Here is a 72,089-nt window from a genome sequence, read left to right on the forward strand (position 1 = left end):
CACATCCAAAAGAAGCCCCGCTCTACTAGTTTCGTCATCCAACGTCCTCACGGGGCGGAATGGAGTTCTTGTGAGTGTACCCATTTCATTCGGTGGTGGATTTTTTTTTTTGCACGGTGTTTGATTTATACAAGATTTCAGAAGTGTTTAATTACTTTGTTATGGTGGATGGACTTTTATATAAAATTTTTTCTATCACGGACATCATTTTAAACTAATAATTTTTGTATTTACTTATATTTAGCGCACTCTTTGATTTAATCACATTCTTACCTTTTTTTTGGTTAGGAGTGCAGCTTTTGATCTATTTAGTTTGTGGCGCTTTTTTTTTTTCTCTATTTCTCATATTATCTGTGATATTAATGGAGCCCTAGTTATAGGCTAGTAGCTTCAGGTGATTGGACACTGGCAAAGCTTTGCAGGACATGCCCCTAGGTATTCCCCTACAACTCTACCCAACTCCATGAGTCCTTGGTAATTTGCTAGTGTCCGAAGGTGATGGACCTCTTCTATCTTAGAAAGAAATCACTCCTATCTTAACTAGTTTATTATTCTATTTTGGATTCTTTAATCAACTTTTGTCTTCTGATTCAAAAAAAACAAAAAAACAGTGCAACTTGATATATAAAAACTTGGTTAATAGAACCTGGATTCCACACCACAGGCCTATAAAGATCATTCAGGCACTGAATCCTGCTTGGGCACTCACCTCAGCACTTGGTGCAACATGTGTTGTGAGCCTCAGGGTACTATACAGGTCCAGGGCCATGGTCTATACCTATGGAACCCAGTCCCTTTCGGAATTATGAGTTGACCAGCATATAGCTCTGGTGAGTTTAATCTACTTGGTGGTGGAAGAGCGCTTTGTTGGTGGTGTCATCAGAATGGTTTAGCAAAAACAAAAGGAAGATTTGTTTATCGGTAGATGTTTTTATACTTTTTTATGGATACAAGAATACATGTTGGACTTTGTGGAAGAGATTGTTTTGAGTTAATAATTGTTTTTGGTATTAGCACGTTTCATGGTATATAATTTTTTGTATTTTTGTACGTTGCGCGAGACACCTTTTTATTTTTTCAGAATATATATATATATATTTGTGTTCAAAATAATAGCAGTCAGACATCACTAACCTGATCAATCACTGTTTTTGGTAGAAATGATATTTCTACATGGAAAATAATTTACTAGCAGGTGTAGTAGAGTAATAGAAATCCAACAGACCCAACAGTCATGACATGCATGCTGCTGATTCTGTGTAATTGAATCACTAATTGAAAGGGGCATGTTCAAAATAATAGCAGTGTGGAGTTCTATTAGTGAGGTCATTCATTCTTTGAAAAACAGGTGGCAATTATTGCCCTTATTTAAGGAAGGAAGGCAGCAAATGTTATACATGCTGGTTACAGTGCATTTCTCTCTGAAATTCTGAGGAAAGTGGGTCGTTCCAGACATTGTTCAGAAGAATAGCGTACCTTGATTAAAAAGTTGATTGGAGATGGGAAAACATATAAAGAAGTGCAGAAAATGATAGGCTGCTCAGCTAAAATGATCGCAAATGCTTTAAAACGGCAACCAAAACCTGAAAGACGTAGAAGAAAGCGAAAAACTACCATTCAAATGGATAGAAGAATAGCCAAAATGGCAAGGACTCAGCCAACAATCAGCTCCAGGAAGATCAAAGAAAGTCTAAAGTTACCTGTGAGTACTGTTACAATTAGAAGACGCCTATGTGGAGCCAAGCTATCTGCAAGAAGCCCCCGCAAAGTCCCACTGTTGAAAAAAAGACGTGCTGAAGAGGTTACAATTTGCCAAAGAGCACATTGACTGGCCTAAAGAGAAATGGCGCAACATTTTGTGGACTGATGAAAGTAAGATTGTTCTTTTTGGGTCTAGTGGGCGGAGACAGTTTGTCAGACGACCCCCAAACACTGAATTCAAGCCACAGTACACTGTGAAGACAGTGAAGCATGGTTGTGCAAGCATCATGATATGGGGATGTTTCTCATACTACGGTGTTGGGACCAATTTATCGCATACCAGGGATCATGGATCAGTTTGAATACATCAGAATACTTGAAGAGGTCATGCTGCCTTATGCTGAAGAGGAAATGCCTTTGAAATGGGTGTTCCAACAAGACAATGACCCCAAACACACCAGTAAACTTGCAACATCTTGGTTCCAGACCAACAAGATTGATGTTATGGAGTGGCCAGCCCAATCCCCGGATCTTAATCCAATAGAAAACTTGTGGGGTGACATCAAAAATGCAGTTTCTGAGGCAAAACTAAGAAATAGAGAAGAAATGTGGAATGTAGTCCAATCATCCTGGGCTGGAATACCTGTTCACAGGTGCCAGAAGTTGGTTGACTCCATGCAACACAGATGTACAGCAGTTCTCAGAAACAGTGCTTATACAACTAAATATTCATTAAGTGATTCAAAGGAAAGCAAAATCTTCAAACATTTTTCAGTTTATATAGTGAATGTTTGAGTTTGTAAAGAAGAATACAAACACTGCTATTTTTTTGAACAGTCTAGTATTCACTTTTCTTCAATTTTTTTTAGAGGAACAACACAAATTTGATATTTTTCTTCATGTTTTGATTTGGAATAGAATGTGTAGTGTTCCCAAAGCATTTGTGTGTATAGAAATAAAAGCTATTAGAAGGATTTTGAGCTTTATTCACTTTTTTCAACACACTGCTATTATTTTGAACACAACTGTGTGTGTATATATATATATATATATATAAATAAAATCAGAGGTTATATAAGGAAAAGATCATACATATATTTGGTGTGCACTTTATAGGAGGGGGATCACATAATATGACATTTTATTTGCACTGTTTTTAGCACATTGCACTTTTATTTAGAACAGGATATAGATTAGAGGTAGCTGGGCAAGTGCAAGTAAAGCTGTTCTATTTTTAAGAAGTAACACCTTTCAGGGGTATGCCTACTGTGGCAGGTGAAGCCTGGATCCTTTATTGGGACCAGCAACATGGACAGATAAAGCAGGGTCACCTTGTATATCTGACTGTAATGTAGCTTCCATTACTTGCTTTAAACTACATACTGTGTATCCTAAATAGTTTGCACTTAACATATTATCTATCGGAAAACAGCTATGTTGTTAGAATGTTTTCACTTTTACAGTGTAAACTTTTCACACTTGGCACTAAAAATCAATCACTATGCTTTGCTTTTAGTTTCCTTTGCATCTTAACATGTTTTTTAACCCACATGTTCAGAAAATAAAAGCTCAGGCAAGGTGAACACAAGTATTTAGTCTTGTATTGAAATCTGTATGTAATTACATCAGGCTCATTGTATACTGGCTACAGCTGGGTATCTTATAATATATCAATGTGACAATATATTCTACCTCCGAAGAGCTGTTTCAGAATTTAATGTACTGTAATGGTATGGCAATGTAGCCAAAGAATGTTCTGAAATAGAGAAAGAGGAAACTAAATTTAGAATTCCAAAAGTGGATATCCTGGCCTCCAGATCCAACCATAAGCTACCTCTGTTTATGTCTAGGACCGAGAAACCTCTAACACTGGCATTGGATGCTCTGATAATCCCTTAGACTCAGTTCAGACTAATTTATTCTTTTCTTTTAGTGTGCATTCTGCCTCAGCTGTACTACAAAATAGAGGAAATAAAGCCCATGGTTCTCACTTCACCAGCCAGGCTGGCCTAGAACCTGCTTCACAGACCTATTCAGATTGCTAGGATTTTCAAAAAGGCCAGACCTAGTGTCTCCTGGATCAAGTCTCCTTTACAGCACCTTGTGCTTCCTTGGGACCTCAGTTTGTGTCTCTCTGCCCTGCAGAAACCTCCCTTTGAGCCCACCAAGGAACTCCGCTTAGATGATCTCTCCTGCAAATTAGCCTTCTAGGTTGTTATTATGTCCATCAAGCATGTCTCCAAGCTGTTGGCTCTCTCTTACAAACAGTCATTCCTCATTCTTCACAAGGACATGGTGATTTTGCACCCAAAACCCACCTTTCTTCCGAAGATGGTTTCAGTCATTCAACTCAAGGAAAACATAGTCCTTCCCACTTTGTGCCCTACTCCAGAGCACCCAAATAAAATCTATGCTCACTGCCTATGAGCCATCAGATTCTACCACAAAGCTACAGCTTCTATCAGGAAGATGGACTCCATCTTTGTCCTACCCTTAGGACTTTGCCAGGGACATCCTGCTTCAAAATTCATCATTGCTAGATGGGTAAGGCAACTGAGCTCAAAAGCTTACACTCTAGGACAAGACTATTTCTGCACTATTACATGCTCACTCCACCAGATTGGGGGATCTTCACGGACATTTCAGCACTAAGCGAAGCTCTGTAATGCAGCAACTTGGTCTTTTGTTCATACCCTTTCAAAGTTCCACCAGGTGGATGTCCAATCCTCTGCAGATGCAGCTTTTGGCCAAATGGTCTGTTGACCCTTTTTGTTGGTGGACCTGTTGTCACAGTTCTGTTTGGTGAGATGCTGTCCACCTTCTAATTCCTTGCCCGGGGACATCCCAAAGTCCATTAATATTAAGCCTGTGTTGCGTACTATATGTTTAGGATAAAAGGAAATTTGACTTACCTGTAAATTCAATAGTTTGGCGTAAAGTACAGGACACAGGAAACCCTCTCTTCTAATAATGGGTTACTTTGCATTACTTGCTACAAAACTGAGGGCTCACAGAGTGGGGTAGGGTTATAGGGGATGCTTAGGGGGCATGTCATTCAAAGCTTTGCCCGTGTCCAATCACCTGAACGTATCAGCTCCATAACATGTGAGGGGGATTCTGTAATCCACAGAGCAAACTAGGCACAATATGTTTGATAAGAATTCTGCATAGTCAGACAGCACAGGATGTTAACAGCTCATTGAAACCAAAGCTCCGATTTGGGGTTCAGGTGAAGGACTATGAGTAGTGTGTTTGGCACTATGAACATGTTTGGGACTCAGTGGTTTTTCTTACAATTAAAATCACGGCCAAGAATATTTTGGTGCCTCCTCTGATGTTTTTATTTCTCCTCACTTTTTAAATTTTTTTTTTAATTAGTTCAGAATGGTTTTACAAAGGAACCTATTCAGGGGGGAGGTGGAAGGTATTTTAAGGAAATCTATTAAGGAAGGAGGGAGAGGAGAACAAACAAAAAAATAAAAAGGAAAAGGAAAAAGAGGGAGGGATCAGGAATGGTAAAATGAGAGCTCACAATTTTCTCCCAGTCTCGGGTTGACCTGGGAAATGTACTTTTGCCCAAGAAACATTTGGTCCACTGGGATTGAGTAGTGGTGGCATGAAAACCATCTCTTTGTTTGTTTACTGGGTTTGGGATGCTGCATTTCTGTAGAGAAACCAGGGTGTCCATATATGGAAGAATTTCTCTTCCTGATTTCTCTTGGTCATAGTAAAGTTTTCCATACATTGAATCTCATTAATTCATGCCAGATTAATATAACTGCATACGTGGTTTGTACTTACAAGCAAATATAACATTAGAATATATAATAATTGGTATGGACAGTAAAGGCGCCTCCTGGTATTAGCGTGTTTCTTATCAACACATTTGCATGCAACACACCTGAATGGCTTCTAGTGCTTCCCCTCTTTCTTCTCTCTGTATTCTGCTGTAAAAGAGATCACACAAAGCAGACACTAGGTCAATTTGAAGAAGTTTGGGAATTGCAGAAAAAGATACAGTACATATATACTCACCTGTACTGCTGCAGCTGTCCAACGTCAGCTCTAAGACTGAGAACTGAGCAATCCGTGGTCATATGACCGGTCTGCTTGGAGCGAAAAGCATGGACAGTCAGTCCCCTCTCTGCTCCTGCAGGGGGTGGATGCAGCAGACTCCAGTTCTCAGCATTGTCCTGAGAGGCAGAGACAGCTGTAAATCAGGCAGCTGGGTGGATCATTCTAGATCCCATGACTCCACCAGGCCAACTGATAGACGCAATAGTAAGCGCACTTCTGTGACCCACAAGAAAAGTATGGCCAAAAAAAACATTTTATTTTAAGGCTCTTTCCCTAAACTCATTTAAAAATAATTAATAGTTTAATGAATGAATACAAAAGCTACAATAATTTGTGTCTTTTATATCTTCCTGGTGTTCAGCTTTAGGAACTACTGAGAAAAAGGCCTGCAATTTACTAGATGTTCCAGTGTGCTTGAGAGTATTTGTAGAAAAAAAAAAGTTTAAGTTGGATTTTACTTTTTTCAATAAAAAGTAAAACTGTTACAGCCCACCTACTGTACTAATTGCATACACATTGTTACTTCTCTTGGCCTTGTAAAAACTGAACACATAGAAAAGTTGATTTTTTTATTTTATTTTTAAGGCGGCCATCTTGGTTATAGATAAGGCTCTGCTTTCTCATGTCAGAGCTGCCTTCCTAAAGACTAATGATCTAATGCTTGGTGGGAAAATATTCAAGAAGCAGCTATAGAGGTCCACAGAATGAATAAAGCAAAAGAACAGTAATCACACAACCTGACTCCATATCTGGGAAGACTAGCATTCAGAGGCATGGGGCCTTGGATCTCAAAATCCGGATATACAGCTCCAAGGTTCAAAGAATAGGAAGTGAACTGCTGAAGTTGAGAGGAATTTAAAACAAAGGATAAGCTCATTTTTTTTAGTTCAGGGCCACTTTAAAGCTGAATGCTGGGCAAAGTTCAAACCTTCCCTTGCAGTGGGGCTCACCCTGCACTGTAAAGGTTGAATGCTCATTTTTGTCTCGAGTACCAATAAAAAGCAGCTTTATATCCTTTATCCCTTGCCTCTCCAACCTCTGATGCTCTTCTTTTTCTCGTATGCTCTTGGTTGGCCTATGGCATACTCACTTACAATGCAGAACTGCTAGTCCAGCATTGTATACAGTGATGTGAAATTGCAAGCAGCAGAACGCTGTAGAGAAGGGGCTTCGTGGGACCGATCACACAGAGAGAAGAAAGCATGTGGATGCAAGGGATAAAGTTAGCAAATTGTATTTGAAAGTACCCTAGACAAAAAAATTAGCATTTAATACTTAACATTTGCCATAATTTTGTAGGCACAAAAAAAATCTATTTTTGTCTTATTTAAAACAGCATAGTTTATTCATACAAAATACAATTTATACATAACATATTCATCGACCTAATGTTTAAAATCACAGTCAGTTACATTCAATCTCAAATTGAATTTTGCAAAGCTCTTAAATTCTGCAAAGCTTGACGCTTTTCTTGGAATTAAACCACTTCATCAGGAGCTAGAGATGAACATCTCTATATATTTTGACATTATGCTGTTTCCTCATTGAAGTGATGAGTATAGCACACAGTCTACCTACCAGTTTATGTATACATATCTTATCCAGTGTAATTCAATTGGGACTCCAGTCTCTAGGTTCTCCCTCTTGCTTTGGGCCTCCGACAGTTTCTTTTGTTTTTTTCCACCCTCATATGGGTCTTTTTAGGTAAAAGAGTTGAATTTAAATCGTGTTCATATTTCATGGAATATAATTTGTGTTGATAATCTGTAATAATTTCTATTATTATATAGAGACGTTCATATCTGCCTCCTGATGAAGTGGATTAATTCCAAGAAAAGGGTCGAGTTTAGCAGAATTCAATTTGAGATGAAATGTAATTGACTGTGATTTTAAATATTAGGTCGCTGAATATGTTTTCGTTTTACTTGAATTTTGTATGAATAAACTGTGTTGTTTTAAATAAGACAAAAATAGATTTTTTGGGTCTACAAAATCCCACCAGGTCACATGTTGAGTTGACTTGTGCTTAAATAGGGATGTGGCACAATTTTGGGCTATTCATATTTAATAAATTTAATACTTGCAATAGGAGGGGAGCCCTCCTGCAAGGGTAGTTTTGATTTTTCCTCAGAGTTCAGAAATAATAAGGTTGCATTATTCTGCTGTGCTGACTGTGGGTTGGTGCAAAGAGTATAATTTACAAGGGAAGTCCATACAAATCAATAACACTTGCACTAAAGAAAGTTCAATTTAATTTTCTATAAAACATTACATAAATTGAACAATACAAGGCTCCAAAGCTACTCTTCACACATGATGTTGATTAATGGCCGACAAATTGCTTATTTTATTATTTAGAGCCAGAATTTCAGACTTAATCACAGTTAAGTTGTACATTTTGTCACTTAGCATGTTTATATCTTTCTCCCTGTTCAGCAGATCAGCTGCCAATCTGCCAATTCTTAGCGATAGGTCATTCAGCAAAGCTTCTAAACTAGCAAAGTCCTTCCTCAGAGTGAACACCTTAGGCTTTAACTCATTGGCAAAGTTAACTGCCTGCAAGACTTTTAGCCGATCGCTCTCTAGACTTGAGAGTTTATCTGAGTTGCCAGTAAAGTTTCCTCTAAGCTCAGTTAATCTCAGTTTGATGAGGTCTATCCTGTTGGAATTTGTAGCCACTGAGTCTTTGAGTGAAGTGATTCGGTCAATGCTGTGTGCTAAAGCATCTCCGATAAGCTGTGCTGTGTTTTTTTCTACCTTCTCGAACTTTTTCTCCAGATCACCGACTGAGTTTGTCAATAAGGCAACATCATCCTCCATGCCAGATACTCTCCTGACATCTGTCTTCACTGTGGCGAGTTTTCCAGATACATCTTTGGCAATGGCTGCTGTGCTCTGTTCTATTTGGGAAACAACCAGTTCAAGGTTAGTTAAGTTGCCCTCTAGATGATCCCTATTTCCAGAAATTGTGTTTGTCCATTGTTTCATATTGTCTACGTCATATTGAAGCTGCTCTAGGCGTTGTTGGAGCTGGAGGTTCTTCAGCTTTGTCATAGCCTGTGTGCTTTCTTCCAACTATAAAACAAAGATGTAATGTCAAATACACATATTACAAATGTCACAAACAACAAATTTTTAATATCAAATACAGTACATACACTATATGGCCAATAGGCTGTGAACAATCCTGCAAACTAAAATTGTGTGGTTCCAACTTGTACAACTGTTTAGAGTAGGCTCTCTTCTATTCCAGCATGACTGTGCCCCTTTTACGCAAAGCCAGCTTATAAAGACGTGGTTTGATGAATTTGGTATGGAGTGGACTATACAAAGCCCTGACCTCTACCCCAATAAACACCTTTGAGATGAATTGAAATGCCAGATGTGAGCCAGGTCTTCTCATCAACCATTAAGACCTGACACCATAATGAATGGGCACAAATTCCCTTAGAAACACTTTTTTTCCCAGAAGTATGGAGGTAGTTAAAGCTGCAAAAGAGGGAACACCTCCATGTCATTGCCCATTGCTGTAGAATGGGATCTCCAACTAAATGTGAGATGGTCACGTGTTTACAAAAGTTTGTCCATATAGAGTACATTTAAAGTGCATCTCCAGCCCATACAATGTTTGGGTTTTTATTCATATGTCTGCCCTGGCTGAGAAAATTCACTTGATTGTTTTGTCTTGATGGCCATTGGACAGAAAGTGATAGGTAATCCACATTTTAAGATTTGTGTACATTTTGCTGTATGAAATGTAAGCCAGTTCACACCAATGTGCTGCACCTTAGCGTATTTTTAAAATATAGGACATGCTTCATTCATTAATACCTTCTCTTCGAGTCCTCGTCAGCTCTTCTCTACCTTTAACTCTCTACTTTCTCCACCTCCACTGCCACCCAGCGCCTCACTCACTGCCCACGAGACTGCACACCACTTCCAAAACAAGATCGACGCAATTCGTAGGGACATCGCCACTACACAGACACCCACCCCACTTGGCATTCCTCACACCATACCCCCCTCAACACTGTCCTCCTTTGACCTCACTACCACCGAAGAGGTCCTTAAGGTCTTCTCAGAAGCCCGCCTCACCCCTTGCCCCCTGGACCCCGTCCTCTCACAACTCCTTTGGTCACCCTCCTCTTCCATCCTATGCTCCCTCACTTCAATCTTTCCCTCTCTACAGGTGCATTCCCCTCCCCTCTAAAGCACGCGCACATCACTCCCATACTTAAGAAACCCTCCCTAGACCCCACCAACCCAAACAACCTTAGACCCATCTCCCTGTTGCCATTTACCTCTAAACTCCTAGAACGCTTAGTCTACAATCGTCTGAGCTCCCACCTCACTGACAACAACCTTCTCGACCCCTTACAGTCTGGCTTTCGCCCCCTACACTCCACCGAAACTGCCCCACTAAAGCTCTCTAATGACCTACTAACTGCAAAAACCAATGGCCATTATTCAATACCCCTACTACCCAAACTCTCTGTGGCTTTTGACACGGTTGACCATCCCCTCCTCCTCAAAAAACTACTCTTTTGGCCTCAGCAACTCAGCTCTCTCCTGGTTCTCCTATCTATCGCAGCACTCCTTCAGTGTTACCTATAACACTGCCACCTCCTCCTCACTCCCTCTCTCTGTAGGGGTCCCCCAAGGTTCCGTCCTGGGACCCCTTCTCTTCTCCATCTACACCTCCTCCCTTGGGCACTTGATAAACTCCCACGGCTTCAATTACCATCTCTATGCTGATGACACGCAAATCTGTCTACCCTTCACCTCACCCCTTCAGTTTCCACCCGCATCGCTAGCCTACTAAGCGACATATCGCCTGGATGTCACTCCACTTCCTCAAACTCAACCTTTCCAAAACTGAGCTCCTAGTATTCCCCCCAGCCCGTGCCACCCCCACTGATTTCACCATAAATATCGCTAGCACCATCCTCAGTCCATCCCCTCATGCCAGGGTACTAGGTGTAATCCTAGAGTCCAATCTGTCCTTCCAGACCCAATCGCTGACAAAATCATGTAGACTTCACCTCCGCAACATCTCCAAGATACGACCGTTCCTAACACCGGAAACCACTAAGCAACTTATTCACTCCCTTGTCATATCACCCCTCGACTACCGTAACTCCCTGCTCATTGGTCTACCTCATTGTAGGCTATCCCCCCTCCAGTCTATCATGAATGCTGCTACCAGACTCATCCACCTCACTAACCATTCTGTATCCGCCACCCCTCTCTGCCAATCCCTCCACTGGCTCCCAGTTGCCCAATGGATAAAATTCAAAACTCTAACAATGACATATAAAGCCATCCACAACACTGCCCCAATTTACATAACCAATCTTATCTCTAAATATCACATAATATATATAATTGTATACCGTTGGCGCTATATAAATCCTGTATAATAATAATTATTGCAAGGTAAAGTGACTCTGTTGTTAGAATTAAACTCTGAATAATAAATCAGTAAATAATTACTTTTTCCAATGTGCCACCATACTAATCAAGACAACTGTCAGGAATGGACTCACCGCTGGTGGTGCTGGGGCTCATCTGCCGTGTGGGCTGCAGTACCGGTGCTTGCCAGCGGGTGCTTTCAGCAGCCAGGATCTCACTCCTGCAATCAAGCCATCACCTGATGCTGATTGCAGGAGGTGTATTTAAGCAGGACCAGGCCTGCAATCAGCGCCTTGGTGTTGTTTCCCATGAGCCCCTGTACCTGGTGTCTGCCTGCCTCCTCTGCTTGACTGACACTGATCGAACTCCGCCTGCACCGACCCCGGCTATTCCTGACCTTTCTCCTGCCTGCTCCGTTTGTACCTTGTCTGCCCAATTGTTCCTGACCTGGCCTGCCTGACCACTCTTCCTCTCCAGCCTGACTATACCTGTCTGTGTTCCTGAACATACTGACATTAGTTGGAGGTTTGGTTTTTTTTGTACTGTGCGTTGTATACTCGTGTAGTTCCTAATAAATTATATTCTTATATCACTCCTGAAGCCTGCCATTCCCTCTGTGTCCACACACCTCTGGTCATACTTGGATCCCTGATAACAACATTTTCCAGCAGAAGACACTATAGAAACTAACACTTCTGTGAGTGTCAGATTCCTGGTCCCCAGTTGCACTAAGTGGTTCCTCACCCAGACCCCAACACCATTCAATGTCCTTCATTAAAACCATGTTTGGAGGCAATGGTAGCAGGAGAGGTAAGTGTTTAAAATCTTCTTGGCAAAGTTTCAGCGCTTGCTTTATTCAGAGTTTGATTTTAGTGACATTGTTGCTTAAAGAAGGCTTGCTAAAATGAATGGTAAGCACATGCACAATGTATTTTTGCGGATTTTTATGCCCATGCATCATAGAAATTCTGTATTGTAATTTTTTTTCATTCACTTTGCATATTGAATTAGTAAAAACACCCGTATGAAATGCTCAACAGCACAAAAAATGCATACATACAGTTGTGTCCAAAATTATTCAACCCCCAATGCTGTAAAGGGGTTTAGGGACTATAGTGTACATTTGGAATTGTATTCAGAATCAAATCCTACAAGGACGTTGTAACTACCCAAATGCAACTAAAATGACATCAATTGTTTATGTAATACAGTAGTAAATGGTTCTTATGTGGTTTCTTCATTGCCACAATTATTCAACCCCTTAAAGACTACCACTCTGAAGAACAGAGGTTCATACAGGTGCTTTCCATCAGGTATTGAAAACACCTGTGGATGTCACCGAGCAGCAATCAAGCATAATAAGCACCAATTAGGCAGCTTTAAAATGACTGTGATACTCAGCTCCTTCTAGACATTTACTGGTGTGGTTACAAACATGGTGAAGGCAAGAGAATGGTCCAGGAAGACAAGAGAAGAGGTGATTTCTCTTCACAGGAAGGGCAATGGCTATAAGAAGATTGCAAAGATGTTAAACATACCAAGAGACACCTTAGGAAGCATCATTCGCAAATTCAAGGCAAAGGGCACTGTTGAAACGCTACCTGGTCGTGGCAGAAAGAAGATGCTGACTTCGACTGCTGTGCGCTACCTGAAGCGTAGAGTGGAGAGAAGTCCCCGTGTGACTGCTGAGGAACTGAGAAAAGATTTGTCAGATGTGGGTACAGAAGTTTCAGCCCAGACAATAAGACGCACACTGCGTAATGAAGGCCTCCGTGCCAGAACTCCCAGGCGTACCCCCTTGCTGTCTCCAAAGAATAAGAAGAGTCGACTGCAGTATGCCAAAAGCCATGTGGACAAACCACAAAAGTTGTGGGATAGTGTTCTGTGGACTGATGAAACAAAATTAGAACTGTTTGGGCCCATGGATCAACGCTATGTTTGGAGGAGGAAGAACAAGGCCTATGATGAAAAGAACACCTTGCCTACTGTGAAGCATGGTGGAGGGTCAATCATGCTTTGGGGCTGTTTTGCTTCTGCAGGTACAGGGAAGCTTCAGCGTGTGCAAGGTACCATGAATTCTCTTCAGTACCAGGAGATATTGGATGGAAACGTGATGCAGTCCGTCACACACCTGAGGCTTGGGAGACGTTGGACCTTTCAACAGGACAATGATCCCAAGCATACCTCCAAGTCCACTAGAGCATGGTTGCAGAGGAAAGGCTGGAACATTTTGGAGTGGCCATCGCAGTCACCAGACTTAAATCCGATTGAGAACCTCTGGTGGGACTTAAAGAAAGCAGTTGCAGTGCGCAAGCCTAAGAATGTGACTGAACTGGAGGCCTTTGCCCATGAAGAATGGGCGAAGATACCCGTAGATCGCTGCAAGACACTTGTGTCAAGCTATGCTTCACGTTTAAAAGCTGTTATAACTGTAAAAGGATGCTGTACTAAGTACTAAGATTGAATGTCACTTGGGGGTTGAATAAAACTGATAATGCTGTGAGCACAGAAAAGACATTTGTGGTTATTTCATTATAACTGTTATGTTATATTTGTCTGACCTACAAGTGCCTCTTTAATGTAAATGTAAGCAAGATGACTGAATGATCAAAAGCAATGTCAAACTGGCCAAAACACTCAATTTCAGTGGGGGTTGAATAATTTTGGACACAACTGTAACAATGCAACAAAAAATGTGTTACTGTATATGTATACATTGGAAAAAGACCTTAAAAATATAATCTGAACAAACCAGTAAGGATGTATGGTCCAAAGAAAATGCTCACAGTGCAATATGTAAAACATTCATTCAAACCTAAAATTTTTTTCAAAGGATGAAGGTTAACCATTTGCCGCCCGGCCTATAGCCTTTTTGCGGCCGCAAAAATGCATTAGCTTTCCGGGGTGTACGCCATTTGGTGTCCTCCCGCACATGCGCGGTTGCAGAGCCGCGCAGCGGTGCGATCTGTCACCGGCCGTGTACCTCGGACACGGCCGATGACAGATCTGAGTACCGGCCCCTGTTGCCAGTACCATGTGACCTGCTGTGACCAATCACAGCAGGTCACATGACAGTTGTATACAATGGATGGCTTCATTCATGCCATCCATTGTATACTAGTGTCTAGCTGTGAATGGTCACAGCAGGTCACATGCACGTCATGTGATTAGCTGTGGCCAAATCACAGCTAAGCACGAAAAGGAAAAAAAAAAAAAAAAAAAACTTGAATGAATCGATGTGATTCAGGTAAATGCTTGCTTATAGCAAAGTAATTCTTTGCTATAAGCAAATTGTGTAAAAAAAAAAAAAATTCTGATCACTTCCCCAAAGTAGTACAATGTTACTATGGTAACATTGTACTACTTTGGTCATAGTAAAATATGAAAAAGAAATCTTAAAAAAAATAAAAAATGTAATAAAAATTTTAAAATAATAAAAAAAAATATGGTATATATATATATATTTTCTTCATACTGTCACCAGTCAGCGTCCCTGTTCACCGCCATGCCAGTTATATGATGACGCTGTACTGCACTGGTGACAGTATGTAAAAAAAAAAAAAAAGTGAAAATTATTTTAATTTTTTCATTTTCTGAAAAATTATGACAAAAAAAATACAACTTCAAAAAACTTGCCATTCCTCTTATGAAGTACGTTGTACTGTCTACTTTACAAAAAAGGGGTCATTTGGGGGATATCTGTACTGTTTTGACATTCTTGGACCTCAAGAAATTAGATTGGCTGTAAGTACTTAAGGATTGATCAATTTTCAGATCTATACCATAGTTTGTGAACTCTATAACTTTCCTACAAACTAAAAAATACATCCTAATTTGGGTTATTTTCACCAAAGACATGTAGCAGAATACATCTCGGCCTAAATTTATGAAGAACAATTATTTATTTGTAAACTTTTATAACAAAAACAAAGAAAAACGTGTTTTTTTTTTTTACAATTTTTGGTCTTTTTTTGTTAATTTAGCAAAAAGTAAAAACCCCAGCGGTGATTAAATACCACCAAAAGAAAGCTCTAGTTGTGTGAAGACAATGATAAAATTTTAGTTTGGGTACAATGTTGTATGACCGCGCAATTGTTATTCAAAGTGTGAGAGCGCTGAAACCTGAAAACTGGCCTGGGCAGGAAGGTGTAAAATTGCCCGGTATTGAATTGGTTAAATACTCCCAATCACAACCTTGCCAACAACTATACGGTGTTCTTTACAAAAGCAATCCAATAAAAAGCCCACAGGACCCAATCAATGGTCAGCTTACATCTTCTGATCTGGGCTAGAAACATTAATGCTGGAGTCTAGTTGGTGGTTGTAACAAACATGTTTTCTCTGCAATAGTTATTAATAAGACTTTTTATCCTTGTTGAGACAGCAGTCTGGTATACGCCACACCTATGATTTAAGTGTAGTTCTGTATTTGGGCACCACCTTTATTAAACATTTGCTTTACAACTGCTTCCTCACCTAATATTAGAATACAGCAGTACAAGAATCAGTTATGTTCTGTAATCATCAAAGTAATTAAGAGAGTGTAAAGTATATTTTTACAAAGATTTGTTTAGCTACTGCAGTGTGTTTACCTTACAGTTGAAATTTAATATACCAGAGAGTAGACGTCCTAAGGCCCCATTCACACCTGACTGACACTATCACGTCTCTTTTTTTGCACGTTTTTGGAGCAGCACCATTCATTTTGAATGGGCCTCCCTCTACTCCAAAAACGCACAAAGAAGCTCATGTACCAAATTTTGGCAATGAGCCTGGCGTGTTTGGCTATGCATGTTTTGCTGTGATTTTTGAGTGTTTTGTTACACAACAATCATGGCAAAATTGCACAACGTTTTGAGTCCCATTAAGGAATAATGATTCTGCTCGCAATTCCAATATGCTCAAGTGTGAACATTGCCAAAGATAGTAGGTTTATTGCTGACAGGGTCACCACATCTAAGAACTGGTAAACTGCATTGGTACATTTTCATAAGAACTTAATTTGAACTTAACTTTACCCTTTTTTGAGTGTTTAAAATCTTCAATAAACAAAACAAAAAATGATTTTCTTTTCATGTAATCCTGGCAACACATTTATTATACGACAACTTTTTTAACCACTTGCCCTAAGGAAGATGTACCCCCCTTCATGACCAGGCTATTTTTTGCGATATGGTGCTGCATTACTTTAACTGATAACTGTGCAGTCATGCAACGCTGTACATAAATGTATGTCATTTTTTTCCCCTACAAATAGAGCTTTCTTTTGGTTGTATTTGATCACCTCTGTATATTTTTTGCGCTATAAACAAAAAAATAACAATTTTGAAAAAAGAAAAAACTTTTTGCTAGAAAACATACCCAATTAACAAAAATTAAATGTCTTCACAAATTTAGGCCAAAATGTATTCTGCTGCATGTCTTTCGTAAAAAAAAGAAAAAAAAAAAAATCTCAGTAAGTGTACTTTAACTGGGTTACATGAAAGTTATAGCGTCTACAAATGGTGTCATTTTTATACTCGTAATGGCGGTGATCAGCGACTTACAGCGGGACTGCAGCAGGCATTCTGACACTGGGGGGGGGGGGACAGACTGCCAATGACATCTCCAGTGACACTAATACAGTGCTCAGTGTGCTAATAAACAGCAGGGACACTGTACTAATGACACTAGGCAGGAAGGGGTTAACATCTGGGCTAATCAAAGTGTTAAAAATGGCAATCAAGGGGTTTAACTATTGTGTAGGTGCAAGTGTGGTGTATCCTCCTTTTCTCTCCCTGGAACAAAAAAGGGGGAGGACATCATCGGAGCGGGTACCTCTCAAATTAGGGTACCCACTCCCCAAAGGTGCCAATCCTTAATGGGGAGCAGGGGACAAAGGCTTAAAGCGGAACTTCCCCTTTTTGAGTGGAGCTAGGTTATAATAAAATATCACAAGCTTTGAACATCTTACAGTGCACTGTTCAATCCATAATTCAAAAATGGAAAGAGTACGGCACAACTGCAAACCTACCAAGACATGGCCGTCCACCTAAACTGACAGGACGGGCAAGGAGAGCATTAATCACAGAAGCAGCCAAGAGGCCCATGGGAACTCTGGAGGAGCTGCAGAGAGCCACAGCTGGGAGAGTCTGTCCACAGGATAACTATTAGTCGTTCACTCCACAAATCTGGCCTTTATGGAAGAGTGGCAAGAAGAAAGCCATTGTTGAAAAAAACCATAAGAAGTCCTGTTTGCAGACTGCAATAAGCAATGTGGGGGACACAGCAAACATGTGGAAGAAGGTGCTCTGGTCAGATGAGACCAAAATTGAACCTTTTGGCCTAAAGGCAATATGCTATGTGTGGTGGAAACTAACACTGCACATCACCCTGAACACACCATCCCCACCGTGAAACATGGTGGTGACAGCATCATGTTGTGGGGATGATTTTCTTCAGCAGGGACAGGAAAGCTTGTCAGAGTTGATGCGAAGATGGATGGAGCCAAATACAAGGCAATCTTAGAAGAAAACCTTTTAGAGTCTGCAAAAGACTTGAGACTGGTGCAGAGGTTCACCTTCCAGCAGGACAACGACCCTAAATATACAGCCAGAGCTACAATAGAATGGTTTAGATCAAAGCATGTTCATGAGTTAGAATGGCCCAGTCAAAGTCCAGACCTAAATCCAATTAAGAATCTGTGGCAAAACAAAAAAATTGCTGTTCACAGACGCTCCCCATCCGATCTGACAGAGCTTCAGGTATTTTGCAAAGGAGAATGGGCAAAAATATCACTCTCTAGATGTGCAAAGCAGGTAGAGACATCCCCAAAAAGACTTGCAGCTGTAATTGCAGAGAAAGGGGGTTCTACAAAGTATTGACTCCGGGGGGCTGAATACAAATGCACACCACGCTTTTCACATATTTATTTGTAAAAAATTATAAAACCGTTTATCATTTTCCTTTCACTTCACAATTATGTGCCACTTTGTGTTGGTCTATCACATAAAATCCCAATAAAATACATTTACTGTTTTGGTTATAACATGAGAAAATGTAGAAAATCTCAAGGAGTATGAATACTTTTTCTAGGTACTATATCAATGAATGAATGAATAAATAAAGCCATGCAATGACGATGAGGCAAGTGTGATAATCAAGCAATTGTCTCCTTACATGTCTTTAAAGCCATCATAACATTGAAAGGAAATGGTGGATTGGTGAAGTTATAATCTGCACAGGTCATGGTCTGATAAATATGTTCATATGTGTCAGGTTTAGTTTGAAAACTTTGACATGGTTGAGTGTTAGAGTTACCCACTTGTCCTCAGCTGTGTTTCCTAGAAGAATGGGATGTTTTTATTAGTAATTCTGCCTGTCTGTCATTTTGCCCTTGAGCTATTTTTATGAACAGTGTTTGTGCGCTTGGAGACGAGCCAGAAAACCAGTGTATGATCAGAGGGATTATCTCAAACAACAATCAGAATAAAACAGCCTCTAGTGCAGATCTGTGTATTCCTAGGGACAATCCCATCTCCTTTGTGTTGTGCGAGCCCAAAATCAAACTCGTGCACTTTAAGGCCTCATGCACACAGGGCGTTTATTTAACTCTCCTTGAAGTCAGCAGCGTTTTTACTGAAAAAAATGCCTGATGCTTGTAAAAGTGTCTAAAGCTTTTACAGGTGTCAAGCTCTGGAGTGTTAATTTAATTGGCAAGAATAAATGATTTATTCTGGCCATTGAAATGAATGAATGCTCAAGTCATTTAGTTAAGTTTAGCAGCTTTCAGCCTATTTTAGTAGTGTTAAGAGTTTTTTCTGCCCAAACTCTGCTGTTCCTGGACACACTGGCAGTGGGTTTTTTCTTGACTCTAAAAGCCCCTGCTACTAAAAGCTTCAAAAAGTCTATTTGTGCATAAACACATAAGAGAACATAGAGGGCGTTTGGAAGCAGTAAAATAAACAAACAACAACAGAAAAACCACCTGACACCCCTAAAAGTTGCTGCAAAACCCCCTATGTGAATGAGGCCTTAAAGTTATATTAAAGTCTTGTTTTTTTTAAATAACAAATATATCATACTTACCTGCTCTGAGCAGTGGTTTCACACACACACAGCAGCCTGGATCCTCCTCTTCTCAGGTCCCCCACCAACGCTCCTGGGCCGTCGGGTGCCCCCACAGCAAGCAGCTTGCTATGGGCCCACCCAAGCAGGTGTGCTTCAAAGCCGTAGCTCTGCATGTTCATTCACAAACAGAGACCCAGCTCAGCCCTACACCTTCCCTCTCCTGATTGGTGCACTGTCTGTGATTGACAGCAGCATGAGCCAATAGCTTGTGCCTCAGCCAATCAAGAGTGAGTCCCTAGAGAACAAAGGCTCTCATGGACATCGCTGGATTGGGAGGGGGTTCAGGTGTTTGGGGGGGGGGGCTGCTACACACAGGTTTTTTACCTTCATGCATAGAATACATGAAGGTTAAAAATTTGGAGCCTTTAGAACAGTGGTTCTCAACCTTTCTAATGCCGCGACCCCTTAATACAGTTCCTCATGTTGTGGTGACCCCCATCCATAAAATTATTTTCGTTGCTACTTCATAACTGTAATTTTGCAGTGGGAGGAGTAGTGCCACGTCATTGGTGTCAGTGGGAGGAATAGTGTCCCATCACTGATGTCAATGGGAGGATTAGTGCCCCATCATTGGTATCAGTGGTAGGAATAGTGCCCCATCATTGGTGTCAGTGGTAGGAATAGTGCCCCATCATTGGTGTCAGTGGTAGGAATAGTGCCCCATCATTGGTGTCAGTGGGAGGAATAGTGTCCCATCACTGATGTCAGTGGGAGGAAAAGTGTCCCATCACTGGTATCAGTGGGAGGAATAGTGCCCCAACACTGGTGTCAGTGGGAGGAATAGTGCCCCATCACTGGTATCAGTGGGAGGAATAGTGCCCCATCATTGGTGTCAGTGGGAGGAATAGTGCCCCCATCATTGGTATCAGTGGGAGGAATAGTGCCCCCATCATTGGTGTCAGTGGGAGGAATAGTGCCCCATCATTGGTATCAGGGGGAGCAATAGTGCCCCAACATTGGTGTCAGTGGGGGGAGGAATAGTGCCCCATCGTTGGTGTCAGTGGGGGGAGGAATAGTGCCCCATCGTTGGTGTCAGTGGGAGGAATAGTGCCCCATCGTTGGTGTCAGTAGGAGGAATAGTGCCCCATCATAGGTGTCAGTGGGGGGAATAGTGCCCCATCATTGGTGTCAGTGGGGGGAATAGTGCCCCATCATTGGTGTCAGTGGGGGGAATAGTGCCCCATCATTGGTGTTAGTGGGGGGAATAGTGCCCCATCATTGGTGACAGTGGGAGGAATAGTGCCCCATCACTGGTGTCAGTGGGAGGAATAGTGTCCCATCACTGATGTCAGTGGGAGGAAAAGTGTCCCATCACTGGTATCAGTGGGAGGAATAGTGCCCCAACACTGGTATCAGTGGGAGGAATAGTGCCCCATCATTGGTGTCAGTGGGAGGAATAGTGCCCCATCATTGGTATCAGTGGGAGGAATAGTGCCCCCATCATTGGTGTCAGTGGGAGGAATAGTGCCCCCATCATTGGTGTCAGTGGGAGGAATAGTGCTCCATCATTGGTGTCAGTGGGAGGAATAGTGCCCCCATCATTGGTGTCAGTGGGAGGAATAGTGCCCCATCGTTGGTATCAGGGGGAGCAATAGTGCCCCAACGTTGGTGTCAGTGGGAGGAATAGTGCCCCATCGTTGGTATCAGTGGGAGGTATAGTGCCCCATCGTTGGTGTCAGTGGGAGGAATAGTGCCCCATCGTTGGTGTCAGTGGGAGGAATAGTGCCCCATCGTTGGTGTCAGTGGGAGGAATAGTGCCCCATCGTTGGTGTCAGTGGGAGGAATAGTGCGCCATCGTTGGTGTCAGTGGGGGGAATAGTGCCCCATCATTGGTGTCAGTGGGAGGAATAGTGCCCCATCACTGGTGTCAGTGGGAGGAATAGTGCCCCATCGTTGGTGTCAGTGGGGGGAATAGTGCCCCATCGTTGGTATCAGTGGGAGGAATAGTGCCCCATCGTTGGTATCAGTGGGAGGAATAGTGCCCCATCGTTGGTGTCAGTGGGAGGAATAGTGCCCCATCGTTGGTGTCAGTGGGAGGAATAGTGCCCCATCGTTGGTGTCAGTGGGAGGAATAGTGCCCCATCGTTGGTGTCAGTGGGAGGAATAGTGCCCCATCGTTGGTGTCAGTGGGAGGAATAGTGCCCCATCGTTGGTGTCAGTGGGAGGAATAGTGCCCCATCGTTGGTGTCAGTGGGGGGAGGAATAGTTCCCCATCGTTGGTGTCAGTGGGGGGAGGAATAGTGCCCCATCGTTGGTGTCAGTGGGGGGAGGAATAGTTCCCCATCGTTGGTGTCAGTGGGGGGAGGAATAGTGCCCCATCGTTGGTGTCAGTGGGGGGAGGAATAGTGCCCCATCATTGGTATTAGTGACACCAATGATTGGGCACTATTCCTCCCACTGACACCAATGATACTTACCTTGCTGACCCCTGCTCCAGCCTGGGCTCGCTCGCTCCCTCCCTCTCCCATGGTACAGACACTTACCGGTCAGATGTCTTCCTTCTCCGGCCGCTCTCCTCCTCTTCACTCGCTCGATCTTCGCGGTGCCGCTCGGCTCCTCCTTTCCAAGCTCCACCTCCTCGCCGGTGATTGGCCGCCTGTGTGCCTCTGCTGAGCTACAGTTCCTGCGGCCAATCACCGACGAGGAAGGATTGATCCCGGGGGTGTGTCCAGATGACAGGGACGGCATGTCATCCCGCCCACACCTGGAGACGGATCAAGGAGCGGTGTCTCGGTTCCTAAGGCCATCGGAAATATGTGTTTTCTGGTGGTCTTAGGCGACCCCTGGGAAAGTGTCGTTCGACCCCCAAAGGGGTCGCGACCCCCAGGTTGAGAACCGCTGCTTTAGAACCACTTTAATTAAACACAAAGTGCATGGCCTCCCATATCACACACCCAAGGTCTTTTTTCAAACCCTGTAAACCATTAAACATGCTTCACACTCCAGCGCTGCCCTTCACAACATCCTTCAGTCCTGGCTGACACTCCTCTTCCTGGGTGAATGACAGCCAATGTCATTTAACCCATGTTCTGTTATCCCAGGTTGTCATGGACACATCCTCTGGAGTTGTGTCATTACATTGGTCTGGGCTTACAGGAGAATACTGCAAAAAGCATGTGAGCACCATTCTTTGCAGAGTTCAGGGCTTTGCGCTCCCACGCTGCAGTCTTATACATTCCTACGAGTACCGTAGTTTTTGCTCCATAAGACGCACTTTTTTCCCCCCAAAAAAGGGGGGGAAATGTCAGTGCGTCTTATGGAGCGAATATAAAGCGGCCGGTCCAGTATTTCTGCAGCCACCATGTCAGAATACCGGGCCGGCCGCTCAGCTGTTCTCTCCTGCAGGGCCTTACCTGTTCCTCGCTCCAGCGCTGCACAGTCTTCCCGCGCTGGCTTCTGTGACAGCCGGGTGCCCACTGCACATGTGCTGCGCTTTGTGAATGATCCGGTGTCTTCTGGGACACATGACAGGTCCCAGAATGCGCCGGGCCATTCACAAAGCGCAGCGCTTCTCGCGCATGCGCAGTGGGCACCCGGCTGTCACAGAAGCCGGCCTGGGAAGAAGAGAGGACATCTCCACGGAAGTGGGAGCGGGTACCTGTCAAATCCAGGTACCCGCTCCCCCTCCCTCCCCAAAGGTCAGCAGTCTCTGGTCATCCCCTGCACTGTCTGCAGTCTCTGGTATCCCCTGCACTGTCTGCAGTCTCTGGTATCCCCTGCACTGTCCGCAGTCTCTGTTCATTCCCTGCACTGTCCGCAGTCTCTGGTCATTCCCTGCACTGTCCGCAGTCTCTGGTCATTCCCTGCACTGTCCGCAGTCTCTGGTCATTCCCTGCACTGTCCGCAGTCTCTGGTCATTCCTTGCACTGTCCGCAGTCTCTGGTCATTCCCTGCACTGTCCGCAGTCTCTGGTCATCCCCTGCACTGTCCGCAGTCTCTGGTCATCCCCTGCACTGTCCGCAGTCTCTGGTCATCCCCTGCACTGTCCGCAGTCTCTGGTCATCTCCTGCACTGTCCGCAGTCTCTGGTCATTCCCTGCACTGTCTGCAGTCTCTGGTCATCTCCTGTACTATATCTGCAGTCTCTGGTCATTCCCTGCACTGTCTGCAGTCTCTGGTCATCCCCTGCACTGTGTCCGCAGTCTCTGGTCATCCCCTGCACTGTGTCCGCAGTCTCTGGTCATCCCCTGCACTGTGTCCGCAGTCTCTGGTCATCCCCTGCACTGTGTCCGCAGTCTCTGGTCATCCCCTGCACTGTGTCCGCAGTCTCTGGTCATCCCCTGCACTGTGTCCGCAGTCTCTGGTCATCCCCTGCACTGTGTCCGCAGTCTCTGGTCATCCCCTGCACTGTGTCTGCAGTCCATTGGTTCAGAATATTTTTTTTTTCTTGTTTTTCGCCTCTAAAACCTAGGTGCGTCTTATGGTCAGGTGTGTCTTATGGAGCGAAAAATACGGTATATGGCTGATATATTTACATTGTACATATAACCACTGTGACATGTCTCCATGATGAAGATTTGTGTCAAGAATTGAAATGCGTTGAGAGTTGTCATATCTATAATGTACAGCGCTGAGCTAACATTTTGGCGCTATATAAATACTGTATAATAATATGTATCATCATGTTCATATTTTTATATAGGCTGCACTCCACAGGGTTTGGAAAATAATTTGAGAACCAAAGTTCACTATAAGGGGGCTTGGTAACCATAAATTAAAAAACGTGATCATGGCGATACCCAGTTAGCCTGACACGAACTGTAGTGGTATGATGCAGTGATTAAAAGGAACTGTAAATAAAAAAAAAAAAAATGTACCGATATTGACTGATAAAAAAAAATTCCCTATCAGTATGAAGAACACAGCATATACACAAATAAATGTAATTTATTGAAAACATAAAATTGTTTTACCTTTTGCATAAAATGTTCAGCTACTTGTCTAGGCATGTGAATACAATAACATTTGTGTGAGTAAATTCTAATACACTATGCAGTGATGTTTCATCTTTTTAGCCAGCACTGGAAAAACTGCAGCTGGAATATCATTGGTTTAGCACTCAATTTTTCACGACTTTAATCTATAGAGTGGTCTCAATATTTCAGCTGTGAAAATAAAACACAGAGTGGGAGGGGTATATCACTTTTACCATTACCCTTAAAAATTTTAATTTTCAAGACCAGACCAATCCAATGTGGAAAGGACAACAAAAATTGTTATTCCACAGTATGGAAAAATCTATTGTGTGACTGAGACAATAGGTTTCTATATCGGATACATTTTAAGACCTGGGCTAAAATTAGGATTTTGGACTGGAACACAGTTCTTTCATAAAACCTTATATATTTTTTTTTTTATTTGGTTTTTGATAAATATTGGGCATACATTTCAGGTATTAGCTAGGTCCATAGTAGCTTTCATTTGGTCATTGCTTTCTCTTTGTATGGTGACTGTGACATTACCATTTTGAGTTATTAAGGGTGTGGCTTAAGTGGGAATCTCTCATCAGTGCCATCCCTGACACATAAACAGAGATTATGATTTAACGTGCCAGTAAGTAAGCAAAATTAACTTCTTATCAACAGAATCAGAAACTGAAATGTTCACATCAATGTCCGCCCATCACGTATTTTTAACATAATAATCCTTAAGTCAGTCAAGCAAACTAGGGCCACAATTAATCAAAAGACGAAAACCCTTTTATGGGGACTTGAACATAAAAAAGGAAACATTTACGATGTTAACATGAACATCTAGAAATTATAATTGTGTCTAGGCAGTACCTCAAATAATTTAGCCATTTTTTTTTTAAATTGCTCTTGGAAAATCACATAGCACTTGCTGTTACTAGACACTTTTGTGCCTCTTATAGCTGTATACCTGCAATGTGAGATCCTCTAAGGCAGGGATCTCCAAACATTTTAGAGAAAGGGACAGTTTACTGTCCTTCAGTCTTTAGGGAGTGGCAGACTGTGTCCAGTGGGAGTAAACAATGCCAAATCTTTGGTATTGGTGGTTGAAATAGTTGGTGTCAGTGGGAAGAATAGTGCCCTGTGTTTGTTGTCTTTGGAAGAAATTATACCCCATCATTAGTGGCAGTGGAAGGAATAATGCCCCATTGTTGGTGTCAGTGGCAGGAATTATGACCCGTAGTTGGTGTCAATGGCAGGAATAATGCCTCAAGAGCCGGATAACGGAAAGAAAAGACCACTGCTCTAAGGCACTGCTGCCACTGATTGCTAATCTCGAAATATTTGGAGTGAGATCTTGTGATGTCAATACGTTGCTGCTGTTTTCCTTGCTGGAGAGGAAGCTGTAGCTGAGGACCTACAGTGAAAGTATCTTCATGATTCTGCTTTATCCATTCTACAGACCAGTGCTTTTTCCATCTTCCTTGCAGACTCCTGATCATTACCTTACCAGTCATCAGATGGGGAGTCATTAGCTGGCAGCTCTGATACGAAAAAGCATAGCCCTGCCTCTAGGGCTGGGAAGAAAGGGCAGCTGCCCAGGGCACCCCTTCACGGCACACAACCTCCAGATCAGTGGCTTGCAACTATCAGGCTGCTTTGACACTTACTGCTGTCACACTGTGCTCTAACATGCCCACTCTCCCCCCATCATGAAAAAACACACAGCACATATGCAACTACCTTCTAGAAAGGAAGCAATTGGCTATGCATGTGCAGTGCACACTCCATGCCAGCTGAAGCAAGGGGCAGAGAATGGGCAGAGGGTGGCACACCCATTCTATGGTATGCATTAGGAATGGAAGATGGGAGCACAGTTCCCTAATCTTGCCATGGGCACTGAACCTGCCTGTCCCAGTAGTGCCTGCCTCTATCCACCTGCACACAGAGATATAATGCAAAATCATGTTGGATGATCAGTAATGAGGAACGGATCAGTTGCAGGAAGACCACAAAATATACCGAGGACTAGTCCTTTGACTCCTGCTTGCCTTTTTTTTGTGTAAATATTCTACAGTTCGTTTCTTTTTCAGGCTTCAAAAGGGGAATATGGATTGCATAGAAGGAACCTTCAAAAACATGGAAAAAACATAAAAACTCCAAGCAGACACATGTTGCCTGGAAGTACTTGGAGCTGATAGCCCTGGAGTCTCGAGTTCTTCTCTATAAAAGGCAAGATGTCTTTTCCAGCACCCTGCAATAAGATGAACCCCCCCCCCCCCCCCCCAAAGATTCCAATGGAACAGTGAAAATTAAGTCTCTACAATGCAGTGACTGCTATAATCTATAAGCAACTAGAATAATCACTTAATATGCCCTCAGTGGACAGGTGTGTCATTAAAAGCATATTAATAATGTATATTGTACTTTGGTAATAGGTACTAAAAGTATGTGCACTCTGTAATTATGACATTGATACATGTGCAAAATGAAGGCTCGTTTACACCTGCGTTGCCCTCTGAAGATAGATCTCTGTTAGATCACTTTCAGAGGATGTTTGACAGGCAGTTGGGATGCATAATTGTCACTTCCTTGCGGCCTGTCCTCACCCTGAGAAGACCACACCACTGCACCGCAGGCGTGTGCATTGCAGGCAGTTGTGGGCAGTTACAGCACAGCCCCATTTACCTGAATGGGTTGTGTTTGGTGGTGGTACTAACCACTGAACGTGAGAATGATCAAATTTTTGCTACAGCCGCGAAGCAAAGCATCACGTCCATGCCATATGCACAACCTATCTGGCTGCCTTTGCATCTTGGGGGTAGGGGGTGTAAGCAAAAACCACAGCTCGACTGTCTATTTTTATCACCTCTCTGACCACAGGTGTAAACAAGACCTTAAAAACAATACAAAACAATACTTTTCCTTGTATTTAATTTGAAACTTATATCTGAAATATTTAGTTTTTTTCCCTAAAATAACATCTCCAGGACAGATGTATCATGAAGGATGGTCAGGAAAGGCCATTGCCCAGGGTACAAAGGATAAAGTAACTAGTGGGAAAAATAAAATAAAAAAACAACAAATTAAAATGCCTGATGTCTAGGAATATGGCTGCCAATTAAATTAATTTTTATCATAGCTGCATATGCCTTTCTGTAATTTAAACTGGAAAATTAGGCAAAGAAAATTGTAAATAGTCTCAACATATGAAAATTGGGTGTCCCTGAAAAGTTTGGGTTGTTTATTATTAAAAGCGATCCTTAGTAAACAAACTCCCCGCTTACCCTGTGTACCAAGACTAAGCAATTGTAAACCACTAATTTACATACTTTTCCCATAAAACAGGTATGCGTCCAAAAGTGGCCATGTAGAAGCTGTGTCAGAAAAGATTCAGTCACTTGATTGTTTCTCCGGCACGGACTCTTTATTCGTTGAAGATAAAGTTTCTGTCCTCTCTTTCAAGACTGAGATTTCATTTTGCAGTTTTAGGATACTGTTGTCATACTGCATACTCTCTAGAACATGCTGGATCTCTAAAGTCTCTGAGATTATTTTCAACAAAGTATCCTCGGTATTAAACACCTGTACGGTCAACTCGTTAATCCTTTTGTCAAAGTCAAGCATCTCGTTGGAAACCTTGAGTAGAGTCCGCACAGCGTTGTCAATAACTGGCAAACTGTCAATGCACTCTACCAGTTTTGGCTCAAACTGGACTATGTTTTTCTGAACTTCTTGGTTCATGTTGTCCAACTCATTCTGATGTTTTATCAGATCCTCAATAGCCTTGGCATCGTAGTCCAAAACATCAGTGATACGTTGAAGATCTTCATCCTCTTGTCTTTTTACAGTTCTAAAATTCCTTGGTGTACTCTCTTCAAACTCTTTAAGCTTCTCAGAAAGCACTTTTAGAGTTTGGTCAGCCGAGTTAATCTTTGAAGTCATCTGCTGATGGAAAGACTTGGTGTCAGACTTTACCGAGTTAGTCTCCAGGTTCATTTCATCCAGGTTTCTCTTCCATGTATCTGTGACATTTTGGAACTTAATGTTGACATTCTGCATCCTTTTGGAAAGTGCCTGCTCATTGGTTTGAATGCGATCAATGTCATTATGAAGGATAGATATTTGTTGCTGTAAGTGGTTTACTAGGATAGATGATGCTGTAGCTTCTGCTAGGGAGTTGTCTGCGGACACGAGCTGCAAGAGAATGCCCATGTGCTTAGTGGACACAAATGACTGTTTGAAAAGAATTCAAAAGCTAAAAAGGGTTGTTGAAAGAAATTGAAATGTTACATTTGGGATATATTAAGTTTTGAAATACAAGAGGAAGAGGATCCGAGAAAAGGAGGATCAGGGTTGCTCTGTGCAAAACCATTGCACAAAGCGGGAAAGTATGACATGTTTGTTATTTTTTTAGATTTTAAACTTTTAGAATCACTTTAAAGCGTATTCAAAACAGGCGTACTTAAGTATACGCCCATGCAAAGGCCATGTTTCACTCCATGTGGATGCATAGGAGTGCTGTACATCCTTGTGCAGGCAGTCCCATTCATGCCAGTTGAGATGCAGTAGCTGCACAGACACAGCTGCTACTCCCAATTTGACAGCCATGTTGGTGTGGGTCCCTGAACACAGACAGTGTGCGCTTGGGACTGCCTGCAAGGGGATACATGGAACACCTTTGCATCCCTGTGCGGGCAAACTTGGCTCTTGCATGGGTGTATGCTTATGTACACCTCTGTGATCGAGGCCTAACACATCAGGCTTACAACTAGTTGACTTTGCCCAGCATGGCTGGCTGTATCTGGCAGCAAGATATGTTCTGAAGCTCTAATATGATAAAAAAAAAATATTCCTGATCAGCACACTGATTGAGTACTGCTCCAAGAAAGATCATATTAAAGCTATACTGTCAGTGCAGTGTCTCTCCATAGCTGCAGCTGTTCAAGCCATTGGGAAGTCATTTTGAAATAAGAGGAAGAAGGTCCTAACTTTGCTTCTCCAATAATGTGTGTAACATTATACATCGGCCTACCCCTTGTTTAAAACTGAACTATGGCCTCTCATTTAAAAACAAAATACAGTGCAGCACCTAAGTAATCAGTAAGTGCTTCAGTTAACAGTTTTATCTTGGTTCCCTTGTAAAGCGCCACAAATACCTGTTGATCCTGCCAGCGAAGTCCACCTAATGCAGCTTCCTGTGATGACGTGGCAACAATGCTGCACTGCTCCTAAATTCAGAGCAGAGTTGTCACTCATGTATGCTGTTCCTGTTTCTACTACAGAGGGATGAGATGTGGCTATCAACATTGTCAGTCAAACCTAGTCCTGCCCACTGCTTTCTAGATTGACAACAATGCTTTTGTTGCTGAAACCCTCCCAGCGTGAGCTACAATGTCTGCGAGGGAGAGTGTGTGAGACACAAATGAAGGAGGAGTCGGCTCAGTCAGGGGAGGTAAAGAATTTTTTGCTTACTTTATGAGGCTGGATATGGAGCTTGTTCAGGCTGTCATATGGAAGCCTTTAGATCAGGGGTCCTCAAACTACGGCCCGCTGAGGCCATTTATCCGGCCCGCCGGCAGGGGTGTATTTTCCGCGAGGAAGGGACAATAAGTACAAGTGCGGGCAGGGGGCTGCTGTACCTTACTTGGCTCCGTGTCCCAGTCCCACGACGATCCGATCCAGTCCAGGAAGCTCTGCTCCTTCATTCACTCCGGCCACTCCCTCACTCCTGCCGCTCGGCTCCGCCTCATCACCGGTGATTGGGCGCCAGAACTCAGGAAAGGCACACAGGCGGCCAATCACCTGCGAGGAGGCAGAGCCGAGAGGCCCCGCGAACATCAAGGGAGAGGCCGGAGTGAAGAAGGACAGCTGACAGGTAAGTGTGCCGTGCTGATGGCGCTGCTGCAACCAGGCATGCTGGCTGCAGCAGCACCATGCTGGAGCAGGGGTCAGCAAGTTAAGTGTCATTGGTGTCAGTGGGAGGAATAGTGCCCCATCATTGGTGTCACTGATAATAATGATGGGGCACTATTCCTCCCACTAAAACCAACGATGGGGCACGATTCCTACCCCCCACTGACACCAACGATGGGGCACTATTCATCCCCACCACTGACACCAACGATGGAACACTATTCATCCCCACTGACACCAACGATGGAACACTATTCCTTCCCCCCACTGACACCAACGACGGGGTACTATTCCTCCCACTGACACCAATGACGGGGCACTATCCCCCCCCCCCCCCAAACACTGACACCAACGACGGGGCACTATTCCTCCCCCCACTGACACCAACGACGGGGCACTATTCCTCCCCCCACTGACACCAACGACGGGGCACTATTCCTCCCCCCACTGACACCAACGACGGGGCACTATTCCTCCCCCCACTGACACCAACGACGGGGCACTATTCCTCCCCCCACTGACACCAACGACGGGGCACTATTCCTCCCCCCACTGACACCAACGACGGGGCACTATTCCTCCCCCCACTGACACCAACGACGGGGCACTATTCCTCCCCCCACTGACACCAACGACGGGGCACTATTCCTCCCCCCACTGACACCAACGACGGGGCACTATTCCTCCCTCCACTGACACCAACGACGGGGCACTATTCCTCCCTCCACTGACACCAACGACGGGGCACTATTCCTCCCTCCACTGACACCAACGACGGGGCACTATTCCTCCCACTGACATCAACGACGGGGCACTATTCCTCCCACTGACACCAACGACGGGGCACTATTCTTCCCACTCCGCAGTCTCTGGTCATCTCCTGTAGTGTGTCCGCAGTCTCTGGTCATCTCCTGTAGTGTGTCCGCAGTCTCTGGTCATCTCCTGTAGTGTGTCCGCAGTCTCTGGTCATCTCCTGTAGTGTGTCCGCAGTCTCTGGTCATCTCCTGTAGTGTGTCCGCAGTCTCTGGTCATCTCCTGTAGTGTGTCCGCAGTCTCTGGTCATCTCCTGTAGTGTGTCCGCAGTCTCTGGTCATCTCCTGTAGTGTGTCCGCAGTCTCTGGTCATCTCCTGTAGTGTGTCCGCAGTCTCTGGTCATCTCCTGTAGTGTGTCCGCAGTCTCTGGTCATCTCCTGTAGTGTGTCCGCAGTCTCTGGTCATCTCCTGTAGTGTGTCCGCAGTCTCTGGTCATCTCCTGTAGTGTGTCCGCAGTCTCTGGTCATCTCCTGTAGTGTGTCCGCAGTCTCTGGTCATCTCCTGTAGTGTGTCCGCAGTCTCTGGTCATCTCCTGTAGTGTGTCCGCAGTCTCTGGTCATCTCCTGTAGTGTGTCCGCAGTCTCTGGTCATCTCCTGTAGTGTGTCCGCAGTCTCTGGTCATCTCCTGTAGTGTGTCCGCAGTCTCTGGTCATCTCCTGTAGTGTGTCCGCAGTCTCTGGTCATCTCCTGTAGTGTGTCCGCAGTCTCTGGTCATCTCCTGTACTGTGCTCGCAGTCTCTGGTCATCCCCTGTACTGTGCTCGCAGTCTCTGGTCATCCCCTGTACTGTGCTCGCAGTCTCTGGTCATCTCCTGTACTGTGTCCGCAGTCTCTGGTCATCTCCTGTACTGTGTCCGCAGTCTCTGGTCATCTCCTGTACTGTGTCCGCAGTCTCTGGTCATCTCCTGTACTGTGTCCGCAGTCTCTGGTCATCTCCTGTACTGTGTCCGCAGTCTCTGGTCATCTCCTGTACTGTGCTCGCAGTCTCTGGTCATCCCCTGTACTGTGTCCGCAGTCTCTGGTCATCTCCTGTACTGTGTCCGCAGTCTCTGGTCATCTCCTGTACTGTGTCCGCAGTCTCTGGTCATCTCCTGTACTGTGTCCGCAGTCTCTGGTCATCTCCTGTACTGTGTCTGCAGTCTCTGGTCATCTCCTGTACTGTGTCCGCAGTCTCTGGTCATCTCCTGTACTGTGTCCGCATTTGTTCATAGTTTTTTTTTTTTTTAAACTACAGTCCCGCCCTCCAACGGTCTGAGGGACAGTGAACTGGCCCAGTTTTAAATATTTGAGGACCCCTGCTTTAGATGAACATTAAAGCGGCAGTAAACTGTAAAAAACAAAACAAAAAAAAAACCCAAAACAAAAAAGTTTTCCCCTGCAAGGCAAAGGAATATTGTGCTAGTATACATCGCATACTAGTACATTATGAAAGACTTACCTTTAAAACTAAGCCCCCCAGCGGCGCGCTGTCACCACTGCAGTAGCTCCCATCTTCACCTGGTCTTGATTGGCCAAGACGCGATGATATCACTCCTGCACGCGCGGCAGTCTCGGCCACAGCACACAGCTCTAAAGGAACGGCACAGGTATGCCATTCTTACAGAGCGCATGCGCTGGTGCACATTTAGGAGATATTAATTTTACCTACAGGTAAGCTTTATTAGAAGCTTACTTGTAGGTAAAAAGTAATAAAAATGACAGTTTACTACCTACTACTAATTCACTTCAAATAACCAATTGTTAAAAGCAAATTCCTGTTTTCTTATTCCATCTGCACTAGACTGGATGATTAATGTGATCATTTATACAATTTATTGTGTAAAGTTACTTCACTTTATAAGTAAATTTTTGCCATTTTTTAAATAAAAAAAACAAAAAAAAAAAAAAACAATTATCACTACTAGTTACATTTTAACACTGCTAAGCCCCTGCAGTTCTTTGCAGCTGTTTGCAGCAAGAGGAGTGGCAACAAGACTGGTTGGAGAATGGGCAGCAGTTAGCCTATGGCCTACCTGTAGCAGATTTTTCCCTCTTTACTAACTTACCACGTCTTATTCTGCACGGTGTCTGTTTGTAAACAGCTATTTTGTAGAGGCAGGGCTTTGCTTCCTTATGTCAGAACCTCCAGCAAAAAAAAAAAAGTAGTGAGCAGCACAGTAATGACATCACCATATCTAATTCCCAATCACCTGGGACTAGCGGTCAGAGGCAGCAGTGCCTCACAAAGTAGACATACAGGAGTACCTAGGAACAGTCACATACACAGAAGTATGGTTTTTCAGAGTTCTGCTTGGGCAGATGTTTCTCTATAACAGCAAAGCTTCACTTTTTGCATTCAGGTCCACTTTAAAGTGAAACATTAGTCAGAAAATTAAGTCCTGCTAGATCACTGCAGACTGGCACCTTTTGCAGGTATAACGTAAATCGTACTGTTTACAATTCAGTAATGCACTGTCTCACCCTACTTTGCCCATGCTCAGTTGCTCTCTATTTTTCGGCACTGTGCTGAATTTGTAGAGGCCGATCTGCTGATGCTTAACCACTTGCCCTCCTGAGGATTTACCCCCCTTAATGACCAGGCCTCTTTTTGCTACTCGGCGCTGCACTAATTCAACTGATAATTGCGCAGTCATGCAATGCTGCACCTAAACGAAATTTACGTCCTTTTTTCACACAAATAGAGCTTTCTTTCGGTGGTATTTGATCACCTGTGCGCTTTTTATTTTTCACGCTATAAACAAAAAAAGACCAAATATTTTGAAGAAAAACTATATTTTTTACTTTCAGCTATAAAAAATATATAGTAAACTCAAAGTTAGTTATAAATTTAGGCCAAAATGTATTCTGCTACATGTTTTTGGTAAAAAAAATCCCAATAAGTGTATATTGATTGCTTTTGTGAAAGTTATAGCGTCTACAAACTATGGTGTAGATACTGCAATTTACGAAATTTTTTTGCTATACAACGCTGCGCTAGTTTAACGGACAATTGCGCGGTCATGCAATACGGTACATAAATAAAATTTATGTCCTTTTTTTTTTTTTTACACAAATAGAGCATTCTTTTGCTGGTATTTGATCACCTGTGCACTTTTTATTTTTGGCGCTATAACCAGAAAAAGTTTGAAAAACAAATATTTTCTCATTTCGGTCATAAAAAATATCTAAAAAAACCCTAAAATTTCGACATAAATTTAGGCCAAAATGTATTCTGCTACATGTTTTTGATTAAAAAAATCCCAATAAGTGTATATTGATTGCTTTTTGTGAAAGTTATAGTGTCTACAAACTGGTATAGATAATGGAATTTACACAGCTTTTACTTTGACTGCCCATCACATTTCTTGAGGTGCTAAAATACCAGAATAGTACAAAAGCCCTCAAACGACTCCTTTTCGGAAATTAGACACCCTAAGCTATCTGCTGAGAGGCATATTGAGTCCATGGAAGATTTATTTTTTTCCCACAAGTTTCTGGAAAATGACAAAAACTTTTTTTTTTTTTTACACAAAGTTGTCATTTAAAAGATTTATTTCTCGCACAAGTCATGGGTATATGTGGAATTACACCCCAAAATACATTCTGCTACTTCTACTGAGTATGGGGATACCACATGTGAGACTTTTTGGGAGCCTAGCCACACACAGGAGCCTGAAATCCAATGACCACTTTGACAGCCTGAAGGTGCGTAACTTCCTTATTACACTTCCTCACTACCTATCACAGTTTCGAAGGCCCTGACATGCTAGGATAGCCCCAACCCCCCCCCCCCCCAAATGACCCCTTTCTGGAAAGTAGACACCCCAAGGAATTTAAAAAGAGGCATGGTGAGTATTTTGCAGATCTCATTTTTTTCTCACAAGGTTTTGAAATATAAAAAAAATAGAAAAAATATGTTTTTATTTTTTTTCTTCATTTTCCAAAAACTTGTGGCAACAAATGAGATCTGCAAAATACTTACCGTGCTTTTTATCAAATTCCTTGGGGAGTCTACTTTCCAAAAAGGGGTAATTTGGGGGGGTTAGGTGCTATCTTGGCATTTCATGGCCTCCGAAACTGTGATAGGTAGTCTGGAAGTGTAATGAGGAAATAAAGCCCTTTAAAAGCCTGAAGGTGCTTATTGGATTTTGGGGTCCTGTACTTGGCTAGACTACCAAAAAGTCTCTCACATGTGGTACCCCCAAACTCGGCAGAAGTAGAAAAATGTATTTTGGGGAGTAATTCCACATATAACCATGGCATGTGTGAGTAGTAAATCATTTAAGTGACAATTTTGTGTAAAAAAAATATATATTTATTTTTGTCATTTTCCAAAAACTTGTGGTAAAAAAATAAATTCTTCTATTGATTCAACATTCCTCTCAGCAAATAGTTTGGGGTGACTACTTTCCAAAAAGGGGTCATTTTGGGGGGTGGGGGCGTTTTATGCCCAGCATTAGATTGTTCACATGAAAAAAAAATCAGTATTTTTTGCTAGGAAATTAATTTAAACCCCCAAACATTATATATTTTTTTAAAGCAGACACCCTAGTGAATAAAATGGTGGGTACTACAATTTTTTATGGCACATAGTACTCGCACAGCGATTTTTCAAAAGCAATTTAAAAAAAAACAAAAAAACACTTTTTTTACTTTTAATGCACAAAGACACAATATATTGGCCAATTGTTTGGTAAAGTATAAAAGATAATGGTATGCCGAGTAAATAGATACCAAACATGACATGCTTTAAAACTGCGCATGCCCCATTCAATGGCGACAAACTGCAAACATTTTTAATATCCATAGGCAGCGCTTTAAAAGCCACCATTTTAGATTTACAGAGGAGGTCTAGTGTTAGAATTACTGCCCTTGATCTGACGTTCACGGCAATACCTCACATGCATGGTGCAACCGCTGTTTACATAACGGCACAGGGTCAAGGCTTGTGCACACAGGTGTGCGTGCATGGGAGGGGTGATTTTTTTTTTTTTTTTAGTTATTTTGATTTTTTTTTAAATTATTTTTACACTGTCCCTTTCATTTTTTTTTTATCACTTTTACTGCTATCACAGGGAATGCAAATATCCCCTATAACTTCAATGGGCATTGTCATATATTCTTTTTTGAGAAATCTGGGGTCTATCAGACTCTAGATATCTCCTCTGCCCTTACATTATCTAATCAAACCAAAATCGGTGTGATCAGATGCTTTCCTAATTTACAAATGGCGCTGTTTATATCCTGCTAAACTGAAGTGATGAAATGCTTGTAGCTTCTGAATTCTTAGACTATAGAGATGATTGGCATCATTCTGGTGTCCAATCAGCTCTATGGTCAGCTGGCAGAAACACCGGCTGCATTCTCAGGTTCCCCTGATGGCACGGGACTGCCCGAGAAGGCCGTGGAAGGCAGCGCGGGAGGGGGGACATCATTTCCCACTGCTTGTAAAAGTAATCTTGCAGCTAATTAGCCACTAGGATTGCTTTTACAGGAAAGCCGATCACCGTCTGAAAAAAACGACACCAGGATGATGCCTGCAGCTGTAGGCATCATCCTGGTATAACCATTCAAATCCAGTGATGTACCAGTACATCGGTGGTCCTTGTTGGGTATATATACTATGTTCTTTTTTTTTTTGTATGCAGCCAGTGGACTGAATGAAAAAATGAGAAGAAATCTCAGCCAGAAAAAATGTGTGGTATGCCCACCATTAGAATATACCGCTCTGCATCCACCCACTTCTAATGGTGGGCACACATTAGGTCACACTTTGCCACAAGTGCCAGTTCCAAAATTGAATAAATGTCTAAATAGTGGCACGCTTGAATAAAAATTGTCCACGTATAAGTGGTACCCCATATGGAGAAATGATGACACCAAGTCCCAAACTATCTTGCCACTGCTCCTCATGTAGTCTGGGCATCTGGGCGGGCTCCACGTGACTATCTTTTCCCTCGTAAATCCAAAACTTATGAGTATAGCCTGGTGTCCTCTCACAGGTCTTCTACATCTTGACCCCATATCTGGCACGCTTGCAGGGGAGAAATTGTTTGAATGCAAGGTGGCCAGAAAAATTAATGAGGGACTCATCAACGCAGATGTTTTGCTGGGGAGTATAGACATCTGCAATTTAGGTTAAGGTGATTTGCGAGGGGCTGAATTTTGTGGAGCCGGTCAAATTCAGGGTTACCCCGAGGGTGACAGAGTGTATTGTCGCTGAAATGCATAAAATACATTATACTCTCATATCTATGCCTGGCCATGGCAGCAGAGAACACGGCATATGATGAATCGGGTCTGCGGACCAATACAACCACAATTAATTTCTTTTAGTAATGCCCATGTTGAGGGTTAGGCCCAAAAAAAATGTAAATTTGAACACCGTAATGAGTTTCCATGCGAATGGTCTGGCAAGGTTTGAATTTGGGTTGGCGGCAATAAATTGTTGTGCATATAAGCTGCTTTGATCCACAATCAACGCATACAGATATTCCGTGAAAAACAGCTCCAAAAATCAAGGAGGTATGTGAAAGACCAGGATGTACTAGACCGCTAGTACTCGCCAGTTCACCAAAAGGTAGAGCGGCACTAGTACTGGCACTCTGCTGCATATGAGAGTTATCAAAATTTACCGGCAAGTGCTAACAGAGATCAGGCCTGATTCTGCGAACACTGCGGTTTTGTGTGCAATGTATCAAGCGACAGTGACCTACTGACACTGCACTTGCTGGGGGAGAAGGGGGGGGGGGTAAGCGTAAGGGCTAAACGCAGGTGCCGGGGCTGATCCCGCTAACGCTGCGTTTTTTGGGACGCTATACTAATGTTAACGCTGGTATAGTGCTGATCTGATCAAAGATATTGACCCGTTCAGACACTATACTAGCAATGGAGGATTATTGTGCATGAGCGTGCTCCTGCCAATCAAGGGGTTAAATGTGATGACTGGTGTACTGACAGGCAATCTCATGTTATCTGGGAGGGGCGTGAAAACCACGGGAGCGCGAATCACACACACACATATATATACATATGTGATTTTGCGCACCCATGCTGCCCTGTAGTAGCATTTCTGCTACAGGGCGGTCATGAAGCAGTTACAGAAGCGGTTACGTCGCTGCGTTACTTTAACTGACAATTGCGCGGTCATGCAACACTGCACCCAAATTAAACTTACATCCCTTTTTTCCCACAAATTGAGCTTTCTCTCGGTGGTATTTGATCGCCTGTGCGTTTTAATTTTTTGCGCTATAAAAAAAAAGGCTGACAATTTTGAGAAAAAAAAAACCAAGATTTTGGACTTTTTGCTATAAAACGTGTCCAGTAAAAAAAATTAAAAAATCTAATTTTGTCACAAATTTCATCCAAAATGCATTCTGCGACATGTCTTTGCTAAAAAAAATCCCAATACGTGTAAATTAATTGGTTTACATGAAAGTTATAGCGTTTCCAAATGGCGGGAAAGATACTGGGATTTTTAATTTTTGTTTATACTAATAATGGCGGCGATCAGCGACTTATGGCGGCGATCAGCGACTTATGGCGGCGATCAGCGACTTATGGCGGGACTGCGGCGGACATTCTGACACTGGGGGGGAACTGACTTGGGATCACTGACATCCCCAGTGACACCAATACAGTGATCAGTGAAAAAAAAAACCCACTGACACTGTACTAATGGCACTGGGGAGCAAGGGGTTAACATTCTTAGGGTTTACCGTGTGAGGGGAGTGTTTTATTAGGGAGGGGGGGTGTGTGCTGGACGGGGGCAGGCTGATCGAGGGAGAGAAACTCTTCTCTCCCTCTTCAGCTTGTCACGAGCTGTCAGGGAACTGACACAGAGCAGGGCTGTGTGTAAACAATGCAGCCCTGCTCTCTGTCAGGGATCACCGCAAATCCCGGGGAAACGGCCGGTAATCACCGGCCGTGACCCAGCGGCTGACACCCGCTGCTGACACCCGCGGGACAGGTAGGGCGGGCGCGCGCCCCCTACCGGTTTTGCAAAACTACGTTTTAAAACGTGGTTTTGCCCAGCCGTGCCGCCCTGCAACCGTTTTAATGCGGTGGCTAGGCGGCAAGTGGTTAAAGATTTACTGCTGCTCAGGGGCTCCAGGCTTAAGCAAAATGGCAGCTTCCAATAAGAGGAAATAGGAACAACACTGGAGGCAATCTACAGCACACACTAATTTTGGTAGCAGAGTTATTAGGCTGCATGCATACTAGTGTTTTTTTTTTTAAAGCTCCTAGAAGCTATTTTCAGCATACGTTTTTCTGCTGCTAGAAGCTAGTGTTATCCTATGTGTCCATGCACACTACTTTAGGCTATTAACATTTTTTGAGCTTCAGCTTCTCAAAGCAGAAACAAATACAGGTTTTTGTAGAGTGTTTTGGAGGGTTTTTCCAGCAGAAAAAAAACCCATAAAATGCTCCTAAAACACTATTAAAATGCGCTTAATAGTTTATTTTTCCCCTCTACATGTACTGTAAAAACACGATTGGTTCCTCCTCATTTCTTTTACCGGTCATGCTGGAAAATTTTGTGAAAAACGGTTGATTTTTGCAATCATTTGTGGCAAAAGAACTACCATGGTTTTGTTTTTCGGCCAAAAAAAAAAAAAAAAAAAAAATCGGCCGATAAACGAACCGTCTATGGCCTGTATTAGGGAAATCCATTATTTTACAGGTTTTTTTTTTAATCACTTTATCTTCCTGGTACCAGCACACTGTGTACAAACCATCTCAGAATTTTCATACTGCTTTTCCTTGAGATCTGCAGAGAGCTTAAAGCGGAGCTCCACCCAAAAGGGGAAGTTCCACTTTAAAGACTGGTCCCCCGTTCCCCATTAAGGATTGGCACCTTTGGGGGGTGGGGTGGGGGGGAGTGGGTACCCGAATTTGACAGGTACCCGCTCCGATCGCCTAGGTGATCGGAAGTGGAAGGTGCCCTCCCTTCCTCCCTCCCCGTAATCTTTTGGGACACAGGACAGGTCCCAGAAGACTACAGAACCATTCAGAAAGCGCAGCACTACTCGCGCATGCACAGTGGGCACCCGGCTGTGAAGCCGCAAGCTGTCCCAGCCCGGTGCCCACACTGAAGATGCTGGCACCAGGGAGAGAAGATGGACAGTAAAACAGGCTGCAGGGGACACACCGTGGGACAGGTGAGTGTGTGTTTTTTAAAAATCAGCAGCTACAGTTTTTGTAGCTGCCGACTTATTTTTTGACAGTGTGAGTGGAACTCCGCTTTAAAGTCCAGCCAGAAACATCCCCTGCAATAGGCAGCTTCTTTGTAGAGATACTTTTTGATTCCCTTGCACACATAAGGAATGCCAAGGTTACAACTCTTTTAAAACACTGAAGAATCGCACACACACGTCAGATTTAGAAAAGGAAGTCACAGTAAAGCCTCCATTAACATTTCCAGAACAAGACCAGGGAAGTGGCTGCAATAAAGTTTTTTTCTAAAACACTTGCTATGTATGTTATGAGATTTTTTTTAATATTATTTTAATTATGCAAATTACCTTCCCAAAAATGTCTCCAACTTTAGCTTCCAGATCTTCTAGTGCAGACGATTGGAACTGCAGGGTCTGGTACTTCTGTTCAAGGAGGGTAAAGTTTTGTGACTGTTGAAATACAGTCCTAAAACATTGAAGAAAATATGTTATTGTCATATAACAAGGAATAATTATTAACTACACAAACAACCTCATTCAGAAAAAAAAGCATGTTTGTTTATGGCTGTCCACGACTCAAACAGGCATACATATGTGGGAGATCTCAAAATAATTGATGCTCCTCAACATGTCATAATGTGTTTTAGTTTCTGACATTTGGCTTTCATTCAGAGAGATCTTTCTAAGGATATTTACTGCATAGTGACTCCACACCATGACCTGCATTTTATAGCCCATTCATAAAATGCAGACAGTGTTGTGGAGGCTGCAGTAGGTAATGGAGTATTCTCTGCTGAATGAAGTGGACAGAAACTCAATTTGGAGTAGAGAACAGTCAGCACTGGTTCTGTGATCAGGCTCACTCTCTGGCCATTGTCTTACAACCATTCATTAAATAGTGCTCCCCTGGCTTTATAAACATGACATTTTTAGTGGCTTATAAATGGACCTCAAAGCCCCTCTAATGTCTTAATAGAAATAATAATGGCAGCCAGGCCTCTAGCATTTAAACCTTCCCTACTCAAAACCTTAACATTTGGGGGGTCTATTTATTTAAAAAAAAAAATAAAAATAGAATACCAGTCTATGGATATAGTGGCCTCATTTTTCTATTTTTTTCTCTCTCTTTTTCCATGATTTTTACTTGGCAGTGCTGCCAGAAGCACACTTCCTGTCGTAGGGTGAAACCCTTACTCGCTGGACATACCACATCTCTTGAAAAGCAGGACTGTCAATCTAGGACAGGTCAACTGAACACCTCCTCCTCTCCTCATCTAAATGACATCAGGGGAGGGTTTCTGTAGTCTACAGAGATAGCGGAAACCAATGCAACTAATAACAGTCAGCACAGGCAGAAAGCACAGGAAATTATCAACGGACAATAATTCTGGCAGGATCAAAAGGATATAACAAAATGCTTCCAATGGTATATTCAACAGACCAAAAGGGAGCAGATAACAGTGGTTGCCAACAAATGAGCTAAAGGGGGCCTCAGTTGTGGCCCCTGACAACACCAAAGGGCCACACATAATGTTCAACATATGTAATGCTTGAGGGAACGGTCAGAAACTGCAGATCTTATAGAGGACATGAGGGTCAGAGAGTGTGGACAGGATATATTTTTGTCTGGGGATATGCTAAGGGCTCATGTACACGGGGCGTTTGGAAAACATCTGAACGATGGAAACTGCTGGAAAACATAGGTTAAAAAAAACCGTCAATTTAGCCGCATTTGCATACTGAGTTTGTGTTTAGAAGCATTTTCAAAATAAAACCTCAAGAGACCTTCCCAAATGCCCAGAATGCACTGAAAAACAGTAAAACATTAACTATTTCAGACATTTTGAGAGAAATAGAGAGAGCAGAAGCAGAGAGAGCAGTATGTGTAGAGATGACCTGTCTTTTCTGGTTGTATTCACTATGGATCCCATCATGAGCATAATGCAGCACGTTCTACTATTTTTTCCTTTAAGCAAAACCTGGAACTGACTGCGCTGGTATACCGGGTCTATTTGAATACCTGGAAAACGCTTTGCATGCATTTCAGATGTTGAAAAAAGGCTCTGGACAGTATCTGGATATGGAACAGTTAAAAACTGCTTCTAAACACAAACGCTTATAAACACGGTTAACCACGTTTACAAGCGTTTGGTGTTTGAAATGCTGGTAAAATCTACACCTGAATGCAAGTTTGGAGTGTTTAAAAAATGACTGTAAACTCAACTGCCTGTAAACAACTATGTGTAAACAACTCTGCCTCAAATGACATCAACAATCTTGTCTCTAAATATCACCCAAACCGTACTCTCCACTCCTCGAAAGACCTCCTACTCTATGGCTCCCTTGTCTCCTCCTCCCATGCTCGTCTCCAGGACTTCTCCAGAGCTTCCCCCATCCTCTGGAACTCTCTACCCCAATTTATCAGACTATCCCCTACTCTGCTCAATTTTAGGCAATCTCTGAAAACCTATCTCTTCAGGGAAGCCTATCCTGCCCTCAGCTAATACTGGAATCTTCTACTCTTCCAACCAGTCCATCCCCCACAGTTACTACCTTTTGTACCACTAGCCCCTCCCTCCTAGATTGTAAGCTCCAAGGGGCAGGGCCCTCCTATCCCTTTTGTATTGATCTGTATTGTCCCCGTTATATTGTAAAGCGCTGAGCAAACTGTTGGCGCTGTATAAATCCTGTATAATAATAATAATAATAATAATGTGTAAATGGACAGATAGGAAAACATTAGGGAGAGTTCAGGGGCTGCTGAAAAAACACAGAACAGCTCCTGAATGTCAGTTTATCAGCTGCAGTATACATGAGCCCTAAAGAAGACAATATGAAACTGGGAACACGTTACCTGAGACTAGTACACATCAATGCTATTACCCCAATCAATGTTCCCACCAGAAATTAGTGAGGGCCGAGGGCTGAACACCGCAGTGCATTCATACGACCTGGTTGCCGTGTGTTTCAAATACTGCATGCACAACTTTAACTGCATTTTGCGCGGGTACGAGAGCCCGTTCATTTGAATGGACTCCCGTGCCCCATAGGGAAGAAGTCCCTGCACTTTTTTGGAAAACGCAGCCCGCACAGGAACCTTGGTTCCCAGTACAGTAGCGGTTTCCAATGTGGGCGGCGTGTCATTAGAACTAATAGCACCCACCCGCGGGTCTGCATTTCTCTATGCTGGTGGTGTGGCTGCATGGATTTTCGTGCGGATCCACAGAGACACCACCCGCACAGATGTGAACCTAGGGTTAGTGCGGTGCGATTTCAGCCCACTGAAAATGAACGGTGCGGAAAAGTTCCACTGCTAAGAACTGCATGTGAACCACACAGCGATCCCCGCGCAGCGTTCCTAATGCGATCCCCGCGCAGCGTTCCTAATGCGATCCCCGCGCAGCGTTCCTAATGTGAAAGAGCTGCTGCTTTAACCCTGCTAATGCTGATCCACGGCACAACTGCGTACATTTCATGCGATTGCAGGGTGCTTGCAGTGTGGCCTTTATCACTTCAATGGGTTGTGTCCGGTGACTGTACTGCTTGAAAATGCTGTTTACCACGGCTGGGAAGCAAAGCATTGTGGTCAGGGGCAGACTGAGACTGGCCCAGGGTAAGTAGGGGACTCCATGAAATGCCCCTGGTACCTTTTATAGGCTTTTTTGGGTGTTGGCAAGGACACAGGGGCCCCATGATACCCTATTGCCCAGGGGCCCCATGAGTTGTAGGTCCGCCCCTGATTGCAGCCATAGCATGGATTCAGCCCTGAGCAAACGCACTGCTTTGTTCTGGTGGGTGGTCGAGGGGTGGGAAAATTCCAACTCAACCACCTGCTTTTATTGTTCCCGGTCACCCATGGGAATGAAAACTGAGTTTTATATGGGAGCAAAAAAAAAAATAAGATGAAAAAAACTCACCACGTCAAAGCTGCACAGAGCGCCAGACACAGAGAGCACAGCCAGGTCCTGACATCCGGGCGCACTGACCGGCTTGCAGGCGCTGGAGAGGTGGCCACCGGCTTTCCAGGATTGTCGCCATTTGCCCGCTGTCCTGCAGCAGTACCACCCAGCTGAGCATTCTTCCCTTCCCTGCAGGACGGCGAGCTCCCCTTCTTCCTCTGCTTCACTTCTGCAGACATGACAAAACACACCCAACTGCTAACTACACATAGAAATGGAACAGAACAGGAAAAGCTACAAATCCACCACAAACCCACTACAGAGCCGCTCCAAAGTGGAGGCTCGCTGGTGATCAGCATCAATGGTTGGCCTGGAAGCAGCTGGCAGGATTATTATCCCGTCATCTGCTCTCAGCCCCACACGCAGCGACCCCCCTCCCTGTCTATGTGGCAGCCAGAATGACCCTCCTTACACTACACTGAGCAGCTGAGGGGGGATCCTGCTGCAGACTAGAGCTCCACCTCCAACAGGAAACATGTGACCTCCATTCCACCAGTTGCTTTTATAAACTTGAAAAAATTTAGAGTGGAGGTCACATGTTTCCTGCCGAGTGGAGCTCGACTCAAGCCTCTTCCTGTTAGTTACATTAAAGTTCACTAGAAAAAAAAAAGGGCGACTGGAGGTCACATGTTTAAAAATAGAGCTCCATTCTGCAGCCAGATTGTATTAGAGTGATGACAGCGGACCGGAAGTGGGAGGAGCCTAAAAACCGGAAGTGTTGCTTAGCAACCCAACAGCGTCTTCGCAGTCTGAGGGAGGCGCTGCAAGGATCAACATCAAATCGGCGCTGCGGAGTGGCGGATCGGCGGACCAATAGACTGTGGAACCTATGCAAGTAGGTGGAGTCAGCGACATGTGGGCGAATGAGGGAGGAGATTTCGGAGCGGGGGGCGGATGATATTGAATCTTTTATACATTTTTATCATTTCCAAAACCGCTTGGTGCCGGCGCCTCCTGGGCCTTCAAAGAAGCCGGGAGGCGGGGCGGGGATTTAGGTTCATGTGACCGCCGTGATTCGCAGTCACGGCGGCCACATGATCGGGACCTTTCCGTGAGTGCCGAACGTGTGTGCTGGGACCGCGCTCTCAGCACAAATGTTTTTTTTTTAATAGAACGCAAATGTGCGGCCGCTCGATGTCTAGGCCCAGACGCCGGGAGGTTGCACATTTGCGTTCGCCCGGCGCAAAGAGGTTAAAAAATGATTTATATGTATGATCGGTGGGGGTCTGGGTGGGCTAATTACTGGCACCGCCCCCCCGTAGATCCGTGGACTAATTACTGAGAACGCCAACTTACAGATCGGTGGGCTAATTACTGGAAAGGCCCCCCCCTGTAGATCCGTGGACTAATTACTGGGAACGCCCCCCCTGTACATCCATGGACTAATTACTGGGAACGCCCACTTACAAATTGGTGGGGTAATTACTGGGAACGCCCCCCTGCAGATCGGTGGGGTAATTACTGGGAACGCCCCCCCCTGCAGATCCATGGACTAATTACTGGGAACGCCCCCTTACAGATCCGTGGGGTAATTACTGGCACCGCCCCCCCCTGCAGATCGGTGGGGTAATTACTGGGAACGCCCCCCCCCCTGCAGATCCATGGACTAATTACTGGGAACGCCCCCATACAGATCCGTGGGGTAATTACTGGCACCGCCCCCCCCTGCAGATCGGTGGGGTAATTACTGGGAACGCCCCCCCTGCAGATCAGTGGGGTAATTACTGGGTACGCCCCCCCTGCAGATCGGTGGGGTAATTTCTGGGAACGCCCCCCCTGCAGATTGGTGGGGTAATTACTGGGAATGCCCTCCCAATGCAGATTGGTGTGCTAATTACTGGAAACGCCCCTTTGCAGATCGGTGGGGTAATTACTGGGAACGCCCCCCCCCCTGCAGATCGGTGGGGTAATTTCTGGGAACCCCCCCCTGCAGATCGGTGGGGTAATTACTGGGAATGCCCCCTTACAGATCGGTGGGGTAATTACTGGGTACGCCCCCCCTGCAGATCGGTGGGGTAATTACTGGGAATGCCCCCCCTGCAGATCGGTGGGGTAATTTCTGGGAACGCCCCCCCTGCAGATTGGTGGGGTAATTACTGGGAATGCCCTCCCAATGCAGATTGGTGTGCTAATTACTGGGAACGCCCCTTTGCAGATCGCAGGGGTAATTACTGGGAACGCCCCCCCCTGCAGATCGGTGGGGTAATTTCTGGGAACCCCCCCTGCAGATCGGTGGGGTAATTACTGGGAATGCCCCCCCCCTGCAGATTGGTGGGGTAATTTCTGGGAACCCCCCCTGCAGATCGGTGGGGTAATTAGTGGGAACGCCCCCCCTGCAGATCGGTGGGGTAATTACTGGGAATGCCCCCCTGCAGATCGGTGGGGTAATTACTAGGAATGCCCCCCCCTGCAGATCAGTGGGGTAATTTCTGGGAACGCCCCCCCCTGCAGATCGGTGGGGTAATTACTGGGAATGCCCTCCCAATGCAGATTGGTGTGCTAATTACTGGGAACGCCCCTTTGCAGATCGGTGGAGTAATTACTGGAAACGCCCCCCTGCAGATCAGTGGGGTAATTACTGGGAACGCCCCCTGCAGATCGGTGGGGTAATTACTGGGAACGCCCCCCCCCTGCAGATCGGTGAGGGTAATTACTGGGAACCCCCTCTTGCAGATCGCTGGGTAATTACTGGGAACGTCCCCCTGCAGATCAGTGGGGTAATTACTGGGAACGCCCCCCCCTGCAGATCGGTGGGATAATTACTAGGAACACCCCCCTGCAGATCAGTGGGGTAATTACTGGGAACGCCCCCCCCCTGGAGATCGGTGGGGTAATTACTGGGAATGCCCCCTTATAGATCGGTGGGGTAATTACTGGGAATGCCCCCCTGCAGATCGGGGGGTAATTACTGGGAACGCCCCCCTGCAGATCGGTGGGGTAATTACTGGGAACGCCTCCTTGCAGATTGGTGGGGTAATTACTGGGAACGCCCCCCTGCAGAACGGTGGGGCAATTACTTGGAACGCCCCCTCTGCAGATCGGTGGGGTAATTACTGGGAACGCCCCCCTGCAGATCGGTGGGGTAATTACTGGGAACTCCCCCCTGCAGATCGGTGGGGTAATTACTGGGAACCCCCCTGCAGATCAGTGGGTTAATTACTGGGAACGCCCCCTTGCAGATCGGTGGTGTAATTACTGGGAACGCCTCCTTGCAGATTGGTGGGGTAATTACTGGGAACGCCCCCCTGCAGATCGGTGGGGCAATTACTTGGAACGCCCCCCCCTGCAGATCGGTGAGGTAATTACTAGGAATGCCCCCCTGCAGATCGGTGGGGTAATTACTGGGAACGCCCCCCTGCAGATCAGTGGGGTAATTACTGGGAACGCCCCCTTACAGATCGTTGGGGTAATTACTGGGAACGCCCCCCTGCAGATCGGTGGGGTAATTTCTGGGAACCCCCCCTGCAGATCGGTGGGGTAATTACTAGGAATGCCCCCCTGCAGATTGGTGGGGTAATTACTGGGAACGCCCCCCCCGCAGATCGGTGGGATGATTACTGGAAACTCCCCCCTGCAGATCGGTGGGGTAATTACTGGGAACCCCCCTGTAGATCGGTGGGGTAATTACTGGGAACGCCCCCTTGCAGATCGGTGGGGTAATTACTGGGAACGCCCCCTGCAGATCGGTGGGGTAATTACTGGGAACGCCCCCCCCTGCAGATCGGTGGGGTAATTTCTGGGAACGCCCCCCCCTGCAGATCGGTGGGGTAATTTCTGGGAACGCCCCCCCCTGCAGATCGGTGGGGTAATTACTGGGAACGCCTCCCCTGCAGATCGGTGGGTAATTACTGGGAACGCCCCCCCCTGCAGATCGGTGGGGTAATTTCTGGGAACGCCCCCCTGCAGATCGGTGGGGTAATTACTGGGAACGCCCCCCCTGCAGATCGGTGGGGTAATTACTGGGAACGCCTCCACTGCAGATCGGTGTGGTAATTACTGGGAACGCCCCTTTGCAGATCGCAGGGGTAATTACTGGGAACGCCTCCCCTGCAGATCGGTGGGGTAATTTCTGGGAACCCCCCTGCAGATCGGTGGGGTAATTACTGGGAATGCCCCCCTGCAGATTGGTGGGGTAATTACTGGGAATGCCCCCCTGCAGATTGGTGGGATAATTACTGGGAACGCCCCCCCCTGCAGATTGGTGGGGTAATTACTGGGACCCCCCCTGCAAATCGGTAAGGTAATTACTGGGAACGCCCCCTTGCAGATCGTTGGGGTTATTACTGGGTACGCCCCCTTACCGATCGGTGGGGTATTTACTGGGAACGCCTCCCTGCTGATCGGTGGGGTAATTACTGGGAGCACCCCCCTGCAGATCGGTGGGGTAATTACTGGGAATGCCCCCCCCCCCTGCAGATCAGCGGGGTAATTACTGGGAACCCCCCCCCCTGCAGATCGGTTTAGTAATTACTGGGAACGCCCCCTTACAGATCGTTGGGTAATTACTGGGAAAGCCCCCCTGCAGATTGGTGGGGTAATTACTGGGAACGCCCCCCTGCAAATTGCTGAGGTAATTACTGGGAACGCCCCTTTGCAGATTGGTGGGGTAATTACTGGGAACGCCCCCCCTTCAGACCGGTGGGGTAATTACTGGGAACGCCCCCCCTTCAGACTGGTGGGGTAATTACTGGGAACGCCCCCCCCTGCAGATCGGTGGGGTAATTACTGGGAACGCCCCCTTACAGATCTGTGGGGTAACTACTGGGAACTCCCCCTTGCAGATCGCTGGGGTAATTACTGGGAACGCCCTCCCCCCCTGCAGATCGGTGTGGTAATTACTGGGAATGCCCCCTTACAGATCGGTGGGGTAATTACTGGGAACGCCCCCCCCTGCAGATCAGTGTCGGCGTGCAGTGTCCGTGACATTCGGGGAGTCACAGTGACATGGGGGGGCAATCTACTCCTGAATGCAATTTTGGTGCATTTAAAAAAACAACTGTAAACTCAACTGCCTGTAAACGACTGTAAATTATGATGTGTAAATGAATACATTAACTGGTTGCCACCCAGCCACAGTGTGTTTACTGCGGCAGGGCGGCACCTCTGCACAGAGCGCCGTCTTTTAACGTCGCTCTGCAAAACAGGCAGGGGGCATGCGCCTCCCTAGCTGGCCCACCGATCACCGCAGCAGGTGTCCATCACAGGGTCCTGGCGGGTCATTACCCGCCGAGTTCCGGCGATTACCAGCAATCACTGACAGAGAGCAGGGCTGCAGTGTTTACACTGTAGCTCTGTTATCTATCAGTTTCACGCACACAGCTGATCCTGAGAGAAGCAGATCAGAATCCCATGAAGCACACCCCCCTAGTAAAACACTCCCCCTCATACAGTTAACCCTTTCATTAACTAAAAAAAGTTAACCCCTTCCTCCCCAGTGCAATTAGTACAGTGTCAGTGTTTTTTTTTATTTGCACTGATCACCGTATTGGTGTCAGTGACCCCAAGTCAGTCCCCCCAGTGTCAAAATGTCAGCCGCAGTCCCGCCATAAGTTGCTGATCGCCGCCATTATTAGTATAATAAGAAAAAATCCCAGTACCTTTCCCGCCATTTGTAGACGTTATAACTTTCACGTAAACAAATTAATTTACACGTATTGGGATTTTTTTTTGCAAAGATGTCGCAGAATACATTTTGGCAGAAATTTGTGACTACCGTATTTTCCGGCGTATAAGACGACTTTTTACCCCTTGAAAATCTTCTCAAAAGTCAGGGGTCGTCTTATACGCCGGTAACGGCATGCTGACACTTTTTAGGGGGGCGGCGTGGTGCCGTCACCGCCGCCCCCCCCCCTTCCAACAGAAGGGACACTAAGTACAGGGGTGGGCAGGGGCTGCTGTCTCTTACCTGGTTCCGGTCCCACGACGATCCGGTCCAGGAAGCGCGGCTGCTCCTTCCTTCGGTTCGTCCACTGGATGTTCGCGCGGCTGCTCGGCTCCGCCTCCTCACCGGTGATTGGCCACCAGAACTGTAGCTCAGGAAAGGCACACAGGCAGCCAATCACCGGCGAGGAGGCGGAGCTGAGCGGCCCCGCGAAAATCGAGTAGAGATGCAGGTAAGTGTGCCGTGCTTAGGTGCTGCTGCAACCACATATGCTGGCTGCAGCAGCACCGTACTGGAACAGGGGTCAGCAAGTGTCAGTGGGAGGAATAGTGCCCCATCATTGGTGTCACTGATACCAATGATGGGGCATTATTCCTCCCACTGACACCAACGATGGGGCACTTTTCCTCCCCCCCACTGACACCAACGATGGGGCACTATTCCTCCCCCCCCCACTGACACCAACGATTGGGCACTATTCCCCCCCCCCACTGACACCAATGATGGGGCACTATTCCACCCCCCACTGACACCAATGATGGGGCACTATTCCATCCCCCACTGACACCAATGATGGGATACTATTCCTCCCCCCCCCACTGACACCAATGATGGGATACTATTCCTCCCCCCCCACTGACACCAATGATGGAGTACTATTCCTCCCCCCCCCCCACTGACACCAATGATGGGATACTATTCCTCCCACTGACACCAAAGATGGGGCACTATTCCCCTGACACCATTGATGGGGTGCTATTCCCCCCAATGATACTAATGATGGGGCACTATTCCTGCCACTGATACCAATGATGGGGCACTATTCCTCCCACTGATACCAATGATGGGACACTATTCTTCCCACTGACACCAATGATGCGGCACTATTCCTCCCACTGACACCAATGATGGGGCACTATTCCTCCCACTGATACCAACGATGGGGCACTATTCCTCCCACTGACACCAATGATGGGGCACTATTCCTCCCACTGACACCAATGATGGGGCACTATTCCTCCCACTAATACCAATGATGGGACACTATTCTTCCCACTGACACCAACGATGGGGCACTATTCCTCCCACTGACACCAATGATGGGGCACTATTCCTCCCACTAATACCAATGATGGGGCACTATTCCTCCCACTGACACCAATGATGGGGCACTATTCCTCCCACTGGTGTGCACTGGAAGAGGGGTAGTCTTATACGACGAGTATAGCCCAAACACTACATTTTAAACAGGAAAAGTAGGGGGTCGTCTTATATGCCCAGTCGTCTTATACGCCGGAAAATACGGTAAATTTGATTTTTACATTTTTTACTGGACATATTTTATAGCAAAAAGTCCAAAATATTGTTTTTTTTCTCAAAATTGTCACTTTTTTTTTTATAGCACAAAAAATAAAAAACGAACAGGCGATCAAATACCACAGAAAGAGAGCTCAATGTGTGGGAAAAAAAAGTATGTAAATTTAATTTTGCTGCAGTGTTGCATAACTGCGCAATTGTCAGTTAAAGTAACGCAGCGACGTAACCGCTTCTGTAACTGCTTCATGACCGCCCTGTAGCAGAAATACTACTACAGGGCGGCATGGGTGCGCAAAATCACATATATATATACGTGTGTGTGATTTGCGCTCCCGTGGTTTCACGCCCCTCCCAGATAACATCAGATTGCCTGTCAGTACACCAGTCATCACATTTAACCCCTTGATTGGCAGGAGCACGCTCATGCACAATATACCTCCATTGCTAGTATAGAGTCTGAACGGGTTAATATCTTTGATCAGATCAGCACTATACCAGCGTTAACATTAGTATAGCGTCCCCAAAAACGCAGCGTTAGCGGGATCAGCCCCGACACCTGCGTTTAGCCCTTACACTTACCCCCCCCTTCTCCCCCAGCAAGTGCAGTGTCAGTAGGTCACTGTCACTTGATACATTGCACACAAAACCGCAGTGTTGGCAGAATCAGGCCTGATCTCTGTTAGCACTTGCCGGTAAATTTTGATAACTCTCATATGCAGCAGAGTGCCAGTACTAGTGCCGCTCTACCTTTTTGTGAACTGGCGAGTACCAGCGGTCTAGTACATCTTGGTCTTTCACATACCTCCTTGATTTTTGGAGTTGTTTTTCACAGAATATCTGTATGCGTTGATTGTGGATCAAAGCAATTTATATGTACAACAATTTATCGCCAACCCAAATTCAAACCTTGCCAGACCATTCGCATGGAAACTCATTATGGTTTTCGACTTTACATTTTTTTTGGGCCTAACCCTCAACATGGGCATTACTAAAAGAAATGAATTGCGGTTGTATTGGTCCGCAGACCCGATTCATCATATGCCGTGTTCTCTGCTGCCATGGCCAGGCATAGATATGAGAGTATAATGTGTTTTGTGCATTTCAACGACAAAACACTCCGTGATCCCCGTGGTAACCCTGAATTTGACCGGCTCCACAAAATTCAGCCCCTCGCAAATCACCTTAACCAAAAATTTGCAGATGTCTATACTCCCAGCAAAACATTTGCGTTGATGAGTCCCTCATTAATTTTTCTGGCCACCTTGCATTCAATTTCTCCCCTGCAAGCGTGCCAGATATGGGGTTAAGATGTAGAAGACCTGTGAGAGGACACCAGGCTATACTCATAAGTTTTGGATTTACGAGAGAAAAGATAGTCACGTGGAGCCCCCCGGATGCCCAGACTACATGGGGAGCAGTGGCAAGATAGTTTGGGACTTGGTGTCATCCTTTTTCCATATGGGGTACCACTTATACGTGGACAATTTTTATTCAAGCGTGCCACTATTTAGACATTTATTCAATCTTGGAACTGGCACTTGTGGCAAAGTGTGACCTAATGTGTGCCCACCATTAGAAGTGGGTGGATGCAGCGCAGTATATTCTAATGGTAGGCACACCGCACACTTTTTTCTGGCAGAGATTTCTTTAAATTTTTTCATTCAGTCCACAGGCTGCATACAAAAAAAAAAAAGAACATAGTATATATACCCAACAAGGACCACCGATGTACTGGTACATCGCTGGATTTGAATGGTTATACCAGGATGAAGCCTACAGCTGCAGGCATCATCCTGGTATCGTTTTTTTCAGCCGGCGATCAGCTTTCGTGAAAAAAACTATACCAGGATGATGTCTACGGCTGCAGGCATCATCCTGGTATTGTTTTTTTCAGCCGGCGATCGGCTTTCATGTAAAAGCAATCCTAGTGGCTAATTAGCTGTAGGATGTCTTTTACAAGCAATGGGAGGTGATGCCCCCCCTCCCCTGCTGCCTTTTACGGCCTTCTTGGGCAGTCCTGTGCCATCGGGAGAACAAGAGAATGCAGCCGGTATTTCTGCCAGCTGACCATAGAGCTGATTGGAGACCAGAGTGGTGCCAATCAGCTCTATAGTCTAAGAATTCAGAAGCTACAAGCGCCATTTGTAAATTGGGAAAGCATCTGATCACATCGATCTTGGATTGATTAGATAATGTAAGGGCAGAGGAGATATCCAGAGTCTGATAGACCCCAGATAATGCCCATTGAAGTTATAGGGGATATTTGCATTCCGTTATAGCATTTAAAGTGATAAAAAAAACCTGAAAGGTACAATGTAAAAATAATTTTAAAAAAATCAAAAAAAAAAAATCGCCCCTCCCATGCAGGCACACCTGTGTGCGCAAGCCTTGACCCTGTGCCGGTATGTAAACAACGGTTGCACCATGCATGTGAGGTATTGCCGTGAACGTCAGATCAAGGGCAGTAATTCTAACACTAGACCACCTCTGTAAATCTAAAATGGTAGCTTTTAAAGTGTTGCCTATGGATATTAAAAATGTTTGCAGTTTGTTGCCTTTGTACGGTGCATGCGCAATTTTAAAGCATGTCATGTTTGGTATCTATTTACTCGGCATACCATTATCTTTTATACTTTACCAAATAATTGGCCAATATATTGTATTTTTGTGCATTTAAAAGTAAAAAAAGTGTTTGTTTTTTTTAAATTTGATTTTGAAAAATCGCTGCATGAGTACTATGTACCATAAAAATTGTAGTACCCACCATTTTATTCACTAGGGTGTCTGCTTTAAAAATATATACCGTATTTTCCGGCGTATAAGACGACTTTTTACCCCTTGAAAATCTTCTCAAAAGTCAGGGGTCGTCTTATACGCCGGTAACGGCATGCTGACACTTTTTAGGGGGGCGGCGCGGTGCCGCCGCCGCCCCCCCCCTTCCAACAGAAGGGACACTAAGTACAGGGGTGGGCAGGGGCTGCTCTCTCTTACCTGGCTCCGGTCCCATGACGATCCGGTCCAGGAAGCGCGGCTGCTCCTTCCTTCGGTTCGTCCACTGGATGTTCACGCGGCTGCTCGGCTCCGCCTCCTCACCGGTGATTGGCCGCCAGAACTGTAGCTCAGGAAAGGCACACAGGCGGCCAATCACCGGCGAGGAGGCGGAGCTGAGCGGCCCCACGAAAATCGAGTGGAGATGCAGGTAAGTGTGCCGTGCTTAGGTGCTGCTGCAACCACATATGCTGGCTGCAGCAGCACCGTACTGGAACAGGGGTCAGCAAGTGTCAGTGGGAGGAATAGTGCCCCATCGTTGGTGTTACTGATACCAATGATGGGGCATTATTCCTCCCACTGACACCAACGATGCGGCACTATTCCTCTCCCCCCCCCACTGACACCAACGATTGGGCACTATGCCTCCCCCCCCCACTGACACCAATTATGGGGCACTATTCCACCCCCCACTGACACCAATGATGGGATACTATTCCTCCCCCCCCCACTGACACCAACGATGGGGTACTATTCTCCCCCCCCCCCACTGACACCAACGATGGGGTACTATTCTCCCCCCCCCCCACTGACACCAACGATGGGGTACTATTCTCCCCCCCCCCCACTGACACCAACGATGGGATACTATTCCTCCCACTGACACCAAAGATGGGGCACTATTCCACTGACACCATGATGGGGCGCTATTCCCCCCAATGATACTAATGATGGGGCACTATTCCCGCCACTGATACCAATGATGAGGCACTATTCCTCCCACTGACACCAATGATGGGACACTATTCCTCCCACTGACACCAATGATGGGGCACTATTCCTCCCACTGACACCAATGATGGGGCACTATTCCTCCCACTGACACCAATGATGGGGCACTATTCCTCCCACTGACACCAATGATGGGGCACTATTCCTCCCACTGACACCAATGATGGGACACTATTCCTGCCACTGATACTAATGATGTGGCACTATTCCTCCCATTAAAACCAATGATGGGGCACTATTCCTCTCACTGATACCAATGATGGGACACTATTCCTCCCACTGATACCAATGATGGGGCACTATTCCTCCCACTAACACCAATGATGGGGCACTATTCCTCCCACTGATACCAATGATGGGGCACTATTCCTCCCACTGATACCAATGATGGGGCACTATTCCTCCCACTGATACCAATGATGGGACACTATTCCTGCCCCTGATACTAATGATGTGGCACTATTCCTCCCATTAAAACCAATGATGGGGCACTATTCCTCCTATTAAAACCAATGATGGGGCACTATTCCTCCCACTGACACCAATGATGAGGCACTATTCCTCCCACTGACACCAATGATGGGGCACTATTCCTCCCACTGACACCAATGATGGGGCACTATTCCTCCCACTGACACCAATGATGGGGCACTATTCCTCCCACTGACACCAATGATGGGGCACTATTCCTCCCACTGACACCAATGATGGGGCACTATTCCTCCCACTGACACCAATGATGGGGCACTATTCCTCCCACTGACACCAATGATGGGGCACTATTCCTCCCACTGACACCAATGATGGGGCACTATTCCTCCCACTGACACCAATGATGGGGCACTATTCCTCCCACTGACACCAATGATGGGGCACGATTCTTCCCACTGGTGTGCACTGGAAGAGGGGTAGTCTTATACGGCGAGTATAGCCCAAACACTACATCTTATACGCCCAGTCGTCTTATACGCCGGAAAATACGGTATAATGTTTGGGGGTTTAAATTAATTTCCTAGCAAAAAATACTGATTTTTTTCACGTGAACAAAAAGTGTCAGAAAAGGCTTGGTCTTCAGGTGGTTAGAAGAGTGAGTGATGTGTGGCATAAACTTCTAATGCTGGACATAGAATGCCCCCACCCCGAAAACAACCCCTTTTTGGAAAGTAGACACCCCAAACTTTTTGCTGAGAGGAATGTTGAATCAATAGAAGAATTTATTTTTTTACCACAAGTTTTTGGAAGATGACAAAAAAAATGTTTTTTTGTTTTACACAAAATTGTCACTTAAATGATTTACTGCTCACACATGCCATGGGTATATGTGGAATTACTCCCCAAAATACATTCTGCTACTTCTGAGTTTGGGGTTACCACATTTGAGAGACATTTTGGCAGTCTAGCCAAGTACAGGAACCCAAAATCTAATAAGCACCTTCAGGCTTTTAAAGGGCTTTATTTCCTCATTACACTTCCAGACTACCTATTACAGTTTCGGAGGCCCTGAAATGCCAGGATTGCACCTAACCCCCCCAAATGACCCCTTTTTGGAAAGTAGACACCCCAAGGAATTTGATAAGAAGCATGGCAAGTATTTTGCAGATCTCATTTGTTGCCACAAGTTTTTGGAAAATGAAGAAAAAAAACAAAAACATATTTTTTCTATTCTTTTTTTTATATTTCAAAACCTTGTGAGTAAAAATGAGATCTGCAAAATACTCACCATGCCTCTTTTTAATTCCTTGGAGTGTCTACTTTCCAGAAAGGGGTCATTTGGGAGAGTCTGGTGCTATCCTGGCATGTCAGGGCCTTCAAAACTGTGATAGGTAGTGAGGAAGTGTAGTGAGGAAGTGTAATGAGGAAGTTACACACCTTCAGGCTTTCAAAGTGGTCATTGGATTTTAGGCTCCTGTATGTGGCTAGGCTCCCAAAAAGTCTCACATATGTGGTATCCCATACTCGGCAGAAGTAGCAGAATGTATTTTGGGGTGTAATTCAACATATACCCATGGCTTGTGTGAGAAATAAATAATTTAAATGACCACTTTGTGTAAAAAAAAAAAAGTTTTTTGTTATTTTCCAGAAACTTGTGGAAAAAAAAATAAATCTTCCATGAACTCAATATGCCTCTCAGCAGATAGCTTAGGGTGTCTACTTTCCGAAAAGGGGTCATTTTAGGGTGTTTGTACTATCCTGGTATTTTAGCACCTCAAGAAATGTGATGGGCAGTCAGAAAATAAAAGCTGTGTAAATTCCATCATCTATACCATAGTTTGTAGACGCTATAACTTTCACACAAAGCAATCAATATACACTTACTGGGATTTCTTTAACCAAAAACATGTAGCAGAATACATTTTGGCCTAAATTGATGACAACATTTTAGGGGGGTTTTTTTTGGATATTTTTTATGACCGAAATGAGAAAATAGTTTTTTTCAAAAATCTTTTTTTTTTTCAAAATTTTTCTGGTTATAGCGCCAAAAATAAAAAGTGCACAGGTGATAAAATACCACCAAAAGAAAGCTCTATTTGTGTGAAAAAAAGGACATAAATTTCATTTATGTACCGCATTGCATGACCGCGCAATTCTCATTTAAACTAGCGCAGCGCTGTATAGCAAAAAAAAATGGCGTAAATTGCAGTATCTATACCATAGTTTTGTAGACGCTATAACTTTCACACAAAGCAATCAATATACACTTATTGGGATTTTTTTTACCAAAAACATGTAGCAGAATACATTTTGGCCTAAATTTATAACTAACTTTGAGTTTACTATATATTTTTTATAGCTGAAAGTAAAAAATATCATTTTTTAAAAACATTTTTGGTCTTTTTTTGTTTATAGCGTGAAAAATAAAAAGCGCACAGGTGATCAAATACCACCAAAAGAAAGCTCTATTTGTGTGAAAAAAAAGACATAAATTTCATTTGGGTGCAGCATTGCATCACCGTGCAATTATCAGTTGAATTAGTGCAGCGCCGAGTAGCAAAAACAGGCCTGGTCAGGAAGGGAGGTAAATCCTCAGGAGGGCAAGTGGTTAAGGAGAGTTCTGGGGCTGCTGAAAAGAACGCTGAACAGCTCCTGAATGTCAGTTTATCAGCTGCAGTGTACATGAACCCTAAAGAAGACAATATGAAACTGGGAACACGTTACATGAGACTAGTAGACATCAATGCTATTACCCCAATCAATGTTCCCACCAGAAACTACTGAAGGCCGAGGGCTGAACACCGCATACCAAACGGCTGTATGCAGCCCTCGAGCTGCAGGTTGGGCACCAAGCAGGGAACAGGAGTTCATGGTCAGAGTTTACACATTATTAAGGGCCTTGTCACACTATAATGCTGGGCAGGAAAGACGTGTTCTCATGCAGTTTCTGGCACCACAATCCAGTCGTATTGCCATCGTGAACTGCTGTGGATGCAGAGTTAATGACACTCCAAATGCAGGTCACAAACGCAGTTCATTTGCCTGCTCTGGCCCCATGGTACAAAAGTACCATACGATCTGGTTGCCGTGTTTCAAATAGTGCATATTTTTTGGATTGGACCAAGTGTCCGATGATTATCTGCCCGTCCTAATCAATCATGTGGCATGGGATGCGCGCATCTGAAGAATTCACTCTGACACACTCGTTCAGCGCTGTGAAACGTCTGCTTTATTGGAATGAGGAAGTGAGTTTATATATGCAAGATGATGCAAGGGTCATGTGAGCACAGCATTAGCATTGTTGAACTATATGTTAGTCTTTGATTGGTCATGTTCACACAAAAGCAAACTTCCTTCAGGATATAGGCGTGATCTTCTTCTGGGTGTTGTCCGGAAGGAGGTACTGTCTTTTGTTGTAAGCCTTCACTCGATAGGAGGGGTTGTTGAGCAGCCACTTTGAGTAAGGACACACAAAGCATAGAGACATACATATACATACAAAAGCATATAGAAGTATAAAAGTAAATATGTATAAAATGAAACCAAATAGACATTTTACCATATCCATCACACATGCACAACTTTAACCCCCGGTTCACATATATGCCGGCGTGTGAGCTGCATTTTGCACGGGCAAGAGAGCCCAGTCATTTGAATGGACTCTCGTGCCCGTGACACGTAGGGAAGAAGTCCCTGCACTTCTTTGGAAAACGCAGCCCACAAGGGAACCTCAGTAGCGTTTTCCAGTGGGGACAGCGTGCCATTAGAACTAATGGCACTGCCCACGGGTCCGCATTTCTCTATGCTGGTGGTGCGGATCCATAGAGGCACCACCTGCACAGATGTGAACCTAGGGTTAGTGCGGTGCGATTTCAGCCCATTGAAATGAACGGTGCTGAAAAATTCCACTGCTCAGAACTGTATGTGAACCACACAGCGTTCCTATGTGATCCCCACGCAGCTCCTAGTGTAAAAGAGCCGCTGCTTTAACCCTCCTAATGCTGATCCACGGCGCAACTGCGTACATTTCATGCGATTGCAGGGTGCTTGCAGTGTGGCCTTTATCACTTCAATGGGTTGTGTCCGGTGACTGTACTGCCTGAAAATGCAGTTTGCCGTGGCTCGGAAGCAAAGTATTGTGGTCAAGGGTGGACTGAGCACTCGGGCACTGCCCGAGGGACCGGGGTCAGGAGGGGGCCCCATGAAATGCCCCTGGTACCTTTTATAGGCTTTTTTTGGGTGTGCTTTAAGGGTTCCAGAAGCCGGGAGGTGAGGCAGGGTTTTAGAGTCATGTGATTCGCTGTCACAGCGGCCAAATGATTGGGAAAGGTCCCGATTGAAAGAGGAGATCGGGACCTTTCCATGAGCACCGAACGTGTGTGCTGGTAGTGCGCAGGGTGCGCCCTCTCAGTACATATGTTTTTTTTTTAATAGAACGCAAATGTGTGGCCGCCCGGCGTCTTGGCCCAGACGATGGGTGGCCGCATATTTGCGTTCGCCTGGCGCAAGAGGTTAAAAAAATTATTTATATATATGATTGGCAGGGGTCTGTGTGATCTAATTACTGGGATCACCCCCCCTGCAGAACTGTGGGGTAGTTACTGGGACCGCCCCCCCTGCAGATCAGTGAGGTATTTACTGGGACTGCCTCCCCCTGCAGATCGGTGGGGTAATTACTGGGACCACCCCCTGCAGATTGGTGGGGATATTACTGGGACCGCTCCCCCCCTGCAGATCGGTGGGCTAATTACCTGGATCCCCCCCTGCAGATCGGTTGGGTAGTTACTGGGACCGCCCCCCCCTGCAGATCAGTGGGGTAGTTACTGGGACTGCCCCCTGCAGATTGGTTGGGATATTACTGGGACCTCCCCCCGCAGATCGGTAGGGTAATTACTGGGACCGCCCCCCTGCAGATCGGTGGGGTGGTTACTGGGACCCCCCCTCGCAGATCAGTGTCAGTGAGGGCATGCAGTGTCGGTGACATGGGGGGGGGGGCAGTGACATGAGGGGAGTCGCAGTCTTAGGCACATAGGGAGGACAGTGATAGAGACATGGGGGAGGACAGTCCTCGATGTCACTATCACTGTCCCCCCTGCCATGTCACTGTCCCCCCCATTTCACTGACTGCCCCCCCATGTTCACTAACTGCCCCCCCATATCACTTACACTGTCCTCCACCCAAATCACTGACACTGTCCCCCCGTGTCACTATTCCCCCCTCATGTCACTGACACTGTCCTCCCATGTCACTGCTCCCCCATGTCACTGACACTGTCCTCCACATGTTTCTAACACTGTTCCCCCCCATGTAACTGATACGGTGCCCCCCCCATATCACTGACACTGTCCCCCCCATGTCACTGCCCCCCTTAAAATCACTGCCACTATCCCCCCATGTCACTGACACAGTCCTAATAAGCATCAAAGGTTGGCCTGGAAGCTGCTGCCAGGATCTGTTTACCTGAAACACTAATGTTCGTTATGATTATGACTTCAATTTATGTGTATTTGTGTATCGTTTCAGAACAAGTATGTGTGAGATTTTATAAAGAGTAGAATGTGTGACGGGCTAAAAGAGAATCCATCTGCATGGCACAGACATGTCCCTGATTAGTGACAATACAGTCTTGCCAATGTCACAAGGGCGACTCTGTTGTTGGTAATTTGTCATCAGCATCAAGGTTGACCTTGTGACATGAGCCTTAAGGTTGTTCCCCTATGTGCAGGTGTGAGTCTCTTCACTGCTAGCTGTGTGGATTACATGAGCGTGACGACTGTGGTGTATTGTTTTAGAACAAGTATGTGTAGAATTTTATAAAGAGTAAAATTTGTGTCTGAACCTGGGTCTTTTGCAGGGAGAGGCTATGTTTCTTCTCTCTGAGCCACATGGAATGCTGAACAGTTCCCTTGACAATTATATGGATGATCCAACCTTAACCTTTTTGATCTTGAACCTTTAACCCTTTGCATCTCCTGTGAACTTCCTGATAAAAGCCATGTCTCTGCATTACCTGTTTCCCAGATTGTGTCTTTTCCAGCCAATATCCCGCTTGTCTCTCCTGCTGCCATCTACAGTCAGGTCCATAAATATTGGGACATCGACACAATTCTAACATTTTTGGCTCTATACACCACCACAATGGATTTGAAATGAAACAAACAAGATGTGTATTAACTGCAGACTGTCAGCTTTAATTTGAGGGTATTTACATCCAAATCAGGTGAACGGTGTAGGAATTACAAAAGTTTGCATATGTGCCTCCCACTTGTTAAGGGACCAAAAGTAATGGGACAGAATAATATTCATAAATCAAACTTTTATTTTTAATACTTGGTTACAAATCCTTTGCAGTCAATTACAGCCTGAAGTCTGGAACGCATAGACATCACCAAACGCTGGGTTTCATCCCTGGTGATGCTTTTCCAGGCCTCTACTGCAACTGTCTTCAGTTCCTGCTTGTTCTTGGGTCATTTTCCCTTTAGTTTTGTCTTCAGTAAGTGAAATGCATGCTCAATCGGATTCACGTCAGGTGATTGACTTGGCCATTGCATAACATTCCACTTATTTCCCTTAAAAAACTCTTTGGTTGCTTTTCCAGTTTCCTTTGGGTCATTGTCCATCTGCACTGTGAAGTGGCGTCCAATGAGTTGTGAAGCATTTGGCTGAATATGAGCAGATAATATTGCCCAAAACACTTCAGAATTCATCCTGCTGCTTTTGTCAGCAGTCACATCATCAATAAATACAAGAGAACCAGTTCCACTGGCAGCCATACATGCCCACGCCATGACACTACCACCACCATGCTTCACTGATGAGGTGGTATGCTTAGGATCATGAGCAGTTCCTTTCCTTCTCCATACTCTTCTCTTCCCATCACTCTGGTACAAGTTGATCTTGGTCTCATCTGTCCATAGGATGTTGTTCCAGAACTGTGAAGGATTTTTTAGATGTTTGGCAAACTCTAATCTGGCCTTCCTGTTTTTGAGGCTCACCAATGGTTTACATCTTGTGGTGAACCCTCTGTATTCACTCTGGTGAAGTCTTCTCTTGATTGTTGACTTTGACACACATACACCTACCTCCTGGAGAGTGTTCTTGATCTGGCCAACTGTTGTGAAGGGTGTTTTCTTCACCAGGGAAAGAATTCTTTGGTCATCCACCACAGTTGTTTTCCATGGTCTTCCGGGTCTTTTTGTGTTGCTGAGCTCACCGGTGCGTTCCTTCTTTTTAAGAATGTTCCAAACAGTTGTTTTGGCCACGCCTAATGTTTTTGCTATCTCTCTGATGGGTCTGTTGTGTTTTTTCAGCCTAATGATGGCTTGCTTCACTGATAGTGACAGCTCTTTGGATCTCATCTTGAGAGTTGACAGCAACAGATTCCAAATGCAAATAGCACACTTGAAATTTATTTATTTATTTATTTATTTATCGAGTTTATATAGCGCCAAAGGGTTTGCTCAGCGCTGTACAATAGAGGGGGGACAATACATGAAACAGTACAGTAACATCAAACAGCACACAAGGGGTAAGAGGGCCCTACTCTTTCGAGCTTACAATCTAGGAGGGAGGGGGTAGAGGTACAGGAGGAAATGGCTGTGGGGGATGGAGTGGAAGGAGGAGGGAAGGGCAGCGGCTGTTAGGTGAGGGTGGGGTAGGCTTCCCTGAAGAGGTGGGTTTTCAGGGAGCGCCTGAAGGTGAGGAGGGAAGGTGACAGTCTGATGGGTTGGGGTAGTGAGTTCCAGAGGATGGGGGAGGACCTGGAGAAGTCTTGCAGTCGTGCGTGGGAGGAGGAGAGCAGGGAGCAAGATAGAAGGAGGTCCTGTGAAGAGCGAAGGGTACGGGTAGGGTGGTATCTGGGAATCAGGTCGGTGAGGTAGTTAGGGGCAGTGTTGTGAATGGCTTTATAGGTCAGAGTGAGCAGTTTGAATTTAATGCGTTGGGCAATGGGGAGCCAGTGGAGGGAGAGGCAGAGGGGGGTGGCAGAGGTGGAGCGGGTGGTGAGGTGGATGAGTCTGGCAGCTGAGTTCAGGATGGTCTGAAGCGGGGTGAGTTTGCACTGGGGTAGGCCGGTGAGGAGGGAGTTGCAGTAGTCAAGGCGTGAGATAATCAGGGAGTGAACGAGTAGTTTAGTGGTGTCTGGGGTAAGGAAGGAGCGTATCTTGGAGATGTTCCGGAGGTGGAGCCTGCATGAGTTTGTGAGAGATTTGATATGAGGTTGAAAGGAAAGGTTTGAGTCCAGAATGACGCCAAGGACCTTGGCTTGCGGGGCGGGATTGATGGTGGTGTTGTTGGTAGTGATGGAAAGGATGGGGGGGGGGGCACGGGAAGGGGGAAAGACGAGAAGCTCGGTTTTGGAGCTTCTCGTCTTGAAATGAACGCTGAACCTTTTATCTGCTCATTGTAATTGGGATAATGAGGGAATAACACATGCCTGGCCATGGAACAGCTGAGAAGCCAATTGGCCCATTACTTTTGGTCCCTTAACAAGTGAGAGGCACAAATGCAAACTGTTGTAATTCCTACACCGTTCACCTGATTTGGATGTAAATACCCTCAAATTAAAGCTGCCAATCTGCAGTTAAAGCACATCTTGTTTCATTTCAAATCCATTGTGGTGGTGTATAGAGCCAAAAATGTCAGAATTGTGTCGATGTCCCAATATTTATGGACCTTTGCTACCAACCTTTGGATTGTTCCTGGACTATGATTCTGCCTCATCCTCATCTACTACCGTTTTTGACCCACCCTTGGCTTGTTGACTGACTCCGCTTCTGCTTGATCCCTAACCTGTTCCATCTGCTATTAGATTCCGGCTTGCTCATTCCCTAGTGGGGTGATCCTGAGATCTGCGACCTGGCACTAACACGCAGCCAAAACCATCTCCACCTTAAGGAGCTCTGTTATTTATTCTTAAACTGAACACTGACTGCAGTGCTTTGGGCGTTATGTAATCCTGACCTTTTCTCTGTATATATTGCACACCCCTGACCCCTGAAATTTGTTTTACCCTCTCCTGCACTATATACTGTACATAGACTATGTGTACATTACACACTTCTCACCAAAATGTTTAGTGTTTTGACAGTTGCTGATTGCTAAGCAGTAGCTGACTATTTTAATGAACTTCTTTAGGTTAGGCTCAAAGTGTTAGCTCATTGTCTATTCCTCTTGTGCACAAAAAGCAATGTGATGTGATGGAAATGTATTTTTTTTTAGATTTAGCTGAGCTTTATATGTGTCTTTAAGACTTGTACAAAAATAAATAAATACATAAAGTACAAGGGGACTTGCTTATTAATAGAGAAGTACAGGAATAAAAAAAAAACATTCATACTCACCTAGATGGCTGCAGCATCAGTCCGATCATGCTGCTGTCCCTGACCGCCACTACACCAAGAACTGAGCGATCAAAGACCTCTGATCACTCTGTGCTCGGCCCCTACCAGTGCTCACTGGAAAGCCAAACTGTGGGGGGGGGATGGGAGCAGCTGGCTTAGGCTCTCAGAGACCAGAAGCTGGGTGAAGACGGACATTGTTGTCGGGATCTCTGCAGAGCCTGGACCGGCTCCATGATGTCAACTGGCAGCAGACTTTAGCCTGTTGTCGGCCGAATCTGGGTCACAGGAGTGCAGAACTAAGTGCACTCCTGTGACCCACAAGATATGTATGGCCAAAAGAGCTTTGGCTATATTTCTCCTTTAAGCCCCTCCCACTGTTAATAGTTTGGCCACATACACTGTTCCCCGCCACACACTTCATTATTACACATGTTGTGAGATACACTCTGTTACATATGTAGGACACTCCCTGGGCTGCCCAAATGTGCCCAGTTTGTTTTACAATCCAAGCAACACGCGACACTGAGGAAGACTGTTACCTCCAGGCCGCCATCCTGCTCACTCTCAGCCGGCATCGATGGGGTTGCTTTGGCGATGTGGACAGATTCACTGCCATAATATAAACATTGCTGCCGCCAGGACAGGTAAGCAGCAGCCAGATTAGTGCAGGAGCTATACAGGAATACAGGGAGCACAGAGCACAGCCAAATATAGGCTGCAATCTGCAACAGTGTCTGCTTTAACACTTGCCAGGCTAAACAACAATCACTGCAAAGTCCTAACTACTACGTGTCTAAAGCTGGCCATACATTATACAATTTTCTTGAGATTTTTATATACAATTAGGCAGGCCCTTGCACTACATAGCTGAAGGTAAATCTAAAGGAAATTGAGCAGAAATTGGACAGAAAATTGTATAGTGTATGGCCAGCCTTAGAGAGGGAATGTGTGTGTGAGTTTGGGGAGCAGTATGTCAAAATGGCAGGACAGTTGGGTGAAGTTAATCTGGGATACTTCCGAGGTTGTGTTCATTTGTAGTATCTAATCACACTACTAAGTTACTATTTAGAGTCATTTAATCACACCAGCTTTTTGCTGCAGGTCAGTGTCACCCTAACGTATCCCTCATCCTAAAGCTGAGAGGTATAACACATGGGCACTTGTATACCTTAGTTTATAAGCATTAGTGTGAAGAATGTCTATCAGAAATCAGCTGCAGATGTATCGTACATCTACAAGGATTACAGGGTAAGCGAATGGAGTAATATTGGATGCTGCAAAACTGTAGACCTCACTGACTATGGGTTATGCACTATATATACACACTTTGCCACCAGGTAGACTTTTTATTTATGAGTAGCCCTAAAAATGTGAACAATTCCTGAAACATTTTTTCATTTCAGATACCTGTACAGCAGGGGTAGGCAACCTTGGAGAAGTGGAGATCTACCTGAACAACATGGGTGAAATTAAAGATCATCAGGCACAGTGTCCTACAGGTGTAACAGAGTGTATCTCACAACATGTGTACACCCCTGGCCACTTCAGCTAAAGGGGGTGTGGTTGGGGGGTGTAAGGGTGGTAAAAACATGGCTCAACGATGAGGTTTAGTGTGCTGCTACCCCTAGAATGCTGCCTTCACGATACACCTGCAGCTTTCCTGCCCTCTGCCTTAGACTTCTATTATATCCTGTGGGTTTGGTGAGATTTTTTGAAACTGTACCAAAACTCCTGAGTTCAGGAACTTTCATGTGTTTTCATAACGCACACCAAACCAACAGGATATGTTAGAAGTTTATTGCTAAAGTGCAGCTAACCCACAGGAAAGCTGCGGGTACAGTGTGCAGCACCCCCAGTACATCAATGTGAAAGCAGCCTAATAATTGTTAGCCCTGTTATAAGTGCTATTTTGCCCATATAGATGCTGTTGTGTCCATATTGCTTCCTCATGTGCTTCTATATGGGCACAACAGCATCTTTATACTATTGTGCCCATATAGCTGCTGTTGTGCCATCTATATTGGCACACCAGCATCAATATCAGCACACCAGAAGCTACAGTATGTCGGCACAACAGCATCTTTATACTATTATGCCCATATATCTGCTATTGTGCCCATATATATACTATTGTACCCATATAGATGCTGTTGTGCCCATATATATACTATTGTACCCATATATCTGCTATTGTGCCCATATATATACTATTGTACCCATATATCTGCTATTGTGCCCATATATATACTATTGTACCCATATATCTGCTATTGTGCCCATATATATACTATTGTACCCATATATCTGCTATTGTGCCCATATATATACTATTGTACCCATATAGATGCTGTTGTGCCCATATATATACTATTGTACCCATATAGATGCTGTTGTGCCCATATATATACTATTGTACCCATATAGCTGCTATTGTGCATTTATATGGGCACAACAGCATTGAGATGGGCACAACACAGCATAAAGATGTTATTGTGCTCATATAACTGGTATTGTGCCCATAAAAATGCTATTGTGTCCAGTGTACTTATGCCCAGTAACACTGACCTTGCAGGGCTGCTTCATACTGTGGATCCCACAGCTCCCAGGAATAAGAGGCAGAGTGTTATCACTCCACCTGACATTCCTGCCAGGGTTTTAGAGGCATCGGCTTATGTGGCTGGCTCATGCCTCTGCGAAACTGCTGCCTCCAACTAATTTGGATTTTTTTATCTTTACTAAAAAGATAAAATGGAATACATTTTGGCCAAGATTTATGATGAAATATTATTTGCAAAATTTTATAAAACTTTTTTTTCAAAATTTTTGGACTTTCATTTACATAGCAAAAAAAATAAAAATCCCAGCGGTAAATAAATACCCCCAAAATAAAGTTGTATCTGTCTCAAAACAAATGGTAAAAAATTCATATGGGTACAGTGTTGCATGACCGCGCAATTGTCATTCAAAGTGTGATAGCGCTGAAAGCTGAAAATTGCCCTGGTCAGGAAGGGGGTAAAAGTGTCCGGACTGGAAGAGGTTAAGGTGATAAGTTATACAAGTTATTGTGTAAAGTTACTTAACTTTATAAGTAAATTTTTGTCATTTTTTAAATAAAAAAAAAAAATTATCACTACTAGTTACATTTTAACACTGCTAAGCTCCTGCAGTTTCTTTGCAGCTGTTTGCAGCAAGAGTGGCAACAAGACTGGTTGGAGAATGGGCAGCAGTTAGCCTATGGCCTACCTGTAGCAGATGTTTCCCTCTTTACTAACTTACCACGTCTTATTCTGCACGGTGTCTGTTTGTAAACAGCTATTTTGTAGAGGCAGGGCTTTGCTTCCTTATGTCAGAACCTCCAGCAAAAAAAAAAAAAAAAAAGTAGTGAGCAGCACAGTAATGACATCACCATATCTAATTCCCAATCACCTGGGACTAGCGGTCAGAGGCAGCAGTGCCTCACAAAGTAGACATACAGGAGTACCTAGGAACAGTCACATACACAGAAGTATGGTTTTTCAGAGTTCTGCTTGGGCAGATGTTTCTCTATAACAGCAAAGCTTCACTTTTTGCATTCAGGTCCACTTTAAAGTGAAACATTAGTCAGAAAATCAAGTCCTGCTAGATCACTGCAGACTGGCACCTTTTGCAGGTATAACGTAAATCGTACTGTTTACAATTCAGTAATGCACTGTCTCACCCTACTTTGCCCATGCTCAGTTGTTCTCTATTTTTTGGCACCGTGCTGAATTTGTAGAGGCCGATCTGCTGATGCTTAAAGATTTACTGCTGCTCAGGGGCTCCAGGCTTAAGTAAAATGGCAGCCTCCAATAAGAGGAAACAGGAACAACACTGGAGGCAATCTACAGCACACACTAATTTTGGTAGCAGAGTTATTTGGCTGCATGCATACTAGTGTTTTTTTTTTTTTTAAAGCTCCTAGAAGCTATTTTCAGCATACGTTTTTCTGCTGCTAGAAGCTAGTGTTATCCTATGTGTCCATGCACACTACTTTAGGCTATTAACATTTTTTGAGCTTCAGCTTCTCAAAGCAGAAACAAATACAGGTTTTTGTAGAGTGTTTTGGAGTGTTTTCCAGCAGAAAAAAACCCCCATAAAATGCTCCTAAAACACTATTAAAATACGCTTAACCGTTTATTTTTCCCCTCTACATGTACTGTAAAAACACGATCGCTTCCGAATGCTACTAAAAAAGTTGTTACCTGCATTTTTAGCTAGTGTTTAAAAAAAAAAAAAGTCGCTAGTGTGCATGGAGCCTTAATGTGGAATGTATGTTCTTTGCTAAAAAAAAAAGCATTATTTTTATTAAGTTGTTATGGGTAAAGTTCCACTTTGAGCAATGAAACGCTACAAAAGTGATATATCTACAGAACTGAATTCTAAAATAGATGGTTTCAGCATTACTACAAGATAAGCGGCAAAGAGTAAGAGACGTCAAGGCCGGTAATCTACTTATAAAAGTCAGTTGCTTTAATTGATATTGTGTAGTTTCTTGAACTAGTGAAGTGATGATGGATTTCAAACACATTATACTGTGGTCTTTCTTTGTAAACTTAGTTTTAATGGTATCATTATACTGTACATATGATATTCTATTCTAGAAGAATACCTTTAGGGCTTATTTAGATCAATGCATTTGTGCATAGAAAGTGTTTCATGTGGATCCTAACCTTGTTTTGCAGCCCGTTTGTTTATGCAAAAATCACACATCTTGCTTGCCTTGTTTGCATTGCATGCGTTCACGTGCTTACACCAGTGTGAAGGCGGCCTTAAAGGTCAAGTTCAAGCCAGTTAAAAACATTCCAGGAGCATCGAAATAGGCCTCGTTCACACAGGGTGATGACATGTGAACCCCTGCAGGGCCATGTTTTGCAAAAACAGGAATGCACAGCTACTGCAATATTTGTCTACTGGTGGTGCACGGAGACAGCCACTGTATCCCAATATGACATATGGGTGTCCCCAAACTCATTTTGTGTATATTTGGGGACCCACATCTACATATTGGGAAACAGCAGATATGTCTGTGCAGCCGCATGTCTCAAAAGACAACAATGGGACGCCAGCACAGGGATACACACAACACCTCTGTATCCCCATGCAGGCAAAACATGGCCCTGCATTGGGTACTGATGTCATCGCCTCGTGTGAATGAGGCTGTAGAGTTTGTTTTAATTAGAAAGCAGTCACAGCCCTAGTATTTATTTCAAGTACTTATACAGTGCTGTCAATTTACACAGCACTTTACATATATAATGTGCAGTCACATTAGTCCCTACCCTCAAGGGGCATACAATCTAGTAGAAAAGCAAGGCTTCTTGTTAATTGAGGTGTCCTCCCTCCCATAGTCTTTTGGGACACAGGACAGGTCCCAGAAGACTACAGAACAATTCAGGAAGCGCAGCGCTACTCGCGCATGTGCAGTGGGCACCTGGCTGTGAAGCCGCAAGCTGTCCCAGCCGGGTGCCCACACTGAAGATGCCAGCACTAGGGAGAGAAGATGGCCAGTAAAACGGGCTTCAGGGACACACCATGGGACCGAGGGACAGGCGAGTGTGTTTTTTTTTTAAAAATCAGCAGCTACAGGTTTTGTAGCTGCTGACTTTTATTTTTTGACAGTGTGAGTGGAACTCCACTTTAAAGTCCAGCCAGAAACATCCCCTGCAATAGGCAGCTTCTTTGTAGAGATACTTTTTGATTCCCTTGCACACATAAGGAATGCCAAGGTTACAACTCTTTTAAAACACTGAAGAATCGCACACACACGTCAGATTTAGAAAAGGAAGTCACAGTAAAGCCTCCATTAACATTTCCAGAACAAGACCAGGGAAGTGGCTGCAATAAAGTTTTTTTCTAAAACACTTGCTATGTATGTTATGAGATTTTTTTAATATTATTTTAATTATGCAAATTACCTTCCCAAAAATGTCTCCAACTTTAGCTTCCAGATCTTCTAGTGCAGACGATTGGAACTGCAGGGTCTGGTACTTCTGTTCAGGGAGGGTAAAGTTTTGTGACTGTTGAAATACAGTCCTAAAACATTGAAGAAAATATGTTATCGTCATATAACAAGGAATAATTATTAACTACACAAACAACCTCATTCAGAAAAAAAAGCATGTTTGTTTATGGCTGTCCATGACTCAAACAGGCATACATATGTGGGAGATCTCAAAATAATTGATGCTCACATGTCATAATGTGTTTTAGTTTCTGACATTTGGCTTTTATTCAGAGAGATCTTTCTAAGGAGATTTACTGCATAGTGACTCCACACCATGACCTGCATTTTATAGCCCATTCATAAAATGCAGACAGTGGTGTGGAGGCTGCAGTAGGTAATGGAGTATTCGCTGCTGAATGAAGTGGACAGAAACTCAATTTGGAGTAGAGAACAGTCAGCACTGGTTCTGTGATCAGGCTCACTCTCTGGCCATTTTTTTACAACCATTCATTAAATAGTGCTCCCCTGGCTTTATAAACATGACATTTTTAGTGGCTTATAAATGGACCTCAAAGCCCCTCTAATGTCTTAATAGAAATAATAATGGCAGGCAGGCTCTAGCATTTAAACCTTCCCTACTCAAAACCTTAACATTTGGGGGGTCTATTTATTAAAAAAAAAAAAAAAAAATAGAATACCAGTCTATGGATATAGTGGCCTCATTTTCTCTTTTTTCTCTCTTTTTCCTTGATTTTTACTTGGCAGTGCTGCCAGAAGCACACTTCCTGTCGTAGGGTGAAACCCTTACTCGCTGGACATACCACATCTCTTGAAAAGCAGCACTGTCAATCTAGGACAGGTCAACTGAACACCTTCTCCTCTCCTCATCTAAATAACATCAGGGGAGGGTTTCTGTAGTCTACAGAGATAGCGGAAACCAATGCAACTAATAACAGTCAGCACAGGCAGAAAGCACAGAAAATTACCAACTGACAATAATTCTGGCAGGATCAAAAGGTATTTTTTCACTTATCAAATGGATAGAACAAAATGCTTCTAACGGTATATTCAACAGACCAAAAGGGAGCAGATAACAGTGGTTGCCAACAAATGAGCTAAAGGGGGCCTCAGTTGTGGCCCCTGACAACACCAAAGGGCCACACATAATGTTCAACATATGTAATGCTTGAGGGGACGGTCAGAAACTGCAGAACTTATGGAGGACATGAGGGTCAGAGAGTGTGGACAGGATATATTTTTGTCTGGGGATATGCTAAGGGCTCATGTACACGGGGAGTTTGGAAAACACTTCTGAACAATGGAAA

At 44.6% G+C, this 72,089-nt stretch overlaps 2 protein-coding genes across 5 annotated transcripts in view; both read right to left on the minus strand.

Moving 5' to 3' along the window:
- Nucleotides 1–8,013: 8,013 nt before the first annotated feature.
- IKBIP (IKBKB interacting protein) lies at nt 8,014–44,454 on the minus strand. Of its 2 annotated transcripts, XM_089671189.1 has the most exons (4): nt 44,009–44,454; nt 40,440–40,557; nt 27,541–28,405; nt 8,719–8,853 (listed from the first exon to the last, which is right to left on the minus strand). In XM_089671189.1, exons 1-3 carry the CDS (start codon nt 44,347–44,349, stop codon nt 27,602–27,604), a joined length of 1,263 nt encoding a protein of 420 aa, XP_089527315.1. In that variant the 5' UTR covers nt 44,350–44,454; the 3' UTR covers nt 8,719–8,853; nt 27,541–27,601. The 2 variants fall into 2 exon arrangements, with proteins under 2 accessions (XP_089527316.1, XP_089527315.1); XM_089671190.1 differs by lacking the exon at nt 27,541–28,405 and having other exon boundaries at nt 8,014–8,853; nt 44,009–44,448.
- Nucleotides 44,455–58,666: 14,212 nt separating this feature from the next.
- LOC149467778 (inhibitor of nuclear factor kappa-B kinase-interacting protein-like) overlaps nt 58,667–72,089 on the minus strand; it is a 15,643-nt gene continuing 2,220 nt past the window's right edge. For 2 of the 3 annotated variants that reach the window (XM_089671193.1, XM_089671192.1), the window contains 2 exons: nt 70,736–70,853; nt 58,667–58,914 (listed from right to left, as the gene is read on the minus strand). In XM_089671193.1, coding sequence (XP_089527319.1) covers nt 58,816–58,914; nt 70,736–70,853 — 217 coding nt within the window. In that variant the 3' untranslated portion in view covers nt 58,667–58,815. Of the gene's footprint in view, nt 58,915–68,078; nt 68,156–70,735; nt 70,854–72,089 lie in introns of all 3 variants that reach the window. The other variant, XR_016311834.1, reaches the window with a different exon arrangement.

This window comes from Staurois parvus, unplaced genomic scaffold (genome assembly GCF_062004578.1).
Source record: "Staurois parvus isolate SC_StPar_1 unplaced genomic scaffold, SC_StPar_1.0 ptg000101l, whole genome shotgun sequence".
Taxonomy (NCBI): domain Eukaryota; kingdom Metazoa; phylum Chordata; class Amphibia; order Anura; family Ranidae; genus Staurois; species Staurois parvus.

Coding starts and splice junctions, on each gene's coding strand:
- IKBIP (XM_089671189.1), bottom strand. CDS start 44,349: ATGCTGATCACCAGCGAGCCTCCACTTTGGAGCGGCTCTGTAGTGGGT. Junction 40,558..44,008: donor CTCTGTGCAGCTTTGACGTG/GTGAGTTTTTTT, acceptor TCAATGTTTTAG/GACTGTATTTCAACAGTCAC. Junction 28,406..40,439: donor TTGGAGACATTTTTGGGAAG/GTAATTTGCATA, acceptor ATTCTCTTGCAG/CTCGTGTCCGCAGACAACTC.